The sequence below is a fragment of the Pelodiscus sinensis genome, chromosome 6 (assembly GCF_049634645.1).
Source record: "Pelodiscus sinensis isolate JC-2024 chromosome 6, ASM4963464v1, whole genome shotgun sequence".
Lineage (NCBI taxonomy): Eukaryota > Metazoa > Chordata > Testudines > Trionychidae > Pelodiscus > Pelodiscus sinensis.
In genome coordinates, this window is record NC_134716.1 from 37,451,042 (window position 1) to 37,523,130 (window position 72,089).

General features: G+C 42.2%; 1 protein-coding gene across 2 annotated transcripts; it reads left to right on the plus strand.

Moving 5' to 3' along the window:
* Nucleotides 1-1,061: 1,061 nt before the first annotated feature.
* Nucleotides 1,062-27,445, plus strand: PSAT1 (phosphoserine aminotransferase 1). Of its 2 annotated transcripts, XM_014573324.3 has the most exons (10): nucleotides 1,094-1,218; nucleotides 1,625-1,727; nucleotides 3,786-3,846; nucleotides 7,054-7,123; nucleotides 8,311-8,516; nucleotides 10,098-10,270; nucleotides 12,884-13,053; nucleotides 19,890-20,018; nucleotides 23,888-24,025; nucleotides 24,697-27,445. In XM_014573324.3, the coding sequence occupies exons 4-10, from the start codon at nucleotides 7,056-7,058 to the stop codon at nucleotides 24,800-24,802; spliced, it is 990 nt and encodes a 329-aa protein (XP_014428810.1). In that variant the 5' UTR covers nucleotides 1,094-1,218; nucleotides 1,625-1,727; nucleotides 3,786-3,846; nucleotides 7,054-7,055; the 3' UTR covers nucleotides 24,803-27,445. The 2 variants fall into 2 exon arrangements, with proteins under 2 accessions (XP_006122537.1, XP_014428810.1); XM_006122475.4 differs by lacking the exon at nucleotides 1,625-1,727 and having other exon boundaries at nucleotides 1,062-1,218.
* The last annotated feature ends 44,644 nt before the right edge of the window (nucleotides 27,446-72,089 follow it).

A 72,089-nucleotide genomic window follows, 5' to 3' on the forward strand; every position in this document is an offset into this window, starting at 1 on the left:
GCTTTTGGAAAAAAAACCACAGCTGCCATTATGTTAATGAAGCATGGGAAATTCAAATCCCAGCTTCATTTACAATTTTGATATGTCTAATTTACATCCCCTTATCGAAAAAGGGATGTAGTTTAGATGTACCCTTACAAACTACATTTGTTAGTTCCGCAATTTCACATTTGAGTTCTTTCAGAACTCTTGGGTGAATGTCGTGATCTTGAGCCAGAAGTATGCAAATGAGGCTAAGTGTGGAATAGTGCTGAGCCTCATTTGCATATCGAATGAGCTGCCATTTTGTGGAAGAGGCTCTTGCGCCAGAAGGAGCTGTCTACACTGCCCCTTCTTGCGCAAGAAAAACCCTCTTGTGCAATGCCGTTATTCCTGAAAATAATCAGCGTAACGGCATTGCGCAAGAGGGTTTTTCCACGCTTCGCCTCATTTGCATACTTCTGGCACAAGATCGCACCAGTGTAGACATAGCCTTGGAGACTGGCAGCTGGATTATATGGACCACAGCCCTGATTTAGTATGTCAATTCCTATCATCAGGTCCTTGGTTATTTAGTTCCATTTTGGGACTTACTAATAAATCCAATTGATCACCATTGTTCAAATGAATCTTTAATAAAAAGAGGGCCTTTTAACAAACGGTTGTTAAAAATGCCTTGTTTTGTGAATAGTTGGTAATTGGACGCATGGGGGAAGTTCAGCCTAGGGGACAGAGAGGATGATTGTGAAATTGCAGGGCATGATGCTGAGTCTCATCTCGGATCTCTCCTGTAGCCCTGCGTTTGGACACTTTCTCTCCACCTTACCATAGAAAGCGGGAGCGGCAGGGGAGCGCCGAGCGAGGCTAGGGCTAGCACTGACTCGCAGAGCTTCGTCCCGGGCATTCTCCTCACCCCGAGTTTATTGCAATCTCTGCACAACTTTGCATGGGGGGGAGAAAGCGGGCGGGACGATCACGCTGCGGGCTCGTGGCCGCTCGGCCAATGACCGCGCGCCTCGCAGCACAGCGACCAATCAGAACGCGGGTATAAACAGACTCGTGCGACAGGGACCAATAGGGAGCCAGGCCGCTGAGTGTGAGTATTGCCCGGTGCTCGAGTCCGCGAGGGACGCAGCGCTGGACCAGGGCAGCAGGAGCAGCGCGAGGCATCGCTCAGCCATGGACGCTGCGAGGCAGGTGGTTAACTTCAGCGCCGGGCCCGCAAAGCTGCCGCGCTCTGTGAGTACCCGGGATGTGCTGCAGCTCGGCGCGGGGGCGCTGGCAGAGGCAATAAGGTGGCTCCAGGCACCAGCAGGTCCCCCGGGAATGGAACGGATGCGGGGGCAGGGGGCGCGCTCGGGCTTGCTGCGAGGGGATCGGTGTGACCCGTGGCTGTGAGGGGTCCGACTCCTGTTTGAAAGCAGCGATCGTTCTCCTGAAGCTCAGACTGTGGTTACGGGAGAGCTCCCCTCTCAGGATGCTGGCTCCAGTGCCTACGGTTTATGCAATTCCTGCATTGCAGGTGACTTGTTTTCCTGCTCGCCCAAACCAAGTGGGTATCCACTAGCCCTCTCTCCTTGCCTGCATGCATGTCATCGATGATTAATTTTGTTCTAAGGTGAGAAACGCAGTACCTTGCTTTCAGGCACGACGCTTTGGTCAGTTTTTGTGGCATATTGCTGTTTGGAGAAATGGGCAGATTCCCATTTGGCTGTCGTCATTGCAGATCTGCAGATTTGTGAATAAATGTAAGATGTAAAAACAACAACTCCTCTGTACTACTAACATATCAGCAAGTTTGCTTTCTAGAAATACATCTTAACTGCTGGGAAAAATAAATGGTCAAAGTAATCCAGTTCTAACTGCAAAATCTGATAATTTTGTAAGTAATTGTTGGATACACCACTTTCAGTGTGGAAGATAAATATTTGCAGATACTTAAGTTTCACTACAGCAGATTAATGCTCAAGATACATAAATGAGCACACTTGAATCAGTTTTATATGAGTGACATGATATCTAAAATATAGACACAACCCTTTGGAAAGTTGCATCAGCAGCTATCAGTTATCCAGTTACATCTGGGAGGAGGAGTGGTTTATGCTAAACTTAAAGCTTTCAGTTTTCCACACAATGGTTATGTAGTGTCAGCATTTTTGTCTTCAAGCGTTCTGTGTCTGGATTTGTTCTAATACATTCTTGTTATGTAGCTGCTGTTCTTTCTCAATGTCAGTTGTCTATGGAACAGCGTTTAATGGAATTTCTGGAAATGTTTTGTAGTATATTACATACAAAACAAGCTTATCTATTGTACAGCATTTGGACAGTTCAGGAAAGCACTCCCTCATTAATGTTACTCTGTCTAATCCTACAGTTATTTAACTGCTAAGTATGAGTAGTCATGTGAAGTATATGGAATTATTTATGTGACTCTTTTGTGAGCGAGGGGGAGAGGATCAGGCACTACAATTTGTTAGTTTGGTTTTGCCCCCACTGGTTTGAAAATTGCAATGGACTGTTTCACTTTACTTTCAGTAGAGCCTACTCCTGCTTTTGTGGCATTCCCTAACTCCCATTGAAATAAGGGAATGCCAGGAGTACGCTGTTGACTTTTGCAGATTTGTTTTAAGATGGTGAGGAGGGGGGAAAAGAGAAGCATATTCTTTTTGAAAAGTAATCTTCTCCTCCCTCTTCTCTTTTTAATACAAATACTCCTGAAATAATGTTACTAATACATGAATAGCGTTTTAATTGAATTCTTAACAGATCTTTTATCTTGCTTGTCTTTTGATCATTTTTCCCTCCTGAGCAATCTAAATGTGCTGTCCCCTGGTCCAAAGTTCAGTCTGCAGATGTCAAAAGTGACACTCTCTTCCAGATAAGCCAGTTGGTGACAACCTGATACCATTAAAAGATCATCCAGATTTCTTATTGAGAAGGCAGTCTGCTTAATTTGTACAATTCTCTAGTCTAGAGCATGTTTCCTTGGCAAATACATAATTAGTGTGCTTATATTTGCCAAGGTGAGCTCTTTGTGGAGTTCTTCACTCCTTTAACTTTCTTTGGGGAGGGACAGAATTTTTTGTGAGTTAAGAATTATTCTTCAGCTGCAGGCAGCATGGTTTAATGATTAGACCCTAAGTGTAGCTCACTGGTGAGAATATGCTGGGGCATCAAGTCTTTTAGGCCTGAACTTTTAAAAGTAACCTGTGGTGTGGAGTTGGGGCGGAGGGGAGAGGAGATAAGAGGGGGAAGAAACTTATTTTATTTTTGGGTGCCCAACTTGAGACACCTTAAAGAAATTTGTGGTCCAAAAAGCAAGCCTTTTGAAGTTGCCTTTGCATCAGTGACTCAGAATTCAAAAGTTTGCTTCTGTCCATAACTGTCAGAACCTTAGTTTCCCCATCTGTAGAATGTAAATAATACCAGTTTGCTCTTATAAAGCATTTGGACATCCTCGAACAGGAGCTAATATATGCTCCAAGTGTGTTTTTTATTAAATCATCATTAGAGCTGGAAAGGTCTAGTAAAACCATGCACGTACCATAATAGTCTGGACACTGAATCATAGAATTATGACAGTAGATGAAGAATACTCACAGTGGGGTCATGATTGATTTGATTATCCCATCATATGATAAACCCTTAACTAATAGATAAGGTGAAGTTATAGTAGTATCTGAACTTTCAGTAATTTTATAATGAACTGAGAAATGTCACATTGCCTCAGTATGCAGTAGTTGGGATATTTATGCTCCAGCATTGACACATTCAGTAGTGCCAAATTGATTGTTTTGTTTTGTTAGGTTTTGCTGCAAGCACAGAAAGAATTGGTGAACTATAAAGGACTTGGTATTAGTGTTCTTGGTAAGACTTTTTTAAAAATTCTGTTTGTTTTATTGATTTTAGAAGTTTAGCTTGATCGAAATGTGTAGCTCAAAAGTTCTTATACTTATTTCATAATCTAAGTGTCCCATTTCCTTTTAAAATTTCATATCCTTTTAATTTTTAGAAGGACCTTTGAGTCCTGAGGATCTGCTTATACAGGCAGTCCCCGGGTTACGTACAAGATAGGGACTGTAGGTTTGTTCTTAAGTTGAATCTGTATGTAAGTCGGAACTGGCGTCCAGATTCAGCCACTGCTGAAACTGACTGCCAGTTCTGACTTACATACAGAATCAACTTAAGAACCCCAAGCGTCCCCAAGTCAGCTGCTGCTGAAACTGATCAGCAGCTGATTCCAGGAAGCCCGGGGCAGAGCAACTCTGCCTCGGGCTTCCTGTAGTCAGCGCTGGTCAGTTTCAGCAGTGGCTAAATCAGGACGCCTGGGGCAGAGCAGCTGGGGTGCTGCTGGGTTGCTCCAGTAGCGCCGCTCCTCGGAACTACTGGACCAACCCAGCAGCACCCCATCTGCTCTGCCCCAGGTGTCCTGATTCAGCCGCTGCTGAAACTGACCAGCAGTGGCTGAATCAGGACCAGAGCAGCTGGGGTACTCCTGGGTTGGACCAGTAGCGCCCAGAGCGGCGCTGCGGGACCAACCGGCAGCACCCCAGCTGCTCTGCCACAGGCGTCTGGAGAAAAGCCTAGTCTGCTGGGGGGGAGGGGGGCCCGTACTAGCTGCGCACTCCCCCACCCCAGCAGACCAGGAAGACACGGGCGGCGGACCGAGACGCACCGCGGTCCCGCCGCCTGGGTCCTCCGCGGCTTTGCTCCCAGTCTCCCTGGTCTGCTGGAGACGAGCAGACCAGGGAGACGGGGAGCAAAGCCTCTGAGGACGCCGGCAGCGGGACAGCCGCGGGGCGTCTGGGCTGCCTCGCTGCCGGCTTCACCCGCGGCTTTGCAAAGTCTCGGGGAAGCCGGCAGCGGAGCAGCCCAGGCACGCCTGGGGTGCCCCGCTGCCCGAGCCCCCCCCCCCGGCTTTGCAAAGCCATGGGGAAGCCGGCAGCGGAGCAGTCCAGGGCGCCTGGGCTGCCTCGCTGCCGGCTTCCCCGCGGCTTTGCAAAGCCGGTGGGGGGGGGGGCGGGGGGGGGCTCGGGCAGCCCAGGCGCCCCTGGGCTGCCCGAGCCCCTCCGCGGCTTTGCTCTGCGTCTTCCTGGTCTGCAGACCAGGGAGACGCAGAGAAAGCCCCAGAGTATACGGGCGGCAGGACCGCGAGGTCCCGCAGTCCATGTACTCTGGGGCAGCCCCGTTCGTATCTGCGGATCCGACGTAAGTCGGATCCGCGTAAGTCGGGGACTGCCTGTATATTGTTTTCCTCTCTACGCTAATCATCCAGAAGAAGGCTATGGAGTGACATATGGACAGATTTTTTTTATATTTTATTGAACCTACACTGAGGCCCAGAAGCAAGGAACTCAGCCAGTCATAGCTAGCATTTCTGGATCTTTGTGAGATGTTTGTTCATTAAATTTGACAATGGAGAAGAAATGTCTTTTTAGTACCCCTGTATTATATTTGTATATATTGTAGAAGCCTCCCAAATTTACATGATGCTGAGTTTGTTCCCACTTAAGAAGGAAACGTGTCATCCCATTTGCTGTCTTTTGTGCCATATGCATGGCTGTTCAATTTTCAGAGCCCAAGCTTGCAAAACAAAGTTATTCAGTGCACGTTATTTTAAGGACCTTAGTAGTCTTGCTTGATAGGATCAGGGCCATATTTTGTAATAAGTCATGAACTTCAACATATATGTGGTGAGTGAAGTTCTGATAATGAGAATTAATATGAATGATTCTTTGCTCTTCAACAGGATTATGGAACAAAGAAGCCCCTTAAAACTATGCTTTGGTTACAGAGCAGCTCTATACAGGCAGTCCCCGACTTACGTGGATCCAACTTATGTCGGATCCGCACTTACGAACGGGGCTTTCTCGAACCAGAGCTCGAAGGCAGCGGTCAGCCACCTCGACCTCCGGGGCGAGAAAAGCTGCTCCCGGTGCCCCTGGTCTGCTGGGGACCGTCTCCAGCAGACCAGGGGCACCGGTAGCAAAGCCGCAGTGGCGGCAGTCCCGTGCCAGAGCAAAGCCTCAGAGGCAGGCACCCCGCCGCTGCGGCTTTGCTCCCCGTGTCCCTGGTCTGCTGGGGGGGGGGGGCGCAGCTAGTGTGCCCCCCCCCAGCAGACCAGGCTTTTGTTGTGGACCCTGGGGCAGAGCAACTGGGGCACTGCTGGTTGGGCACTACTGGACCAACCCGGCAGCACCCCAGCTGCTCTGCCCCAGGCGTCCTGATTCAGCCACTGCTGGTCAGTTTCAGCAGCGGCTGAATCAGGACGCCTGGGGCAGAGCAGCTGGGTTGCTGCTGGCGCAACCCAGCAGCACCCCAGCTGCTCTGCCACAGGCGTCCCCAAGTCAGCCGTTGCTGAAACTGACCAGCCCGAGGCACAGTTGCTCTGCCCCGGGCTTCCTGGAATCAGCGGCTGATCAGTTTCAGCAGCAGCTGACTTGGGGTTCTTAAGTTGAATCTGTATGTAAGTCAGAACTGGCGATCAGTTTCAGCAGCGGCTGAATCTGGACACCAGTTCCGACTTACATACAGATTCAACTTAAGAACAAACCTACAGTCCCTATCTTGTACGTAACCCGGGGACTGCCTGTACTGAGAATAATAAGGGAAAACTATACTTGAATTGTTTCCAAAAACACAATTAAAAGGGAGGGTGTTAGAGAACGGACCAGTAAGTCTGGAGATCTCGGTTTTAATTCATTCTGCGACTGCTTTGAGGTTTTGCACAATTCACTGGGCCAGATTTCAAACTTTGATGGCTAGCTCCACAATTAGCTATCTTAAAAATTTTCCCTGAACTTCAGAGATGTAGCGCACCCACGTATGAGATGGAAATTAACTGATGCCTGTCACATCTAAAAGTCAGGTCCCTTATTCGGCTAAACTTCTGTGTTTGAAAAATCAGGGGATAATACATACAAGGTTTTTTAGTGGGAACTATATGTGAACAAAGTATTAAATATTAAGTATTGTAGTTTACATCGGGGATAGCTGGCTTATAAATGTTTTAGAAACTCAGTTTGTGTGTTATGGTTTTATTTCACATTATCTCTTTTTTTTTCTACCCCACAGAAATGAGCCATAGAACATCTGATTTCTTAAAAATTATAAACTCAGCTGAAACTCTCTTGCGTGAATTGCTGTAAGTTTTTAAAAACTAAACTCTTAATATGAAGGGATTTCACATAAAAGCACCATTTTTCAGATATTATAGTGACATAAACTGACATTCCATTTGCTAGTTTTGTTTTATCATAGTATGTAGGTTAAACTTTCCATATTTTTTTAATAAAATCTGATTTAACTCAAAATAGCATGTTTTAAAAACTTATGTCTCTAATGATTATAGATTTCATAAAGGACAGCGACCATGGTATATTGGGAGAAATTTGTTCATTCACAGAAACTGCATGTTCAAATTAACTGTGTAATGCACAAAAGCAAGAGTGCAGATACCTGCATTCATAGATTGACTGGAAACTTGGGTGTATCTTAAGATGATTAAGCGAGAACTTTCTGTCTACTTGTGATGCTTATCTTTCTGATACTAAAACGAATGTGTGTATTTGTATAACTTATAGGAATTTATTTAAATCTTTTGTTATAATATCTCTTCATATAAAGGGTTTTTTTAAAATTGTACACCTAAAATTCAAATGGAATTGCACAGTTAATTTGAACATGCAATTTCTGTGACTGAATGAACAAATAATCAATTTACATGCATCTGGCAGTTTGTGCATGCAAATCGGACACAATTGCATGTACAAGTGTTTCAATTGTATTCTTAAACTTGAACTCCACTTTTTAAATTAGTTTAATTGTACAGTTATCAGAAATCTGTCTTGACAGTAGTCTAGTCTGTAAATCTTTGCCTTCATGAGTCTATTCTTTTTTATCCAAACAGATTACTTGCATTGTCAGAAACATATCTTACAAGAAATGAAAAAGTATGGGTTTTTTTCTTTGAGACTAATGATAAACAAAGCCATTCATGAACACTAATTCTATTGTAGTACATATATCCCATCTTACTTACTGTTTGTGCATGTTACAATAGAATTAGTACTAGTGAAAGGCCTTGCTTATTGTTAGTCTTACAGAAAATCTTCCTTATTTCTGACAGTCTTAAAATCTTTTATATTGACCATTGAAATGGCTCCTAATGACTAGATCAGACTAATATGAAGCTAAATTAACTTTTTGCTCTTTAAAATGACTCTACCTAGAGCTGATAAATCTTTCACAAGACTTTTGTGGTAAGAGTGTCCTGAATCCTGAGCATAGTTTTGTTTGAAATAAAAAACCATATTTCCTTCTTTTACACAGAAATATACCAGAAAACTACAAAGTCATTTTCCTCCAAGGGGGTGGGTCTGGCCAGTTTAGTGCTATCCCACTTAACCTTATTGGACTAAAAGAAAGAAGATGTGCAGATTATGTGGTTACTGGAGCATGGTCAGCAAAAGCAGCTAAGGAAGCAGAGAAGTATGCCAAAGTGAACATTGTTCATCCTAAACTTGGAAGTTACACAAGTAAGTTGATGTTTAGCTTGTTGCATATCAAAATACAGTAAAACTCCGATGGTCTGGCATCTGATGGTCCGGTACTCCTGATGGTCCGGCACCATCAGGAACCTGGAAGTGCTCCGGGCAGCCGGATCATTGGAGCTGCTCTGCCCCCAGGTTCCCCAATTCAGCCGCTGCTAAAACTGACCAGCTGCTGAATCGAGGAAGCTGGGGGCAGAGCAGCTGGGGTGCTGCCAGGTTGGTCCCATAGTGCTGCCCTCGGGGCTGTGGAACCCAACCCGGCAGCACCTCAGCTGTCCCCGATTCAGCTGCTGCTGAAACTGACCAGCGGCTGACTCCAGGAAGCCCGAGGCAGAGCTGCTCTGCCCTGGGCTTCCTGGAGTCAGCCCCTGATCAGTTTCAGCAGCGGCTGACATGGGGACACCTGGGACAGAGCAGCTGAGGTGCTGCCAGGTTGGTCCAGTAGCGCCGAGGAGCGGCGCTGCGGGACCAACCCGGCAGCACCCCAGCTGCTCTGCCCCAGGCGTCCCCAAGAGCAGCTGGGGTGCTGCCGGGTTGGTCTCGCCGCGCCAAGGGTTGGCGCCACCGGACCAACCCGGCAGCACCCCAGCTGCTCTGTTGCAGGCATCCCGATTCAGCCGCTGCTGAAACTCACCAGCAGCGGCTGAATCAGGGACACCTGGGGCAGAGCTGGACTATCGGAAGGGGGGGCCATGAGGGGTCTGGGGTGGCATCTCCCCCACCCCACCCCAGACTCCTCATAGCCCCCCCTTCTGATAGTCCGGCAAATCTGATAATCCAGCACCCCCGGGGTCCTAAAGGTGCCGAATTATCGGAAGTTTACTGTATTGTCTTTTCTCACATCTAACAAGATTTCAAGTAGCACTAGCAGAACAATTCTGCCACATTTGAATCATTTCAGAAAGGTTGTCAGATTATTGAATAGAACCAGTTAAATAGTGGAGTGCCCATCCTTTTTGAGTTGCCAGCTGCCATTAGGCTGTTCAGCATACTCCTTTGAGGAAGGAATAGAAGCCCCATCACTGCAGGACTTTTAAAACTAGACTGAGCTTAACTAACAACTGTATGGTGGGGAACAATCCTGTCTTTGACAGGGAGATGGGCTGGTTAATTAGATCGGCCTTTAGCAATAAGTTGTGTGATTTGATGAATAATCTAAATTGGTATTTTTTCAAACTGAGGTCTGCTGGCCCCACTAACCAACTTTTCCTCCCGTCCCTCACAGTGTTTCTTGCACACTAAAAGTCCAGTGGCACAGCCGGGCCAAGGCAGGCTCCCTACATGTCCTGGCTCTGCTTCACTCCTGGAAGCAGCCAGTGCATGTCAGTGGCTCAGATGGGTACACATGTTTTAGGGCAGTAGGTTTTCTTTTGTACCTAGCCTACAGGTGAACTTGATTTGTTGCCGGTAAAAATAAATCATTACCTAGTGTACTGAAACCATTCAGTAGCAAGTTAAAGTTCAATGTCAAAGTATAGCTGCCCACCAGTAAATTTAGTGCTGATTCTAGCTGTCTTCAGTTGTAACCTTTTTTTTCTTTCTTCTTCTTCTTCTTATCTGTCTCAGAAATTCCTGACACAAGCAGCTGGAATCTTAACCAGGATGCCTCTTATGTCTATTATTGTGCTAATGAGACCGTTCATGGTGTGGAGTTTGACTTTGTACCTGATGTCAGAGGAGCAGTCTTAGTTTGTGATATGTCATCAAATTTCTTGTCCAAGCCAGTAGATGTTTCCAAGGTACAGTATCCAACACACTCACTCTACAAAGTGGATTAGACAAACTTGGATTAGATAAATCAGTGGCTGGACTGTGTTGGGCATTCTCCAGTCCCAATGAAGCTGTAGAAGTACAGGCCTCCCTTTTTTTTTTTTTTTTAAAGGTGCCATGAAGGAATTAGAAGCAAAATGTTCAGACGCGAGAGCCTAATTGGCTATCTTGTTCCCTGAGAATTGGACACATCAGATTATATTTTAGTGCTGAGTGCTTAGCACTGTACACCATACTAAAAGAGATGCAGCCATGGCCTCAAATACCTTAACCTAACAATCATCTGAGACCTTGTCTGCAATGAGTCCTTCTCTACACTCCGAGATTAAGGTGTTTTTTTTTTCCTAGCACCAGATTTTGTAATGTTGAAGGTGCATCTTTCCACTGTGCACAAGAATTCTATGTCATTCATCCCCAGTTGGGTGGCTACCTTCCACGTTGAGAACAATGCACTGTGGGTTGTTATCCCACAGTTGCTCCTGCTTCTTTGCATTCTGGTTTATGGTGCATGCTGGGATCAAAACTGTGCAGTAGGTGATTCTGGGTACATGTGGTCAGTGTCCCATAATGCATTCAACTTCTCTCTTCCTGCCTCATCCCTGCTTGAAAGCAATGGCTGTCTTTTTGCACCCTTTTCCCCATGGTTACCCATGCAACCATCCATTTGCTTCCTTTGTCTTCTGGCTTGACTGCCTCGGCTCCTTTATTTTCATGCAGTACTGCTGGGCATCCCTGGCATATCCTTTCTCCTATGTGACTCTTGCAATCTTGGCATAGATAGGTGTGTTTCCTTAGCTGGTTCATAGTTCTGTGAGAACAGATTTCTGTACCCACACAGTAGTAAGGTCCAGGATCGCCTGCATGCTCTATGCTGGTGATCATTTGCGTGCTAGGCATTCATGGTCAGGTTTACTTCTGAGGTGTGCTGCCTTCTCTGAGGTCTGCTTGCCACACTGGCCGCAAAGGAAATGAAATTCAAATTTTCCTGGGGCTTTTCAACTCTGCTGCCTTTTAGGTGCACAGGAAAATCCTGGCCAGAATGGTCACCGTGGGATGCTTTCAGAGGCCAAAAACATCGACTTTCACAGTGCTGTATCTTCATTACCCTAACGTTAACCACACAAGGTCAAATTTAGCGTTGCTCCTTGTGAAAAGCTGGAGTTCCGAAATCTGCTTTAATGATTGATGGAACGGCTTTGATGGTGTAGACTCATTGTTTAGAAAATTGACCGAATGCATGGAAGCTCAACCTAAACTCCCAGTGTATACCAGGCCTAAATTTTTCTACTGTGTTGTCTTAAGTGATGCTGAAGTGGCTCTTGAGTATTAGCTTTTTCTTCAAGTGGTTATAAGAGGGGACAAGGCATCAGAACTTCTGGATTCCACTTTTTATTCTGCCATAGACAAACTCTATGACTATAGTAAAGTCATTTTAATCTTTGTGTGAGTTTGTCTGTCAGTAAAACAGGGTTATGACACTGACCAGTGTTTAAGTGTGTTGATATTCTTTCATGAAAGGCACTATGGAAGTATGAAGTATTATTGATTTGCGTACTACTTCACTTAGGCTACGTCTAGACTACAAGCCTCTTTTGAAAGAGAGCGTCTAGACTATGAGCAGATTTTTCGAAAAAGCGAGCCGCTTTTTTGAAAGAATCTAGATGCTCTCTAGATGCTCTCTTTCGAAAATGCACATTTTGCATTCAATAGCGCCTTTTTTTGAAAGAGTATTTTTGAAAAAAGGCGTTATTCTTTGTAAAATGAGGTTTACCATGATTGAAAAAACTGCCGCGTTCTTTTGATTTATTTTTGAAAGACTGTGGCCACAGTCTAGACGCAGGTGAAGTTTTTTTTTTGAAAAAAGGCTACTTTTTTCAAAAAAAACCCTGTAGTCTAGACACATAGGCGTTTGACTTTCCATATCAAATTGTGCTGAGGAAAGGAGGGTCAAATAGTTTCTCCTTTTTTGAATTTCATCAAGTCTCCTTTCTTTTTACTACAAGTAGCCAGAGGTGCTTGGCCCTGCCATGAGTGGAGGGGACTGGACTTGATGATCTCCCAAGGGCCCTTCCAGTTCTATGATTGTATGATTTATAGGGTGTCAGTTCTAGACCACTGGGTTTGTTGAAAATGCTGCTATTTGTTATCAAGCAAATTGTTTTGGCAGTACAGACATTCAGAGACAGGCTTCTCTGTGAATAATTTCTATTTACTGGCTGCATTCTTGGTAAATATAGTGAAAGGAAAGGAGGGTCAAATAGTTTCTCCTTTTTTGAATTTCATCAAGTCTCCTTTCATTCTTCCATGCTATAGCTGCATTAGCTGAAAGAAGTTACTTAATTTTGACAGTACAGACAAATCAATATTTACATGTGTTAATCAAATGTGGAAGTGACTCCTGAAATTAAAATTGAGCCTCTCTTACCCCCAACCCTCCAAAAATGGGATATGTTTTACTAGCCATTCAGATAACACTGCAAATGTATGCATGTCTTTATAAATATCAAGCGACAGAACTTAAAATATTTAATAATCTGGAATAAGTCATTGCTTCTAAGAAAATCCTTTTCTTTCTGTTAAAGTTTGGGTTAATTTTTGCTGGTGCCCAGAAGAACGCTGGCTGTGCTGGTGTAGTTGTGGTAATAGTGCGCGAGGATTTGCTGGGATTTGCGCTCAAAGAATGCCCTATAGTATTGGACTACAAAGTGCAAGCAGGAAATGGCTCATTATATAACACTCCTCCATGCTACAGGTAACCTATTTCTCTACCAAACTACTAAGCTAGCATATGCTCCTGCTGTCAGAAAAAGTTCCAAAAATTAAACATTCATTTGCTATCAGGTCACAAATAGGCAGGAGGCAGTAAATCAAATAATTTGTCTTTGAGTGAGGGAACGACTACTGTAAGCCCCAATCCTGTGGCTTTAAATCAGGGTTGAAGGAGGGAATTGAAAGAGGTAATTACTCAGCATGTATATTTTTTTAGATAATGCCATGCAATAGTAAGTTTAAGGCCAAATTCTGGGCATACCATAAATTGAAATAAGTCCAGCAAATTCAATGATGATGTCTCAATTGATGCAAGGGATGAATTTGGTCCTCAGTCTTCAACCTCAATCAGTCTGTCCAGATTTATATATCATCAGCAGATAAACTTAAGGCCCAGATCATCCACATGGGAAGAAACCTACATAGGGAATTGATAACTCCCTGAAGTAAGTTGTATGGAGTTTCCCACAAAACCTTCCCTCAAAGACCAGGGTTTACTCTGCTTTCCCTCCACCTGCCAAAGCCGCCAGCATCTAAGACCTTAGACCATGCAGATTCCCAGCAGCAAACTGAAATCCAGAGCCATCTACACACAGACGTTTTGTCTTCATAGCACATCCAGGGTCCCCTTTCTCTGCCCATGGAATACCTCAAGCAATTAAACCCATGGAGGGGACAATGCATATCCCACCTCTAGATTGAATGTCCATCCCTTCCTAAACCTCCTTCTTCCCTTGTCTGGATGATGGGTGGGGAAAGAAGGTTAGCTATAGTGGAGGATCCCTTCAGCAAACACAGCTTTATGCCCAAAATATCCAAGCTACAAACTTCCTTTCAAAGTGCATCTTGCACATCTGAATCCCTCTATCTTCGTTGCTGGAAAATGACAATGGCAGAGACTTATTCTTTTAAATGATCTTTTTTCTAAACCATTATCTATTGCAACATCATTTACTACAATAGATTCAAAGGTGAGACAGAAGTCAAGAGTGTGAAACCTGGCGTCTTGGTGATTTTTATTTATCAGGCATCTGAGCATTTCATATTAAATTTGCACAGATTACCACTTCGAGATCAACCTGGCATCTAAAAATAAAACTGTTGGTTCTGCTTTATAATCCTCACCAGCAATTGGGATCATAGTCAGAATGTGTCTGGCAATTTTATGTATATATGAAGCACAACAGAGTACCGCTTGCTCTGCGTAGTGACACTATACTGCTAAGATTAGAGAAAACAGCCTTGCTAATGGAAGATTACAAAAGAAGGCAGGAGTGGGCCTACGTGTGTGTGTGTGTGTGTGTGTGTGTATATATATATAAAACCTTACATTGATGTCAGTGGGATTGGAAGCATTTCCTGTACAGTTGTGCAATAAAAAGGTGATTTAAAAAAATACAGCCATTGGTCTAATTCAAAACTCACTTGTTAGTTTTTTTAAAGCCTTTTTTACCCTTTTTGCTCAGTTCAGCTGCTTCCGCTGTTACCTTGTGACTCATTTTTTGCTGAAGCTCACTCACTAGGCTCTTGCCATTTTGATGCCGGACTATTGGAGTTTTACTGTATATACTAAGTTACCAGTGATGTGGGAACTATAACTTTGAATTTCCTGAATTTTGCAGGCATTAAATGAGAATTACAGTACTGATATGAAATAGGACTTATTATATTAATTAATGGATGACTAAATCTAGACATACTAATTTCAGACTTTGTGGGTCTGGAGCTGTGTACTCCAAAGTGCACTATACCCTGTAGAGCAGGGATGGGCAAAATGTATCCAGCCACCCCAAACCACTGGATCTGGCCTGCCACTGTCCTGCAGCCAAGTAGAAATTTCCCTGCCTTCTGTGCCCCCACATGCCACTCAATGTATCTGGATTTGTGGGGCATGTGCTCTTTGCGTAAAGTGGGGGTACTGAAAGCCACTGAATCAAACAGTAAATCATGTGTATAATGGAAACCACTTCAAGTCTGGGGCTGCTCTAGCACCCCTACTCCTGAAGTTGCAGCACTTGTGTGTGTGTGTGTGTGTGTGTGTGTGTTTGAGCTTTGCATGCTGCCCTCACACTCAGCACAATCTTGCAGCTCTCATTGTGCTTGTGGCGCAGGCATCCCACAAAGTATGCTCCCCGTCCCACCCAGGGCGTGAGGCGCAGAGAGCACATGGCTCCTGAAGCTGGCTGCTTTGAGGGTTCCACTGGGCTGCTGGCTGGCAGCCAGCCAGGTTAGCACCTCCTGTCCAGAGCCTGTATCTGGCACATTGGCCTCTCCTTCCCCCACCCCAACCCTCTGCTCCTCCCCTCCTGCACTGCCATTCCAGGTCACAGCCCAATCCCTCAGCACCCTAACCCCCCTCCTTTTCCCCCAAACTCCCTCCTAGATCCCACACCCCCTCCTGCACTGTAATCCCTTACCCCGAGATCCCTTCTGCACCCTTGACCACTTACAAAGTTCTTGGAGTGCTGTTCCCTCCCCCCACCCCCTTCCCTCCATCAAAAATTATTGCCTATCTCTGCTATAGAGTGTGCACATTTGGAATGGGTGGCATTGGGTCCCAAAGACTGGCCCTTCTGCTGGGTCCCTTGTGAAGTCATCTTTAAAAGTTGGACAGATTGTTCAGCAGAGGAGGGAGGGTTGACCTTGTTAATATAAAGGGCTTTGTACATCTTTCTACATATTTGCTCTCCCTGTTTCCTTAACTATGTAGCTAAGTGTTGTGCATGCTTAGTAGGCTGTTTTTACTAAGTACCCACTTATTTTCCTGCTTGCCAAATTACATATTCTGCTTTGAATACTAAGTATTTGGCCATGCTAAACTTTAAATCCAGACCATTCATGGGGGGTTTTTCACATGCAAAAGTGTTTTCATTTGAAAAACAACAACCCATCATGCCTTGGAACTCAAACAGTGTTGATTCCACATTTGAGATGCAAACAAAAATTCATTTCTGGGCTGAAAAGAATACTGAAAAATTTCAGTTGGTGATAATTGCATACAATGTTATAGTTGAAAAGTTACTTCCTGAATGTCTGTTAATAGCATCAAGTGGAGCTCCCCCATCCATAGGATGAAGCAAGGTAACCGCCCTGGGCCGTGTGCTTCAGAGGCATGTTGGGAGGGGAGCTGGTTCTGGCAGCAGGAATTGGTCCTGCTCCTCTGCTTTTGTTTTTGTCTGCAGGCTCCCTCTCACTTTCTTCTTTCCCCTCCCCTCCAAGCTCTAGCTGTTTTGCAATTTTCTGCTCTTCCCTCTGCTAGAATTGCCTGCTGGCTGCTGCAGGGTCCTAGTTCTCCACCTCACTAGTGCCATTCCAGCAGCCTGACCTGGCCTACCCCTGCCCTTCCAGACCTCTGCCTTGGAGGGATGGACCCTTGCCTTTTCCAGCAGGAAAGCACAGGTGAGTGCCAGCAGCCAGTCTTCATCAGGGCCCCTCGCCCGTAGTCCAAATCTTGTGTCCCATAGTGTGCTACACCTCCCACTTTATCTACCCTTTCTTCTCTCTCCCAGCAGGGCTGTGTGTGTGAGAAAGGTGGGTTCTTGCCACCAGGCTCCAGGCCAGAGGGCCAGCCCTTATCATCCTCCCGCCTCATGGTCCTCATCTTTTCAGATTTCAAGCAGCAGTCTCAAGCCTTGGGGTTTCCCTCCCCAGAGTACTAGGATTTAGTGACTGACAATTCTACCACCACCCACCAGGGCTAGCAAGTTACAGAAAAACAGCAGAGGGTTTCCACTAACTCCCACTTATTTTATGGCTTTAAAACTCAACCTTTCTATGTCCTCTAACTGCTTACCCTGATTGCTTGGAAATCTATCTCCTGGGGATGCAGAATAGCCCTACTGATCCACATTTGGGGTCATTTGACCAAGTGCTCCTTGAGTTACAGGATGCTCCCCCAACTTCTGCTAAACTGAAAGTGACATTCTAAGGATTTCTGGATGTTCTCAGACAAACTTCATTGAGAAAAATGGAGTGAACTCATCCCACCATCAGTAAACTAAGGATAAGTAAATCACAACCTTGTTAGACAAAAGGAGTTTAGCAATAGATGCCTGTAGGGTGCTGCAATTTGTGATTCATGGGTGATGGCATTTTGATTTTGAAGAGAATGTAATCTGTCTTGGGGAAGGGAGATTTTGGCATGTGAATGCTTCGTGGGCAGGAACCAGTATTAGGAATCTGAGGAATGGAGAAATTGGAGGAAGAGTGGTGTGGGCGGAGGGGATTTGTTGTGGGGATGGATGTTAGGGGAGGAGAAATTTGGGAGTTCAAGTGAGGAATACATTGTACCACCTGTGTTCCATGTAAGGTGAGTGCTTGGGTGGCCACCCAAGAGAAATTCCAGTATCACCCATCTGATTAGCACTGCACCTAGCGCTGGCAGCAGGTGTTTCTGCTGGTGGTGCACATGTCTCAGTGCACATAACAAAATTCACTCTGCACATGTATGGAAAAAACTAGAGGGAACACTAAGCACCACCCAGCTCTTCCACTGCATCTCTGACCCTCTGCACTTCTCATGTCTGCATGCTCTTGCTTTTCTAGACTCCCAGTGCACCCTAGCTCTGCACTCCAACACCCCTACACACCTAGCTAGCATACAATGACTGTCACTAGCAGGCACAGAGACAAATGGACAAAATCTAACTTTGGGTTAGGAGAATTCTTCCCTGAGGGAACAAGTACTGCACTTCAAGCCCTTCAGTTTCTTAAATCACTTGCCTTCCCAAACATAGCATTAGCAGACAGGATTTTGCTGACAATCCCAGTCACGGTGGCTTCTGGAGAGCGAAGTTTTTCCAAACTAAAAACTGCATATGGCCAACTACCTCTCAAGAAGCTGGGTGGACTTTCCATCGGGACGAAAGATGCATCCAACCAGGATCTGATAGCAGAATTTGCTTCAAGGAAGTCCATGAAGATAGATTTTAAAATACTGTATAAGCAGTATAACACTGATCATGATCAGTGAGGTTTTTTAATTATATGAACTTCATTACGATTATAAAAAGAACTACAAACATAATTATACAGCTGGGTGTTATCAATATTTAATCTGCAATATTTAATGTTAAGGGGGAGTGTCTCCATATAGGTGACTTGCCCCTTGCTCCGTTAGGGATGGCTCTACTTCCCACCTGGTACTTGGCCAACTTTTACTTCATGCCGATGACCCACATTGGAGGATGTTCCAGGATTCAAGGTTTAATACTGACCTAAATTTTGGCAGGATACAGATCTGTTTGGCTTGGTTTTAAAATGCCTTTTTTTGTAAGAAAACAGCAAAGCTTCTTTCCTTTCCTTCTGCCTCACCCTATTCTGTTCCAGAGTTAGCTGGCAAATAGGCAGGAAATACTAACCAAATTTGCATGAGCTACTTAGCAGAACATTGAATTAAATTAATGTAATGCTGATACTCTTAACCTCTTGGCACTAAGAGTCCTGACTTTCTGACACTAAGCTCCTCTGCTAAAATTAATAGCAAATTTGCTGGAGAAATCTTATTTTTCAGTTCCAAGGATTTATTTTCTATTTAAAGCCTCTCCAGAACCATATTTTTGATTGGCGTGGCAGAAGGATATGGAATTTTATTTCACTGACAGGTTTAAGAGCATCACTTAGAGCTTAGACCTCCAAACCTTACTTGCCTAAGTAGTCCCACAGACTTGGCTAAGTGTGGGCTATTTGTAAAATGTATCCTATGCAATCAGCCAGTGCAAAGACTATGTACCACTTAAACCTTCAAAAGCATGTTTTTGATGCATAGAACTCTGCATAGGGATAAATGACACTCTGCTGCCTTGAAGATTGCAGGCGCGGGCCCATAAAGCTGTTCTGTTAATTTATAACAGGGAGTCCATAAGCTCACTCCTTTCATGATGTGTTTGGGAAATGTTTAAAGATTTAGTATCCAAGGAGAAATTAAAGGTAGGGATGTTAAAACAACCTCCTCCTAGATCCCTATGAGAGAGATTTGAAGGGTAATGTTGTCTAAGCACTCCCTTGGAAACTGTAATGGGAGGATTAATAAAACCAAACCTGTTGGAAATGTGCCATAAAAACTTGTGAACAGTTTATGTAAAATGGTGAAGCGGTGGGAAATGCCTGACTTGAACAAGCAGAGTTTTGTAGCCAAAGCACAAAAGCAAAAGGCTTTGTGGGGGTTTTATGTAATACTGGGTAGCTGGCTTTGAAACAGCTGATCTGTAGCTGTGTGAAATTAACAGGCTCTGTGCTTAGGGTTTGAATTGGCATTAATGATTATAAAATATTTGTTACCAGGAGGATAATTGTTTAATGTGAAAAATAACTTTTTAGATGACAGTGAGGTCATGGACATTTGTTTAATGGTCATAAATATAAGACTAGATTTCTGGTATTAAGCAGGAAGGTACAATGCAAGAGCATCCACAAAGCTTTGTCAGTGTAGTGGCATGGGTCTAGAACACATTTGCTGGTCCAGTTCTGGAACTCCCTGAGACTTCTAGTAAAATTGCTTGTTGCAGTTCTGCAGTCCTTAGAGGCAAAATGTCTAAATGTGGGAGTCAGGGCCGCTGATCAGGAGGGACGGGGAAAGAGGGCAGTTGCCATCACACTTATGTCACTTATGAAGTTAAAAGCTACTTTAGTTTGGCACAAACATTTTACCTGTTTTAAAATTGCCATTATTGGAAATGTCCAGATGCCAAATGTTGTGAGCTATTAAAAACAATAATATATCTCCATTTAATTGTTGAGACATTTTTCTGAATGAAACCTGATTACTTTTTCCATTTTCGGAATATTATGACTTCATAATGTTTTCTTTTGTTTATTCAGTATCTATATCATGAGCTTAGTCCTGGAATGGATAAAGAACAATGGTGGGGCTGCAGCTATGGATAAACTGAGTTCAATCAAATCACACATGATTTATGACATTATTGACAGTTCCAGTGGATTCTATGTGTAAGTTGCAATGACTTATTGTCTTCATTTTTAATACTTGTTATATTGTGTTCACATTTTACAAATTTCAAAACCAGTGAAACTAAAACATTGCCAAATGATAAAATCATGGGCAGTGGGAGGAGAGCTAACTGATGCAAACATTACCATAAACTCCTCTTCTCTGGTGAATATTCAAGGACAAATCTGAATCTGTTGCATTGAGATGGGAAGCAATATCTTAGCCTGTACAGCTCAATATGAGTCAACAGTGTGACACTGTTGCAAACCTCATTCTGGGATGTATTAACAGGAGTCTTGTAAGCAAGACATAAGTAATTCTTTTACTCTACTCTACACTGATTAGGCCTGATCGGAGTATTGTGTCAAATTCTGGGCACCACATTTCAGGAAAGATGTGGACAAATTAAAGAAGGTCCAGAGAGGAGCAACAAAAGTGATTTAAAGGTCTAGAAAACATGAGTTGCAAGGAAAGATTGAAAGAACTGGGTTTGTTTAGTTTGGAAAAGAGAAGACCGAGAGGAGACATAACAGCTTTCAAGTATCTAAAAGGTTGTTACAAGGAGGAGGGAGAAAGGTCATTCTCCTTTACCTCTGATGATAGGACAAGAAGCAGTGGGCTTAAATTGCAGCAAGGGAGGTTTAGGTTAGACATTAGGAAAACCTTACTGTCAGGATGTGTAAGAACAGGAATAAATAGCCTAGGGAGATTGTGGAATCTCCACCATTAGAGATATTTAAGAACAGGTTAGATGAACACCTGTCTAGGATGGTTTAGATTGGGGTGAGCAATAATTTTTGGTGGGGGCCATTCCAAGATTTTGGAAAGTGGTCAAGGGCTGCACTTTCCTGTGGAGGAGATGTGGGGTCTAGGATGGAGGTTGGGTGCAGAAAGGTGCATGGGGTAAGGGACTGAGATGTAGGAGATGGTGTGAGGTCTGAGAGAGAATTTGGGTGAAGGAGGGGGTTGTGACCTGGGTCCGGGTATTGTAGTATAGGTTAAGGGAGGGTGTATGGATGCAGGAGAGGATTCTGTCCTGGGGAGGAGTGTAAGAAGGGGTACAGGGTCTGGGAGGAAGTTGTGACCTGGGGAAAGGGGGTACAGAGGGTTTGGATGGTGACCTGGAGGAGGGAATTGGGTGCAGGGGGGGCTGGGGTGCCAGAGGCAGGCTCTGGCTGGGAGGCACTTACCTAAGTGTCTCCTGCCCACCAGCCCTACAGCATCCCCAAGGCAGGCTGGGCTTCCTGCCTGCTGCAGCCTCAGATCACTTTAAACTGCAAGTTGCTCCTTCCATATAGCTCTCAGCTCCGGGAGGGGGAAGAAGCTTCACTGCTCCTGTCCCCAGGGGTGGCCCGTGGATGTAGGCAACCATGGCAGTTGCCTAGGGCGCCGCGTTTAATGTGGCGCCCAATGATGACATCATGCCATTGAGGGCTGTGGAGGCGGGGGCGCCGATCGCACATTCCGCCTAGGGTACCAGTTGCTGGCAGCTCTCCTCGAGCCACTCCTGCCTGTCCCCCACGCCAATCTTTCAGTTCCCATTGGCTAGTTTTGTCCATCCAATAAGAGCTGAAGATTGGGCTGAGGTCAGGGAGCTCACACGAAGATTCCCCCTGCCTACAGAGAAAAGAGCTGCATGGACTGCACTTTAAACTGCAGCAGCTGTGTGCCTGAGGGTCCCAGCAGGGCTATTCACAGTCCAGAACTGGTGGCTTGGTGGGCCATCTCTGGCCTCTGGACCATATTTTTCCCAGCCTTGGTTTAGATGGTGCTCAGTCCTGCCATGATTGCAGGGGACTGGATTTGATTACCCCTGGAGGTTCTTTCCAGTTCTAGGATTCATGGGCTGACCCACAAGTCCCGTGAAGGCCTCTTTCATTGTTGCACCTGAAGTGTCAGCAATAGATGTGATACATGCAGACCAATGAGATAATTATAGTCAGTAAATTACAGCCCTACAAATGATATATTACATTAACATTCTTGCATAAAGCATATCTGAGTTAAGACATTCATATCATAAACATATTTTCATAAAGCATATGGACCAAATAAAATCAAGGTAAAAGACTGAAGTGCCGCGTGGAGCCTGGGGCCAGTGGGGACTCCTGTACATTTCAAAGGTGGAACTCCTGTACATTTCAAAGGTTGCTGTGCCTCTGCCCCCTGTCACGGAACTGGAGCTTGGGGGAGCTGGCTTTTAAGCTAGCATCCCCCAGAGACAGCAAGCGGGGGAGGGGAAGAGGAAGTGACTAGTCTGACTAGTGTGTTATAGGGATGTAATCGTGTAGTCAATTAACCAATAAGCAAAAGCTTATAGGTTAATGCTATAACTACATGCATCCTCCCCTCCCCCCCCCCCCCCCCCCCCAACCTGCCAGGACATTTTTTAGAAGGCTGGCCAGCAGCTCGCCTCAGTCCTGGCTTGTGCTGCAGCTCTGCATTTAAGTAGTTCCAGCTCACACTGGGTCTGGGAGCTCAGACTTCCTCCCACCCTACCCTGGGACAGGGGCTGCTGCCATTCCACATTGCTGCCTCTCTATCAGAGGCACAAAGGGAGCTAGTTTTTAAACTGGCTCTCTTCATGGACTAGCTCCGCCTGGCACCCCACGCTGCTGCCTCTGTATCATGGAGTGGCAGGGGGCTCCTCAAGAGTGGGGCCTGAGCACACTGGTTGCTGGCTCCACTTCCAGGCATTATAGAATAGTCAACTAACTCATAAGAATTCATGAGGTTAATCGACTATTCTATTAACCGATATTTAACATCCCTAGTGTGTTGACTATCCAATAAGCTTTTGCTTATCGGATAGATAACTAGTGATTAGTTGCTTACAGCCCTAGTAGACAGGATGCAGGGGAACTGCTCCAGCCCCCACCGGTTTACCGGTCAACAATTCACATCCCTAGTGTAGATGAGGGAGAAGTTTGACCATGGTTAACTACAGTGTTTTAGCTTACCTCAGCCTAGCCCTTAAGTATGTTTTCTAGCCACCCACTTACAGTCTGACTCCATTTGTCTCACATCAAGTCACTGGACACACAACTACACTTTTCCCAGTTATGTTGCACTTGGTTGATTTGACCTGTGACTCCCCGTGTTAAACAATATCGCTCCTCTACACGACTATTGTAGGTATTCTATAGTCAGAATAGATGAGTGATCAGGAGAAATCCAAGCCTACCACCGCATATAGATCTCTTCAATTACCCAAGAGCGCGCTTGTTATTAAGGCACCCATTGCGGGCTGACTTGCTCTACTCAGATTTCTCTGTGATGTTGATGTGTCATAGAGGATGGTCTGCAGCCGATGTCAAACTCTTCTACTTAAAGTGACCATACATGTACCTAGCTTTGACTTTTTCCATGCTACTTGTGGGCCCTTCTGAATAGATTTTGAATGGGTCGGGGTCAATGTACAGTCAACACACCTTGGCCAATGAATGAATCTCACCTGTAACTGTGACCAAAGACAGGCAATGTCACATCACTGACAGCTGCCCTCTTACCAGATTTGATGATGGCCTAAGGGCTCCGCACTCTGCTGGAGAGGCTGCTGCAAATGGGCTTGAGAAATACTACACTGAAGAAGAGGAGTGGAGAATACAACAGAATATTTAATAATACTAAGGTGCTACAGGACCATTGTTTTTATTTTATTTTATTTACAGACTAACACCCCTCTGGTGTATTTCTAAAATCATCATTCAAGTCATCCATGGCTGAAATGACAGGGCAGACTGACTTGCTTGGCTAAACACATGTGATTATTCAGGCAAATACATCCATGGTAACTTCAATAGAAGGTTTTAAAAAGCACCTAGATGGAGGACAAAATGTAATAATTATATTTTTGCAAATGTTTCAGATGCCCTGTGGAGAAAAAGAGCCGAAGCAGAATGAACATTCCATTCCGCATTGGCAATGTTAATGGTGACGAAGCTTTGGAAAAGAAATTCCTTGATAAAGCTGTGGAATTGAATATGATTTCTCTGAAAGGACATCGGTAAGTACAGTCCTTGGATGAACTCATTTATTATAACCTGTTTAGGGTTACAGTGCAAAATAAGACAAAATGGTTGCCATTCTCCCCCAGTATAATATATATATAGCAGCACTGTCATCTGAGTGAGAGCATTGGGACAGGAAGTCCTGAGGGTGTAATAGGAACTACTGCTTTTTTGGGCTTGAAAGGATAGCAAAACTCCCTCCCGGGGGGGGGGAGAGGAGGGGAAGAGAAAGAGAGACAGGAAAAATGCTCCAATGTAAGCTGACATATATATAAAAACCCAGCTCTTTATAAATACATTTTCTTGAAAAATTTAGTAGTAATTGAATTGCGCTCCCCATTGTCAACTCTTTCTGGCCAAGCAAACGTTTTCATAGGTAGGGATTCCTTGGGATATGAAAAATTATTTTAGAGGTTCCTCCATGGGAAAAGGGTTGTGAATCACTGTACTAGAACAAAGGAGGACATATAAGTAGTTAAAATAGATGCTCGGTTCCCATTGACAACAAAGAAAGTTTTGTGAATATATCAAAAGGCAGAATGTCCCCTCCTGTTACCATGAATATGAATTATTACCATATACTGAGGGAAAGATAGCTGTGTGTAGTCAATGGTAAGGATATCTTTGTTGCTATGTACAACAATAACAATTTTTTGTTCTCATTCAGATCTGTGGGAGGAATCCGTGCTTCTTTGTATAATGCTGTGACAATAGAAGATGTTCAGAAGCTTGCAGCGTTCATGAGAAGTTTCATGCAGATGCATCAGTCATGAATGTTCGTGAATTAGCGCAATGCTGCACATCTCTGAAATGAAACTTAAAAAATTTGACAGTTATTATGATGCTGCATAAAATGCACAATTTTAGCAAATGAGTTTAGTTTAGTTTATATATCTATTGTTGGTAACTAAATGAGGATGAAGGGTCTAATCCTACAGTTGCTTGAGCATCCTCAGCTTCTATTTAAATTGATGGCACTCTGTACCTGACAGGATTGGTCCTTAAATTTGCAAAGCAGTTAACTTGATTTGCAAATTAACAATGGTTAGTATTGTAATATAATGTAGTTCAGATTCTGATGTTTGTTACACTGCTGCAAATCCATGGAAATCAATGTGTTACTATGGGCTTACACAGGCGTAATTGTGATTATAAGCTATCCCACTTGTATAGAGAAAAATCTTGTCATGTTTTGTTACCCTGATTTTTACAGTTACAAATAATTTTTTAAATGAATTCCTTGTTCTCACTAAATTTCAGTAGTGCTTGGTACCATGTGCTTCTATAAGAAGAACTTCAAAACTACTACGAATGTGCAGATGAGGCTAGAACTGATGGCAATTTGAGAGTACTTGGTTGGTATGTCAAATACATTCCAAGAATGCATCTCTATAGTCTCTAGGGAAACTGATGTCTGCATTTCCTGACTTCAGACCTTCCTTTTGATCGTTACTCACCAGTATGATGCTCACTGCCCTGAGGAGTCCCACTGACTTAAATGTAGTAGTAAGGATTACTGTAGTAAATGTTCATATGGTTAAGGCCTTTTATTTGTGTTGTCATGTATAGATGTACCACAATGTACATGTAGTGAAATCAATGTGTAAGATGTTTGTTTCTGCATGCGTTTTGTATTTGAAACCAGTGTAGGGTATTAATTTTGAATTTGTGTGTTTTTTTCCCCTCCCCACAAAAACTACCCTAATTTTAATTCAACCTCCTGTTAAACTGGACTCTCGATGAAATATCTGGTTACAGCAACCTTCTCCTTGCTGACTACCCCCAATCCCATCTTGCTCACTAGAAGTTCAGATCATAGCAGCTAAAATAGTTTCTCTTGCCTGCTGTTCGGATCATATCTCGTCCTTTTCTTAGTTGCTTCGTTAGCTTCCTTCATCTTCTGCATCACTTCTGCTGTCTCATCTTCCATGTGGGGTTCTGAATAGATTCAACTGGTGCACACTTTTGCTGCCCTCTTGCTTCCTTCATACTGCCAGGGAAAACTCCATTCCACCCCACCAAGCCCTTCATACTATTCCCACACTCCACATGCCTTATTCTTTGCTTTCATGGGCACCTAAAACTCTCTTTCTAACCCAGGTTTCAGGATCTTCTTTCCACACACAACTTTTCTTGAAACTCCTTTCTTCTGTATCAGAGGGGGTAGCCGTGTTAGTCTGAATCTGCAAAAGTGGTGAGGAGTCCTGTGGCACCTTATAGACTAACTGAAGTGTTAGAGCATAAGCTTTCATGGGCAAAGACCCACTTCGTCACATGCATCTTTTCACATGCATCTTGTTTAGACTGTGGTCTCATTGGGGGTAGGAAAATGTCTTTAGCTTTTATATAGTGCCAAGAGTAGTGTTGAAGCTTAAGGCTTTGCTTACACTAGGAAGGTTTGGCAGCAAAAGTGCTGTTGACATGCTAAAGTTGCCAAAAGTGAAAGAAACCCACTTCATCACATGCATCTTTTCACATGCATCTTGTTTAGACTGTGGTCTCATTGGGGGTGGGAAAATGTCTTTAGCTTTTATATAGTGCCAAGAATAGTGTTGAAGCTTAAGGCTTTGCTTGCACTAGGAAGGTTTGGCAACAAAAGTGCTGTTGACATGCTAAAGTTGCCAAAAGTGAAAGAAAACCAATCAAACCAGTTTTTCTTCTCCCAATGTTGATATTTCATGGCTACATTGGTAGCACTCTGTTGATAGAACAAAGCAATGTGGGTAAATAGCCCACAGTGTAGTGCTGTGGGAAGGCAGATCTAATCCTTGTGCTTCTTGGGATTCCCTTGTAGCATTCTGTGCTAAGGAATGTCAAAAAAGCACAGCTGTCTCTCCAGCCCTCCCTCTGTAGCAGCAGAACTGATTATTTTCTTTTTGTTCCCTAAATAGAACAGCTCACTCAGTTGTCAGATACATCCTGGAGCTTTGAAAGGGGATGGGTGCATGCCATCAGGGCAGCAGAGATCAAAAAACATTGAGCACAACCACCAGGGCAGGCATTGTAGGATACTGTCGGAAGTCAATTTCCGCAACAAAACAAACAGCAGAGTCCACAATGGCTCTTTGTCGTCAATAAAGGGAGGAGGAAACACAAAAGTCTCTTGCAGGGGTGGCCAAAACTGGGTGTCTTTCCTGAAAAAAGCTGCATTGCAGTGTAAATGCCTTCATTTTTTTGTCCCCAAAAGGCAGTTTTTGGTGACAAAATGTGCCAGTGTAGAGAAGCCCTTAATAATCACAGTGATGAACCACTTCACTCCTATGTAATTTCACTGAACTCAGTGAAGTTACATCAATGATTAATTAGATTTTGATTAAGAGGTAATGATTTTATAACCGCTGTTTTAAGAACTGATTTACGTTGCCAACTTACTGGTTTAATTTGTGGAGAAAATAAAGATAACATTGAGCGAACAACGTGTTTGTTTTCTTTTGAGATCTTTTGAGCTATTTTTTCTTCTTCGTGTGGGAATAAGAAGTAAATACCTTTTTAAAGCATTTCATTCCCAGTCCTGCTTATAGAGTAGTTTGAATCTTTCCATTCAGATTGGCATTTGCCATTGAAAGGAGCATTTGCCATGATACTCACCAAATTCAATTTCAGGCTTCCTTTTCCAAATGTCCCAGCATCATTTTCACTCTCATGCAAACTTCTTTCAATAAGAATACACTTTCCATCCCTCCCCAGTTCAGCCGCCCTTTTCTGCTAGGACTGACTTCCTTCCTGTGTCATAAAATAAACTAGTGTTGTAGGCAGCCTATCTCGGTGGGGTGTGTGTTGATGGGCTTGTTCACCACTGACTCCCTTTAGCTAGCAGCTCCTCCAGATTCATTCAGTACTTACTATTGTCTAGGACTCTGGATTTGCAGACAACAAAACAAGTGGGAGGCAGTCATGGTGTTAAAGGCAGTCAAGTGAAAGATTTTTTGATTGTGAGGGGTGATGGGAAGGCAGTTGGCTAAGAGGCAGTTAGTAGGGATAGAATACCGGTGAAAGGATCGATGGATTAGACACCATTTGCTGTTATTTGTAGTCACCTGGAACATAAAAGATGGGGTTTGTTTGTTCTTTAAAATGATACTCTTAGGTGGTATGGATGGCAGGGATAATTTAACAGTAGCTGGAAAGTTGTGATGGTCAGAGGTAGAAGTTATCTCAATCCTGCTTTCAGTGTATGTGGTTTTAAGAAGGGGCATGTGGAAACTCTGACAATTCCCCTTACACATATCACTTACTACAAACCAGCATTTTCACCACTGAAATGTTACTTCAGTAAGCTGCAGCTTTCTGAGGCAGAGACTGACACAGAGCATTCTTGGCTGTTGGGAAAGGAAACAAGGGCTCCATTGATTCTGAGCCTGCAATGTATGGCTAAGGAAGTCTAGGAATTGTTCTGAACTATCTGTGAAGGATCCTTCAGGGCAAGAGCACTATTTCAGGAAGGCAGGCTGTGTGTGTAGTAGCCATGTGTACCGAGACACTGCTTGCTTTTCTTCCTCTTCCCCAGCTCATTAGGGAGTGAGGGGGAAACTATACAGATTTTGTGAATTATTCCTCCCCTCACCAGCCAGGGGTGAGAGGCATGCACACAAGTCGCATACTTTCTTGCAGTCTGATGGGAATGGGAAGAAAAGCAAGCCACATCCCAGATCACGTAGCTGCTGCCCCCCGAGCCCTCCCAAAACGGTGTCCTTGCTTCAGGGTCCTCCTCCTTTCTGAGGTTCTCCCTCAATGTGGTTATTTTTGGTGAATCTTTTATTTGTTAGATGCTGTGCAGGAAGTTGAAAAGGCTGAGATGGAAAAAAATACTTTGTCTTTTTTTCTCAGTATAAAGTCACAGGTCACTGTTTTTTTGCCATGCGTAGGCATCCAGTTAAGGAGGCTGTACACTAGATGCTCACCCATAGATCACATGGAGAGCACATTGAACAGTTTCAGAAAAGGGCTGTGTGTAGAGGTTTTGTGCCTTGTCCCATGTGTTTAACAAATTGGATGTATGTCTAAAGCCACGGTTTTAAAAATGCAACATCAAATAAAGCACTTTTCTACTTACACAGCATGATTTAGACTAACAAATCTGAGGCCATTAATTTGGGGTCAGCCTGTAGTTTGAAGGCTGTCCATCCTCTTGGCATTGGATTATTTCTGGGCATTGTTGTGGTGTTCTTTCTGAGCTAGATGCAAAGATTAAGTAGCAGTTATGAGCACTATCCAATTTGCACAAGTAGCCCTGTTGAACTCAATGGGGCAATTCACATAGTGAATCATTTAAAGTATCATGTTCGGTGATTCAGCTGAAACTGAATTTTCTTGTTTTTCTGGCTTAAAGATAGATTTTCTTCTAATTTTTCCTTCTCTTCAGATGGTACTTTTTAATTTTTTTTTTAAAGTAATGGGGATCAGTTCTTCAATTTAATATAGCAGACAATCCATTTTATACCCTCTCGCCAATCCTGGAGTAAATGTTAGCAGGGGAAAGCAGGAATGACCATAAAAAAATGAACATAGTACTCTGAGAGATTAGATGTTGTCAAATTATGGTGAAAGTATTGTTAGGTCTGGCATTATATCAGCATATTATTAATGTTTGTTGTATTAAATTTACTCAATGGAAAATAAAATCAGGATGAACCTCTTCACATTTGATAAGAATGTGCATAATTAAAAAGTGAAATGTTACTAGGTTTTATATGAAATCAATCACTTTAATTGGAAAGAGGGATCTTTTATTCCTGTTGGTAATTGGGCTCTTGATAATTTTTAATCAGAATTCATGACAGTTTGTGATAAGTAGGCTCCTTTTAGGCTAAGGAAGCTAAGAAGTTATAATTACCCATGGATTATTCCTGAATGGTTGGAAGGGTTTGATCAAAGAGATGCATGGAGATATATAGAAAAGCTGGTAGCATGTGAACATTCATTGTTTTTTTGTAAGCAGCTAAGGAATAAAAGTGTATTTGATGTGACAGAAACAAAAGCTGCACAGTATCTGAAATAAAATAGATCTTCTTGGAGTGCACAGTGCATGGAAAGAGAAAATTAGGTATTTCTATAGATGAATTAGTCTACAAATAATGGAGTTGAGAATTATGTGAGATGGAAATTTTCTGAAATTATAGAAGGAATTGCCATTAGGATGATTAGTAATTGTAATTTATAAATATAACTAGAGGATTTACCTGATGTTGCTGAGGTCCTTGTGGGGGCTCAGGGCAGAGGTGAATGTTGCGTCTATGCAGTTTATTCCAACATGTATTTTACACGATTCTAATGTAGCAATATGTACAGATGAGGCCAGGTTCTCAACTTAGTTCTTTTTGATAAATGAGAAAGCAATCTCATTGTGTTTCAGGGATGTTATAAATATAAGTAACATTTGAAGGTATTCTTTAATAAAGGAAATTGCTTGTTTGACATCCTTGCCTTCACATGAAGTTACTTGTCTGCATGAGTGGAAAATAAAGCATGAAGGACTGTTAGCTGTTAGTCCTGGGGGAATTCTGCAATTGTTGCATTTGGAACTATAGTAAAATTGCAGAATTACCCCACAACTGAGCTGTAAATCTAAATCTCCAGCCTGGGATGGACTGTAATGCCGAGATGCACAGGGTTATCTTCTCTGAGTTTACCAGGTCTTTCAATGGCCGTCTGAGTTCCTGTTTTTCCTGGAGCCTCCAGCTTTGTGGGCATGGCCGGGCAGCCACCCTCCTTTCCTACATCTGCAGTGCAACCCATCCACTAGAGCTGCAAATGTTTCCACAATCTGCCTAGTCAAAAGATAAGCCAGCGTGTATGCTATACCAAAACACTACTTTCATCATTACTGCATTTGGCCCTGAAAATCCAGTCTGGGGTTCTGGTAGATGGCTAACTCTCCTATGAATATTCTTTAATTTGCCAGTTCTTCTCCCCTTTCCTGGTCATTGGCTGATACTCGTTGAATCACATCTGAAAAAAAAAAAGACTACATTTTCAGTCTTGGGAGGTCTGACAATTTTTGAAGATGGCTGTAATATCTTTTATGACTATGTGTGACTCAGCTTCTCCTGTTCAGTTTTGTATGCTGTGTAACAATGCACAGAACTAATCAAAGGAAGCTGTAGAGAGCTCATTCCAGAACCTAGCCTGAAAGGCCAAACAATGACAGATGTATGCCAGCCTCATGTACATAGCTTCATAAAAATTGTTAACAATGACTGGGCCATCATTTATTGGGAGAATTTACCTACCTGGTTCCATCCAGGCTAAATCTGTGGCTGACCCTAGAAATTCTTTTTTTTGGGGGGGGGGGGCTGCCAAGAATGTGCCAGTAAAAAAGTTTGACTGAAACTTGGGATACATCTACATTGCAGCTATGAGTGTGCTTTCCAACTCAGGTTGATGGATACACACTAGCATGTAAAATAGCAATGTGGGTGGGTGGTGGGGGTAGCATAAGTGACTCTCACATCACCACCCTCTGAGGTGGAGTTTTGGTAAGCCTAAAACAAGTGATCTTGGAGAAACATGCTTGCTGTGGGAATGGTGCTGTTGTGGGGGCCTAGGAGATGGGAGATGGTGCAAAAACACCAGCCTTGTTATGAATGGCTTCCTCTCTTGAGATCTGTAGATGTAAAAGGTTGAACCTCCAGTCATCATGTGTGCATTCACCTCAGGTGTCCTTTTCAGGTGCTATCGCATTTATTGAGAAAAATTATTAATAAAATATTGAAAGACTAATAAAAAGGAAGTTTATGGAAAGAGTTATTTACATGAAAGGAAGAACCCCCTGCCCCTCAACCTAATATTTTAGAGTCTTTCTTTTTGGCCTTTGTCCCTTACTAGATATACTGAGGAGTAGATTTGTAGGACCGAAGCTGAATACCTGTACAATCTTTTGGATTTAACCTTCATCCATCTTCATTTCATCTTCTTCTTTCCCCTGTTTGCTATTTGCACTGGAACAGTCCTAGCCCCTGTGCAGATCCTGCGGCGAGATGAAGATTCAGAAGCAAAAGAGACCCTTAAGATGAGCTTCCCAGCTCTGCATGGCTGGGAGATGTGTCTAATCATAAATACTCTCATTTATTACAGTGACACTTGCCTTGTATTATTTATTTAGCTACCAAGACTTAGTGCAGAGTAAAGACTAAAAATGCAGTCTTAAGAACAAAAGCCACCCCAGCCTCCTTCTTCCCAGAGAAATCCAACCAACAAACCCAAACAAATAAACCCACCCTCAGGCTAATACCTTACAAAGTATTAATAATTTAGTTTAAGAATAATCATTACTTTCTAAAATGAATTTAAGTGCTATTTACACCAGTGCAGGCTCCAAGGGGTATTTTATAATTCAATTTTACAGTGGCATAGCCTGGCTACTTCATTGAAATCAATATAGTTATTTCAGATTTACACCTGTATAAGAGCAGAATTAGGCCTAGTTTGGTTTTGCTGGTTTCATGAAGGAGCTGTATTGATAGTTTAAAGTAGCTAACAAGTGTGAGGATCAGCCTATTGAATATTAATGCACTCATCCCAAGATGGGAAACAACAAACAGCCTAGCCTGAGTCACACAGCAGCAAAGTACAAAGTTGTAGTCATTCATTTGGCAAGTCCATGAGACAATGTGCCTGCAGACTGTGTCTAATATTGCAAGAAGGTTCCAACAGCCAGGCTGGAGTTGCTGAACTTTCTGAATGTTTGTATTCAAAACTGGAATAGGCCTAATTAGCCATTTGCCTATAGCATGATACTCTATCAAATAGCAGTCATATTTTTCACTTTTTGTTGCTGACTGCAGGCATGATAATGCTCTCATAAGGTCTGCAGCAGAGCTAGTGCTATTGATGCCAGTCTCATATCAGTACAGCCCAACTCACAGGGGCTAACAAAGGGGCTGAGACTCGAAAACCCAGTCTTGGCTGACTATGCCATTCACCAGTGTAAAGGAGAGGGACAAGTAATTTGTGACACTATAAATTCTAGTTCTTGGTCAGCCATATTGTTTATAATAGAACATACTGATGTATTCTCAAATTACCATATAAGATACATCTGTATATGAATGTGATCTTAGTTACGTGACTCCAGCATTACTAAATAAGCATTACTGTAGAAGTCACGTAGATCAGATTCTGGGCTGGAGATGTTTGGGGAGTCAGTGACAGAATTGGGAATAATACCAGAGATAAGTTGCACAAAAGAATAAAAAATGATCAGCTGTATGATTCCCAGTCTCAATGGCTTGTGAATGTCAGCAGCTAGGAATGCTGCAAAATGTAGGCATTTGTGTCCTAGGAGATAGCATGCTTCGCATCACTTAACAGATGCTGTACCTTGTTTATAATGTCCTTTTAAGGCAACAGAGACTCCCATTGTTATGAAAGGGACAAACAAACCATTCATTCCATAACAGCTGGGTGTTTCTATAAGTATACTTAGAAAGCAAGCTCTGTTGTAGGAAACTATTCAGTGAATGGGACTGTTCTACCATTTTTTACTAAACAAATATTTACCATTAAACATCTTAATACAGAAACAATTATAATTTCTCTTAACCCATTCCTACTATTGTATTTCCTTTAGGGAGAGAGAGAGAGAGATCTTTTAGAAAGATCTACCTTAGATGGTATTGAAGATGTAAAACCCATCCTTTTGGGGAAAAGAAAAGAAAAGTTAGTTGAGATGAGGTGCAGCTGTTGTTAAATTCCAGTTCATTTCCTAACCCCCCTTATCCCCCGAAAGAAAGGATGGGGGAGAGAAAAGAACGGTCAGTGTAAAAAACGTAGCTTCTGTCTGGTGCTGACAAATCCCTGAATTCCATTGCCCTGGGTGAAGGGACCAAATCTAAATCCTAAGGACATTAGTCTCAGGCAGGGAGCCTGTAACCTGAGCCCCAATGCCCAGGGCTGTAGCTCTCTGGCTTTAGGTTCTGCCTCAGACCCCAGCAAGTGTAAGCAATCCTTGTTGACTCCATTAAAATTGAATTGTGATGCACTTTGGGGTCCTGACTCTCACTATGAGAGTTGCTGCAGGAGATCCCAGGAGACAGTAGGTATGGCAGCTCTGGTGATAAAGCTTGCTGCAGAGCTTGTTGTAAGACTGCTGTTTCTTTTGCTATTTTCCCTCAGAAGTCTTTCTTTTTTTTAAAAAAATTATTGTACAAGAAAAGGAAAGGCTGGCTAAAATAGCCCATTGCCTCATTTTGTTCACTAATTCGGCCTAAAGTTTGACACATCAATTTTGGTCCATTGATTTTCCAACCCACACATCTCTTGTTTATCAAGCAGCCTGGTATTATATCAGAAGGCCTTTAGTCAGATCACAATCCTTGTACTGGTTGGACCTCCCTGATCTGGCACCCTTGGGATCTGATCAGTCCTTAGGGTTGCCAGATGGTTTAACCAAAAATACCAAACACCCTGGGAAAAAATTCTGCTGAGAAAAAAAAAAGTGTGTGTGTCGGGGCGGGGAGACCAAAGTTGTTGAGCAAAAAAAAAAAGGACCCCGACAGCAGTTGAGCAAATAAATAAATCAGCATGGCCCCTTGGCCCCTTTAAGAAGAGGCTTTTTTTTCCAGGCAGCCATTTTGTTTTTCTATTTCAGCCACAAGACAAGCCCCTGCAGAAACAGGTAAATGGGGGCCAGTGGAGGGACTTGGGACTGGGCCTGGTTGCTGAGTGTGTCATAGGGTTGCCAGGTGTCTAGTACTTTCTCCTCCTGGCAGGGAAAAAAAAAACAGAAAATACCAGACATTTTAGGTGCCCGGTATTTTCTGAATTTTTTTACTGGACAGAAGGCAAAAATATTGGACTGTCCAGGTCAATACCGGACACCTGGCAACCGTATCAGACCTGAATGAGGAGATTTGCTGGACCAGGAGAGGTTCCCTGTCTTTGGGCTTCCAGTAGGGTGGTTGCCAGATGGTTTTCACAAAAATACGGGACACACTTGATATTACATCACAATCTACATTACATCTTATTAAGAAAATACTGGATATTTATATTTTCGCATTTTATTTCCTGAACAGAAAGATCAAATACTGGACTGTCCGGTTCAAAACTGGACACCTGGCAACCCTAGCTCCCAGCCTGTCCCGACTGCCAACTGCTTTCTGCCTGCTCCTGGACCTGGCTTGGGTTTGGGATTTGACTTGGGCTTGGGCCCTGGCACAGGCTCAAGCTCCCCCCCACCACCATCCCCCAACCTTTTGGGGCTGCCGGGCGCCTGGGGGCGGGGCCGCTCACGTGCTGTGCGTACGGGGCCGGGGCCAAGGCCAGCGCCAGGGCTGGCAAGGGCACGTGCAGCGCACCCGGGGGCGGGGCCAGCCCAGATTGCTCTGCGGGCACACGTAAAGGGCCCGGCGGGCGCCATGGCACCCGTGGGCACCAGGTTGGGGACCACGGCCCTAAAGGGTGGGAGCTCTCTGGCTGCTGCTTCCACCGGTGCCGTGACAGCTGGAGTTCCACGGCTGCCACCAGCCCCAGACCTCCACGGCTGCTGGGGCTGGAGCTCCTCTGCTGCCACTGGCTTTGTTGCCACTGAGGCCAGAGCTCCCCACTGTGTTGCCCATCCTGCCCTGCCAGGCTGCTCCTGCTGAGTTGCTGGCCCCGCTGCTGCACTCCCACCCTCACCACCAGACTTCCTTATCTCTGGGCTCTGTGGTCCAGCAACATCCAGAGAGTCCCAATTTAGGGAGGTACCACCTGTATTATATCAGAAGGCCTTTTCAACTAATTCAGTCTTTGTCTCCCTTTTGCACCTTTTCCATTTGTTGTCATAGGTGGTTGTGACTTTTTCACAGTAGAGCTTAGAATTTGGGTAAATGTGTAGGCTAAGCATCACAACCCTCCCATCCAACTCTTACCTTCTCCTCACTCAGAAACAACACTGGAAACTACATTATATATGGGGTTGGTAACATTGCCTGTTATTAAGTTTGCTTGACACTTTCCATTATAAGATCCTGTGTTCAGTTGCTTACAAATTTGTCAAACTTTAAGAGTGTGAGTTGAAATTTTTCATGCTTCATATCTGCCTCAGGCTGAAAGTTTTGGGGAAAAATGGGAGCCAAACAGCTGAGCCATTTTTGAGAATGAGGCTTAGGAAAAACACATTGCCTTTCATTATTTAAAAGATTATGGCAATCTTATTTATGGACAGTTTAGAGGAGAGACTTGAAATTTGGGGGGAGGGAAAGAAAAGGCATTTGGGTTAACTTAGGGTTGTGCCTTTTACATGAAAACCTGCCCAGATTTGTACAATTTAAAAACTTTTGAAAATCATAGTTTGCATTAGGGATGTTAAGGACTTGTTGACTATCCGATAAGCATTGCTTATGAGATAGTCTGTTGACTAGTTGATTCCCACCTCCTTGCTTCAAAGTGGCAGCACCGCACAGCTGAGTCGGGGATCAACTATGTGGCACTGACGCTTTGAAACCGCAAAGTGGTGTTTCAAAGGAACAGCTGCCGCACAGCTGATCCATGGCTCAGCTGTGCAGCACTGCCCCCTTAAAATGTCGAAGCGCCATGGAGCTCTGAGTCCCCCACTGACCCTGGGCTCCAAGGCTTTGAAATGCACAAGAGCCCCTGCTGGGGACTCTTGTACATTTCCAAGCAGTCACCTGTGTGCAGCCCGGAGTCAGCGGGACTTCCGGCTGGCCCCTGGCTGTACGCTGTGTTCCGCATTCCTCCTTTGAAATGTACAAGAGCCTCAGCGGGGGCTCTTGTACATTTCAAAGGAGGAAAGCGGAAGTGCCTATCGAGTAGTTGAATAGTGGATGGAAATTCCATCAACTAGTCAATTAACTGTAATTTAACACCCCTTGTTTGCACATGCTGAGTAGAAACTTGTGATTTATGAAACTAAAATCTCTGATGATTCTATCCTCACTGAACATGTTGAAGCCTCTCACAGCTCCTAGTACAGACAGCAATGCCTGTGCTGCATTATGAAGTGCTGCAGGGTTATGAGTATGAATCCAGACCTTCTTTGTAATGGCTCCTGGTGGCTGTTGTGGGGCAGGGTGTCAGAACTGAAAACAGGGAGCTTGTCTTTCCTGTGCTCTCAATGAACTCCCTGCTAGGCTCCTGCAGTGTGGAGAGAAGGCCAGCTTATTCAAATACAAAGGGGACAGGACAGGAGAGAAAAGAGTAGAGTGGGACAAAGAATTGGTGGGATTGAACTGGAAGAGGTAGCGGAGAGAAATTGGGTCTGGCTACGCAAGGATACTGTGACTGGGGTCTGAAGAGGCTAGTTTGATGGACTTTGGAATCCCATTCTTAGGCACCTAACTTTCCCCATACATTGCATAGGGAATACGGGCAGCTAATTCAGCACTGTGGATTCAGCTAGGCTGCAGACCAGCAACATACCCAGCCTGTTAACCTAGCATTCGGTGCCTACTCCATGGTCACTGATGACATCTGTGGCAGAGATAAAAATTGAATGCAGATCCCCAGAGTTCCAATTAATCTTTTTAATCTGTAACCATCCTTTTCTAGGATATTATCACCTCCTATAGATGGAGAATTTAGGCACAAATATGTTAAGTTACAAAGGATGTCTATGGCAAAGATGGAGCTAGAACCCATGATACTCAGTGGTCCCTTAGGTCCAGATCCTCCAAGGCATTTAGGTGCCTAACTGCCATTAAAATCAATGGGAGTTCAGTATCTTTGAGGATTAAGCAAGAGCTATGCGTCATTCAATGTTCAGTTCCAATAGGCTGCATGTAACATCAATAACTTTACAGTGCCCTGCTCAGACTGTCTAGGAAGCTCAGCCCTTAAAGGAACACTTTCCAAATCTACAAAGCCCAAGTGCTCTGACTCAGGGTCATGCACCTTTACCGCAAGATTCTCCTTCCTGTCTGGGGACATTAAATACACATTAAAATATAGCAAGTCTTTCTTAACTTTACTTATCTAGGTAAGCAATTGCTGTTGATATCACGGAGGCAATATATAATCACAAATGGAATTATAATCCATACGTGGAGGGATGAAACCCTGTACAGAAGAGCAAAAGTTTAAAAATCTCTCTCTCAGAGCAGTGAAAGGCTCCTAGGTGTCTCCTGTCATTGAAGAGATTGCAGCAGAGAATGAAGCAGACTCCAGCTGTGCCTCATCAACAGGATATAAGAAGTTAGGATAGAGGCAGCAAGGCTTTTTTTTTCAATCTTGTGAGCAGAGGTAGAGATCAGACAGCATGTGCTAGGATTTCCCTGGGTATAGCACAGAAATATTGACTACAGAAACAGTTTCTAGTAGCTCATGAAAGGGATCTAAGCTGATTGTTTTTCCTCTGACTTTTAAAAGGGACTGAACTATTTAGTTTTCCATTGTTCCTTCTAATCTCTACCTTTTGCAGCCCTTGAGAATAGGGATGAGATTTAACTGCCAAGGTGAAAGAGGCATTTAAACTCACTATTAAAGAGAGACTTTGTTATTTGAGGTTTGTTGAGTGGCCATTGCTTTGGGGAATTCAGAGGTGGCTAAATTCAGATATCCCTTTCACTTGTTCTGCTGCCCCATCTCAATTACATAATAACTGCCACTACACCTATTAGAGTGACCAACCCTCTTGAAAATGAGACTAAAGGTACTGGTATATGAAAGCCATAGTTATTTCAGTCTCTGATTGTAGATACCTTCCCTGGCAAAAATAAACAGCTTTTAAGATAGCTGAATCCACAGTTGCATCATTTCACAACTTGCTTTAAAGAAGGTGTTTAATTCTCCAGAAATGGTTGTCCCTGGGTACGTCTGAGAACCGTGGAAAATGTAGTTAAGGAAAAATCACTGCTAGTTTTACTATCTTACTATTGCCAGAAATCTTTCTACAGCACAATATATTTTTTCTGCAATATGCTGCTGGCCATACTAAATTTTAAATTTCCTTTAAAAAGCACTTTTAAAAAATATAACTCCACCAGCAATGAGCCTATTCAGGAAATTCTTTAATTGCCCATTAATGTAGTCCTTCAGTGGCAGAAGCCACTTGGCCTTCAGGTCTATACCACATAGTTACAATAGACATACATTAATAGTCCATTAAAGCACACTTTGTACTAACTTATTTCTTAATTCGTATTGCCCACTTTAGGTCCAGGGAAATGAGGATATAAATTGGATTTATCTATTCTTCAGCTAACTGAATTTTTAAAATATCTCCTATTGATCACACATTAACACTGAGACTAAGGAATCAGAATAATCTACTTTGATGTTGCTTCATCAAAAAATGGTTGATTCTAATTAGTAAGCATGGATGTTTCAGTGTTGAGTCAGTTTCTCAGGAACCCATATTTCACATGTAGTATGGCTTGCCCTAATTTCTGTGGGGCTCTATATGAAGTCATACATATGGGGCCCTCAAACTACTACATCAGGGGTGGCCAACCCATTAAATGAAGAAAGCCGAAACAGTGGCAGAAAAAATATGAAGATCCGCACCAGAATTTTTTTTTTTCTCAATAAAAATTGTTCAAAAAAATAAAAGTTGTTGAGCAATCTATCTATATCTATATCTATGTCTATATCTATTCAATAAATAAAGGATGCTATCCCTTTAAAAGACAAGACTTTTTGGCTACATCAAGCTCCTGTCAGCTGCCGCCATCTTGGTGATGCCATTTTGAATCACCGCACAGGACGGCTCCCCTGTCCCGGTGAGCACAGGGAGCCGGGGGCTGGGAACCATTTCTAGGGGCGTAAGGGTGGCTATTTGAGCTGCGGGGGAGGCTTCATGAGCCACACTTTAAGGGGGGAAGAGCAGCATGCGGCTCGCAAGCTGCAGGTTGGCCACCCCTGTACTACATTCCTCCTCATGTACTGTTGGATTTTCCATCTCAAAGTACCTGTGAGAGCCCTCTTGTCTTTGACATGTGATTCAAATGCAACTCCTCTACCTCTAGTGGCAATCCACGCACTCCCCCAGATACATGGGCCATGAAGTCTAGAGAAGCATTAAAGCCATTTTCTAACTAAGGATAGGAAGTGAAAAGATGTATTCTTTACTGTGGTGCAATATACTGGTCCCACCTTGAGCTGCAGAGGAGGAATAGAGATGGCATTCTGGCTGGCAGAGAAAATGCATGCAAGTATTTAGTCAAAATCCATAAGACAGACAGACAAAATGCATTCAGAACCACCACAACAAGCATATGACCTTGTAATTGTAATCCATATCGTCCATTGCTTGACCTGATCCTTCTATTTCACCACTCATTTGCTAAGTCTCTTGATAAATTATAAGCTCTGCAGGACACAGACCATGTGTTCTATTTGTCTTTAAAGTGCCTAGCACACTTTGGAGTCTTAAGTCAGTTTTGACTGCTTTGGATGGAATGCCAATCACTTTATTTTACAGAAGATAAAATAGGCATGAATTTTGCCTTCACATTCCTGCTCAGGAGTTGTCTGCTTTTTTTTAAGGAGGCTGCTAATCTCTTTTGTACACTGTCATCAGGCAGTGATGACACTTGGTAGCTATAGAGAGCCACAAATATCATGCAGAGGAGCTAACATCAAGTGAGAGCTTTCTTGTAAGTTGGTCCCTGTAGGCTAGTTGTAAGTACGGTAAAACTCCGATAGTCCGACATCCAGTTGTCCGGCACTCCTGATAGTCTGGCATTAACTGGAACCCGGAACTGCTCAGGTCAGCCGCTCTCACAGCCAGGCTGCTGTGAACTGCATGAGTGCTCACGGCCCGCACTGTTCCACTCACGGTACACATCGTACACAGCGTCCAGCCTGCACGTACTAGCAGCCAGCCTCTTAGCATAGGCAGCTTCTTTGGGACCCAGACATAAGGTTGGGGGAGAAGTGGGATTGGGTGACAGCAGGAAGGGGAGGTGTTTGGCTCTGGGGAAAGGAAAGGGAGGGGAGGGGGATTGGGTTGCGCACGGCATCCCGACCAGCTCATTGAAAAGCCAGCCGCTCAGCGCACGTGCGCCAGTGCCTGGAAGGAGACCTGCAGCTGTACCAGCGGCTCCAGGATCCGAGCATAAGGTGGGGGGAGGGAGGGAGATTGTGTTGGGAGTATTCCCCCTTATAGCACCTTCTGGTACTCTGGCATATCCGATAATCTGGCACCACCTAGATCCCAAAGGTGCCAGATTATTGGAAGTCTACTGTACTTCTTTTCTCTTACAAATATGACTTGTTTTTATTTGTACCGTGGTAGCACCTAGAGCAGCGATGGGCAACCAGGTCTAGTGAGTGGGCTGCACAAGTGGCCCTTGTTCATCTCAATGGGCTGCAAGATTGTAGTAACCAAGACAGTGTCCCGGGATAGAGTAGTTTTGTTAACTGTGCTTGCATAACTAGGCTTCTGAAGGTTTGGGTATCCTGGTGTTTTCCAATTGTTACAACATTGTGAAAAGCTGTTGAGGAATAATATGTATTGGCATTTGGAGTAGATGATTAAGATTCTGTCAAGTTTTAAACATGGATTCCCCATGGAGGAAGGAAATTGCTGCCGCCATTCATTACAGGTGACTATATGCCAATGTAATTTATTGGTTGAGCTTACATAGTAAGTTTACTGATTCATCTAACCTGGAAAGACTCTGATATTTACAATTCTGGCTCCTGCATCTGAATCTGGGCTGATTTTTACTTCCTTCATATACATTTAGTAAATGTGTGTGACTAAGAGTAGAGTAATCAGAAAGAGAGAGATCTTCTATACGTTATGTGAAGTATGTTGGAGTTTTGTAGAGCATTTGCTTTTTAGATGTTAATTTCTTTTCTATGTGCCATTCTCCGTTGCACTAAGCTGCTAAGTAATCAGACACAATGGTGGCTCCTTTTATTCCATTGTAAAGCCCTTTTAAACCCGACTACTCTGTGAAGCATTCCAGTTGCAATGCCAACTCCATTTGTTCATTATGTTAAATCTGCTTATTGCATTAGTGTACTCATTCCTGTCAGCGGGAGGCCACGGCCCTGTTCAGGGTGGGGCAACAAACAAACAGTCAAGAAGTACTTTTAGGGTAAATGGAGCAGTAGTTTATGAGTCCAGGCTCCTGACCAGGGTGGAGCAACAAACAAATAGTCAAACAGTCCAAAACCCAGGCCAGTCTGCAGGCTGAGCCCAGGGTCAGGTGTCCTTGATGGCAGAAAGCCGACGAGTGCAGGTGTTTCTCTCCTTACAGGGCGAACCTGCCACCCAAGGGAAGAGGTGGCAGGGGAGACACAGGCCCATCCGCTCCACTGAATCCCAGGCCAGGGCCCTGACAGTGTCAGCATGGCAGCCACTGGGTCGGTGGGGATCCGGACTGCAACATGCTGATCAGGTCTGTGGGTCAGTGGGGATCCAAGCTGCAACATGCTGCCCAACCAGCCTCCATCTCTTCATCTACCCCAGGGACAGCTGTCCCTGGACCGCTTTCCAGTTCCTCCTGGGGGCCTATCTGGCTTGGCCTCAGGGTCAGCTGGGGACGGAGGTACTGGTTCATCGGTTGTGCATGTCCGTCAGTTCTGGCTCTGGCTCAGGCAAAGGCCCAGGTGGACTGGTCCAGTCGACTGGGCTCAGTGAGGATCCCGGGGGTCCTGGTGAATCCTTGGGCCGTGGCCACAGTCTCAGCCCAAGCCAGTCATCAGGGCTTGCAGGGGTCCTGGTGGTCCAACCCAGTCCTCCCGTTGGGCACAACGTGACTGAGCCCTTCACAGTGGGAGCTGGGGATGAGCATCTGGCCTGTTCAGAATCTGTGCTTCAACTGAGCTCTGAGCTCTTATACTCCTGTAGGTCAGGCTGGGTGATCATTGACCCCCCAACCAAGCGGTCTTAGAGGGCCCTTCCTCTTCCGGGTCAGAGGGAGGCCATGTTGCTGTCCCAGACTCATTACAATTAGATTCTCAGAATCTTAGATCTATCTTCAATATTTTTAACCCTATAGCATTTTCAAAATGTGTATGTGCTGCCTAATGGGAGGCACTCAATACTACATTGATGAGGGCAATATAAGACCATATGGGCAGGCTCTAAAAATAAAACATGATTTATTTCATATAGTACAATAAAACCTCAGTTTTACAAACTCCTCAGGAATGGACTTATTCATAAATCCAAAATGTTTGTTACTATAAACAAAAAGTTATGGTTGTTCTTTCAAAAGTCTGCGGCTGAACATTGACTTAGTACAGCTTTGAAACTTTACTATGCAAAAGAAAAATGTTGCTTTCCCTCTTTTTAGTAGTTTACGTTTAACACAGTACTGTATTGTATTTGCTCTTTTTAATTTGTGTTCACTGCTTCCTGTTTGTGTCATTCAAGTTCCAAATGAGGTTTGTGGTTGCCTGGTCAGTTTGTAACTTTGGTGTTTGTAACTTTGAGGTTCTACTGTAGAGTACAGTTTTTGCTGTCTTCCTACCTACCATTATTGCTGAGAAGCGCTTTGGCTAGTCTAGGAGATGCAGCATGAGTTTATCAAATCAATGTATTTACAGTTTGCTTAAGAATTTATAGCAATAGATTATGGACCACTGTAGTGAAAGCATATGCATTATTTGAATGACAGAAAAAAAATGACAACAAAATGTCCTTGTCAACTGCAAAGGAGTCCAAAACATTAACCAATTCAAGTAGAACAGTCTGAGTGGAGAAGTCTGATTAGAAAATGGATTGTAATTTGGACAGTAAATCCTTCTTATGATAGTCCACCATCATTAACTGTCTCTACTGCAGAGAGAACTGCACTATTAACTTCCTGAGACTGAACCAGAGGGGAAAACTGATCATTTCTTTTACAATCAAAAAGGCTCTGCTCAATAAAGATCAATCAAACATTTCTCATAAAAAAGAAGGCTTGGTAGCTAATGCCAGTGTAAATGGATATGTGACCACCAAAACCTTTCTTAGTGATTTTTAAAGGTCATTACTTACTATTAGCATTTTAAATTTCTTAAAGTACAGATTCAGCAAACTTGCCTGATTTAGCAGTGGTTAATAATTCTGTTGCGTGTAGCACGGTCTTCTCACTGAAACACAGGATTTTCTAGATTGGATGAGACTGGTGACCCATCGAGGCTGGTACTTTGTATCTGGCTATGGCCAGGATCCGATGTTTCTGGTGATCATGTAACTCTTCCTTAGAACCCATTAATCAAAGAACACAATCATATTCTTCTGTAGAACTTAAGCAGGTTCTTGATAGTAAGCATGGTTTGCTCCATTAGGGCTAGAGAGGACAATATTAACGTTCCTGTACAGCAGTGGTCACCAACCAGTAGATTGGGATCTACTTGTAGATCTTGGAACCTTTGATAGGTGATCCTGAGAGGTTTAGCTGGGAGGCTGTTAAGTGCAGGCACTTCATCTGCCCCATTAAAGCACTACTGTGCAGCTTCTGCCCTCTGCGTTGGAGTTGCTTCCCACCCGTGGGAGCCTCCTGCTTGCTATGCAGGGCATGGGAAGAAGAGGAAGAGGGGGAGGGGTGAGTCTGCCTTAGCCCGCTGCACCACAACCACACAGAAGGCACCTGTGGTAAGCAGTGCCCAGCTGGAGCCTGCATTCCAAACCCTGGCCCCAGTCCTGAACCTCTCCCGCACCCAAAACTCCTGCCCCCAGCCTGATAAAAGTGAATGAGGATGGGGGAGGGAGGATGGAGTAAGCAGGGCGGGGCTTCAGGGAAGGGGCGGGAAGAAGGTGGGGCAAGGGTGTTTGGGTTTGAGGTAGATCCTGGATTGCACTTAAATCCAAAAAGTGATCTCATGCTTAAAAAGGTTGAAGACCACTGCTGTACAGGACATTTTCTTGTTAAACCCAGGCAGCTCTGGTTGATATGTCTTGACCAATAGGGATTGGTCTTCCTTATAAATATATGTGAGATGGCATTCTAATTGGCTAGGTAAATCTCTGTGGCTATTTTTTTCCCATTTTTTATTTCGGTAAGATTGTTATCTCTTTGTTATCCTCATGTATATCCTGATGAGTTCCACAGTTTTATTGTACATTACAAAATTAATGACATAATTTTATCATTTTGAGATATTTTCCCTTTCCCTTTCCTTGGGTTTTCTTTTGTTCTTATATTACAAACCTTTTCTGTACCATTATTGCTGTTTTAAGGGAGATCAGAAAGTGGCTCATTCATATGGAAAATTGTACAACTAAAAACAATACCCAGTGCTTTTGGAGGGTACAACTGGGGCTACGTCTAGACTGGCAAGATTTAGCGCAAATATTATAAACGCAAGAGTTTTTGCGTTAGAGTATTTGAGTAAGAGAGCGCCTATACTGGCATGTGTCTTTGTGCAAAAGATTTGCTTTTGCACAGAAGCATCTGTGCCAGTGAAGATGCTCTGTTGCGCAAAAAAGCTCCGATGGCCATTTTAGTCATTGGGCTTTCTTGCGCAAGAAATTGATGTTACCTGTCTACACTGGCCTCTTGCACAAGAATACTTGCGCAAGAGGACTTATCCCTGAGCGGGAGCATCACAGTACTTGCACAAGAAGCACTGATTTCATACAGTAGAACGTCAGTGTTCTTGCGCAAATACTTGCGGCCAGTGTAGACAGATGGCAAGATTTTGCGCAAAAGCAAGTGCTTTTGCGCTAAATCTTGCCAATGTAGACACAGCCTAAGTGTTTTATAACAGACTGATGTATCTTCGGTCATTCATGACAACAAGGTATAAATAAATGTTTACCTGATAGAGAAGGACTGTGTGTGTGTGTGTGTGTGTGTGTGTGTGTGTGTGTTGAATAAGTCTATTTGCAGGTTGCCTTCAAGATTAGATTGTTTCACACACTTGTGGTTCAATTTCCAGCATGGTGTGCTAGGTCAAACAATTACAAGAGCAGTAATTAGCTGGCAGATTCTCCTGGACTTGCTGTTATAGTCAAGGAATAAAGGAGCAAAAATATCCAAGCTCTTCCCAAGGTGACAGAGCGGTCCCCCTGTGACGAGGAGAGAGTTTAATGCTTTAGATATAAATACAAATGGGATTTCCCAGTATTAAGATAATGGCAGTTTATTAAAATAATTGGGTCACATTCTGCCCTCAATTATATTTTTGTAACCTTGTTGGCTCCATATGACTCAAAAGAGAATTTGGCCTCAGGTCTTCATTTTTGACAGGAAAGGCACATCTAGTTAACAGCAGAGATGTGGAAAACTGGATTAGTTGCTATAGAAAAGGTGGGGTTATAGCAAGCCAGGAAGATATAGAGCAAGAGTTAGCTCTTCGAAAGAACACGCCATATACCTTGTTATGTTTTATAAGGTTTGGTGCTTTTATTCCAAGTTTGTTGTAATTTGAAACATGGTGGCTCAACTGGAGCTATTCCTCATTATTTTCAGATTGACTGCATATGGCTGGCAGAGCTGTAAGTGGCTACTCAACTATCTGATAAGCATAAGTTTATTGGATAGTCGACTAGTGACTCGACTAGTTGCTTGCCCCACCCTTACTACCCCTACGAGACAGAGGCAACAAGGGCGGGGGAGGAGCTGGAGCTGGTGCTGGGGGGAGCCAGCTTAAAAGATGCTTCCCCCAGCACTGTCTCTGCAGAGGGCAGAGGGGGCAGAGGCACAGAGGTGAAATGGCACAAGTGGGGACTGAAGCAGTCCCTGTTTGCGCTGGGTTCTGCCTCCTGCCCTTTTACTTTTGAAATGTAGCAACTTGAGCACTACAGGGCCCCCGTAAGCTTGCCCTGTGTTCCCTGCTGCTTTTCTGTCTTTTAAATGTAGTAAGAGCTGCCGGTGGCTCTTACTACATCTAAAAGGCTGAGGCGCAGCCAGGATAGTAAGCGCCCCACCTCCCCCTTATCAACTACTTGATTAGCTGATATTAATCAAAATTTAACATCCTTAATGGCTGGTCTGCATGGTGTGCATTCTTCTGTAATACATTGGGAGAGGTGTCTCTTGTATGGATTTTCGAAGCTCTCCTGAAAGATGTAGTTATATTTAGATATAGCATTGTTACAACATTTTAAATGTAATGTAGTTTTCCCCAAGCCTGGACAATTTAAAAACTTGTAAAACAGAAGCTGTGTGTTCCAAGGGGGGATATTTTAGAGATATAGTCTGTGGACAGTTTCAGTATACTTTAGGGTTTCTATAAATGTACATAAACAAAGGGTTTCTTTTTTTGAAGAGTGTGAGAGTGAGATTTCTGAGTTTGGAATTTCCTTCACATTGGGGAAAATTAAACTCCATAGAATTAAAAATCAGTTTGTTAGTTTTCTTTAAGCAGAGGTTAGTATTAGCAGATGGTTAAAAGATTAAAACAAATGAAAAATAAAATGGGATTAAATTTTGAGTACAATATGAGGCCTCTCAAAATATGAAAGTGCTTCATTAAAGGAGTCTTCTTATTATTGAATGAATTGAGGGATGAATGCTGTGCACTATCTCTATAGTCTCACCAGACCTTAATGCACATATTCTCTTTGAAAATAAAAAAAACTCCTAACTTTACTGCAGATGTTTCAGATTTAATAATTGATTTGTTTGAGATTGACTGAGTATATTTCATGCTGCTATTAGTTACACTGATGCTCTGCATTAATCATTTCCTCTTTTCTGACTTTAATGCTTTTAAAAGTCATTGCTTGATGAGATCATGCACATTCAGCTATCTGTGAGGCTGTTGAAAGAGAGGTTTGAGGTCTTGGTCACACAAGTTCTTGCAAAATACAGTATTTCAGGCTACCAAGAAACATTATATGCAATATTTTAGTGGGAGGGAAAAATCAATCTTGAATCTTTTAGTTTGGCAATCAAAGTTATTGCATTGATTCTGGTCAGTCTGCTTTGCAATTTATTCTGACCCTCTCTTTTCAAAGTTGAACTCTACTTTCTCTGGGAAGTAGTCATTTGAGTCTGATTAATGTTTTGCATATGGTTTTAAAAACAATGTAAAGCTCTTCCTGTAAACATCAAATTATATCCATCTTTTGCTGCCTAAAGCATTTGGTGTTAAATACAAGCAGTGGACACAAGAGGGAGACAAAGACTAGCTTAAAATGAGAGAGAATGAAGCAGAGCACTGAGACTTATATTTCCCCTTAGCCATTCAAATACCAGACATCAAAGAAGAGCTAGTATCAGGTTAAGATGACTTTATATAATATGGTTATTACAAAAAGAAATATATTTTATAAATAATGTAGGCGTACCCTTTATCATGTATTCTATTATTTTCTAAACTTTCAAGAATATTCTCAGAAGCACAAAACAGCATTAAGAAACAACCCTGCTTTTTGACTAATTAGCACGAATGTAGTCAGTGCCAGTTTTTTAAATTAGAGTCGGGAATGACCTTCCCTTCCACACACTGGCAATAGGTGGTACCGAAGCAATTTTTGCCAGTGGATGAGAGTCACATTCCATCACACCAGCATTATTTAATATCTTATTGGAGCCAGATCTGGTTATATATAATTCTTTTGTATTAAATGTAACTCTTTTGTGCATATGTATGTGTGGTGTTAATATATCTAAATACGTCTCAACAAACAGGTTTGGCAGAGATTTACTTTTTAAAGTCCACCCTATATTTTCCTGGTATACAACATGATCAAACAGTACTCTCTTTGTTGTCTTTTATGCTTTTTGGATTTTGTTGAAGGAAATGCCCAAGATACTGGACAGATTGCCAGCTCTGGAGACTAAAGTCCCGTTGCTCCTTGGAACAGGTCCAGAAGCATGGCAAGCTTCCCCGCATGGTTCTGCCAAAGTGAGTCAATCCTGACTCTGTGGAACATTCCGTAGGGAAGTTTACCCTCTGTGCTGATTCATTCATTTTTTGGCCTCTTTTCTGAGAACAACAAGGGTGCTAATTAGTGATGAGTGATTACAACCACTTGTGATGTGGACACGTTTGCTAGGAACCTTACTGAAGCTAGTCAATTCACTTTAGACTGTCCATCAAACAGCTACTAGAAGGCGGTTGCTATAGGCATAGTTGTGTTGTTGCTAGTATTCTCTTTCAGTTGTACACCAGGAGGATTTTTGAAAAAACAAATAACCTTCACAACACACAAGATTTTTAAATATAAAAAGTGAAAATTACTGGCTAAAATTTATCTTGAGTCACCAATAAATCTTAACCACTGACTCATTCCATAAGTTGGGTTGGTTAGAAGTTTTGTTAAACTTCCATAGATTTCCTGCTTTTTTAGGTTCTCAGGTGCATTAGTTTTTCTTTGCTTTTCCTTAAAATTCCTGTAGTGCCTAAGTGTTCTGTCATCTAGAGGGCGGAGCTTGTGATATCTTGGGGTATGTCTACACTTGCCTCCTAGTTTGGACTAGGGAGGCAAATTAAGCATACCGAAGTTGCTAGTGAAGCATGGGATTTCATAGAATCATAGAATAATAGGACTGGAAGGGACCTCGAGAGGTCATCGAGTCCAGCCCCCCGCCCTCAAGGCAGGACTAAGCTCCGTCTACACCATCCCTGACAGATGTCTATCTAACCTGTTCTTAAATATCTCCAGAGAGGGAGATTCCACCACCTCCCTTGGCAATTTATTCCAATATTTGACCACCCTGACAGTTAGGAATTTTTTCCTAATGTCCAATCTAAACCTCCCCTGCTGCACTTTAAGCCCATTACTCCTTGTCCTGTCCTCAGTAACCAAGAGGAACAAATTTTCTCCTTCCTCCTTGTGACACCCTTTTAGATATTTGAAAACCGCTATCATGTCCCCCCTTAATCTTCTTTTTTCCAAACTAAACAAGCCCAGTTCATGAAACCTGGCTTCATAGGTCATGTTCTCTAAACCTTTAATCATTCTTGTCGCTCTTCGCTGTACCCTTTCCAATTTCTCCACATCTTTCTTGAAATGTGGCGCCCAGAACTGGACACAGTACTCCAGCTGAGGCCTAACTAGTGCAGAGTAGAGTGGCAGAATGACTTCACGAGTTTTGCTTACAGCACACCTGTTGATACAACCTAGAATCATATTTGCTTTTTTTTGCAACAGCATCACACTGTTGACTCATATTCAACTTGTGGTCCACTATGACCCCTAGATCCCTTTCCGCCATGCTCCTTCCTAGACAGTCGCTTCCCATCTTGTATGTATGGAACTGATTGTTCCTTCCTAAGTGGAGCACTTTGCATTTCTCTTTATTAAACCTCATCCTGTTTACCTTTGACCATTTCTCTAACTTGCTAAGGTCATTTTGAATTATGTCCCTATCCTCCAAAGAAGATGCAACCCCACCCAGTTTGGTATCATCTGCAAACTTAATAAGCGTACTCTCTATCCCAATATCTACATCATTGTTGAAGATATTGAACAGTACGGGTCCCAAAACAGACCCTTGCGGAACTCCACTTGTTATCCCTTTCCAGCAGGATTTAGAACCGTTAACAACAACTCTCTGACTACGGTTATCCAGCCAATTATGCACCCACCTTATCGTGGCCCTATCTAAGTTATATTTGCCTAGTTTATCAATAAGAATATCATGCGAGACTGTATCAAATGCCTTACTAAAGTCTAGGTATATGACATCCACTGCTTCTCCCTTATCCACAAGGCTCGTTATCCTATCAAAGAAAGCTATCAGATTAGTTTGGCATGACTTGTTCTTCACAAACCCATGCTGGCTATTCCCTATCACTTTATTACCTTCCAAGTGTTTGTATATGATTTCCTTAATTACCTGCTCCATTATCTTCCCTGGGACAGACGTTAAACTGGCCGGTCTGTAGTTTCCTGGGTTGTTCTTATTCCCCTTTTTATAGATGGGCACAATATTTGCCCTTTTCCAGTCTTCTGGAATCTCCCCTGTCTGCCATGATTTTTCAAAGATCATAGCTAAAGGCTCAGATACCTCCTCTATCAGCTCCTTGAGTATCCTGGGATGCATTTCATCAGGACCTGGTGACTTGCTGACATCTAACTTTCCTAAGTGATTTTTAACTTGTTCTTTGTGTATCCTATCTTCTAAACTTACCCTCTCTCTGCTTGTATTCACTACGTTAGGCACACCTCAAGACTTCTCGGTGAAGACCGAAACAAAGAAGTCATTGAGCATCTCTGCCATTTCTAAGTTTCCTGTTATTCTTCTCCCTCCTCACTAAGCAGTGGGCCTACCCTGTCCTTGGTCTTCCTCTTGCTTTTAATGTATTTATAAAAGGTCTTCTTGTTTCCCTTTATGCCTGTAGCTAGTTTAAATATCCCGTGCTTGATTAGCATATTCGTGGTCGGTCACCATTTTAAAATGCCGGTAGCCCAAATTAACTCGCCGCGTGTAGACGCGGTAGTCCAATGCAAAACCCTTCCCTTGAATTAACTGTTACTCCTCATGCAATTTAAATCCCAGGCTTCATTAGCAACTTCAGAATGCTTCATTTGCCTCCCTAGTCCGAACTAGGGGGCAAGTGTAGACATACCCCAAGATATCACAAGCTCCACCCTCTAGATGACAGAACATTCAATGAGTAGTCACAGTTAATTCAAGGGAAGGGTTTTGGATTGGACTACCGCGTCTACACACGGCGAGTTAATTCGGGCTACCTGCATTTTAAAATGGCGACCGGCCGCGAATATGCTAATCAAGCGTGGGATATTTAAATCCCGGGCTTCATTAGCAACTTTGGTATGCTTCATTTGCCTTCCTAATCTGACGTAAGGGGGCAAGTGTAGACATACCCTTACACTTTTAGCATGTTCTTGAGTTGCTCATTCCTACCTTTAGGGATTACTCCAAGTGCTCCGATAACCACTAGGCTTGCCTTAGTTCTAATTTTCCATAATTGTTCCACCTAATGGAAGAGTTCTTCATACTCCACTATCTTCTCTTCTTGGTTGTCATTTGTTTTCCATTTGCTGATATGGCAATATCCATTAGCATTTATATTCTTTTCTATATCAACTGTCTCCAGCCTGCTTGAACTATTTGGTCTGTGATAATTGCCAGATCCAATGAAATCTTTTAGCCTTTTCATTCGCTAGTGCTCTTTCAATTCATTGGTCATAACATTACATGGTTAGTTTAAATCCATACTTTCTACAGAGGCTCCAATACAGACACCTCACTGTGTTTGTTGATCTAATCTCTCCTGGCCAGGCTCTTGCATGCGTTGAACACACACACGTTCCACCATCTTGTCCTTTTCTGAACACATTCTGCAGTTTGTGGAGCTGTTCTTTGAGAGAGTCTTGTTTTGAACAAAATTAAGCCTTATGAACTGCTGTTGTGCACTCATAATAAGGACCTATCTCTCTTTTGAAGTATCCTTGTAAAGCCATAAGTTTGTTTACTTGGGATCGCCAGTGACTTCGATCTTTTCCCACCATTTCCCGTGCATTGATTTCTGTGTAAATCTTTTGAGCCTTTCTTTGGCAATTTGCTTTCTCCTTTCTTTTATGCTTGCTTGCACAAGGATGCACAATTGTCTGCTGCTTGTTATCATGACAGCTGATCTTTTACTTTGGCTGACTGTTCATATTTTATTTTTATATTCTTTGTTTCAACTGCTTCTTCCACAGATAGCAAAACTCTTTTGTATCAGCAGATGTCCATCCTTTCCATCTCTGGACTAATAGTCATTACTCTGTATATCTGTAGCATGTTTGTTTGGATGTCAGATTTTTTCTTTTCCTCTTGATTCCACTTGATCGCTCTGGCAGTGTACCATATTATCGGTAGCACCCTCATATTAATGGCTCAGATGAAAAACTGAACATAGTTGAGTTTTGTCCTCAGAATAGTTCTTTTTTTTATCTAACATTCTTTCCTATAATATTCTTTATTTTATTTCTTATATTGTAACTCCATCAGTTCCTTGATTGTGTGTTATTTTAGGGGCTATCTTGAGAGATAGCTTAAGAGTACCTTTGTTAACTAGTATGCAATCTGATGTGCTAGCTTGTCCCTCTTTATAGAGACGAATTCACATTTAGTTAAGCGAACTCGTATATTTATATCTTCACCAAATTTTTCTACATGTCATCAATCTCTGTAATTAATTTTAGGGCCATCCATATGATTTCAAATCATCTATGTATAAAACATGAGTAATGGGTTGTTGCTCTTTGCTGATATGGTAACAACAGTTTACCTCACTGGTGATAATGATCCAGTTGAAAAATTCCTATTTTAATTTGGATCTTGTCAGTGAGAGCTCCTTCCAGACAGTTAACCATAAATAGCTGCAGAAAGGAAATGATCTCTGGAGGAGACTTGTACATTTTTAGTGTCTTGATGTCCCACAAATGGGGATGCTGTCAGATGCTTTTTGGGCCTCCTATCTTTAACTTTTTCTTGTTTTGTTTTGCATCTTTTGTGATCTTTTGTTCCTTTTACATTTACTGTGCAGCTGTTTTTGGTTACTAGGCAGTTTTCCATTGCAAGCAAGCACTTCCAGAATTAGCATAGGAAGTTTCCATGTAGTTGGTAAACCCGTGCCTGATCTATAATTCATACAGGGAGTCAACAGTCTTGCGGGTCCCTGGGCAAGGTCGGGGGAGGGGAAACTGAATTGCCTGGCCCTGGGGCAATTGCCCCTTTTCTTCCCACCTGCCAGGGGGCCTGAATTCATGGACTTCCTCCTTTTCTTGTGTGAGGATGGTTCTACCTGTGATCATCTGTTCTTCACATGCTTATTATGTTGTTCAGGTAAACAATCTTGGAGAGTTGTATTTCAGCCAGAATCCATGTACCCAATGATTCTTTGCAGTTTTTCATTCCTCTCAGTACTTCATCTATTTCTAATTATTAATTATTATTGTTATTATTATGTTAACAGCTGGAAACCCCACCGTGCTATGCACTGTACAAACATATAACAAGGAGAAAGATCCTAGCCCCCCAAAAGCGGCATGAAACATGGCCAATTTTCATGCTGTTAAAAAGGATAGAATTCTATAAGTGTTATGAAAATATCCCTTGGCTGGCAGTACCTGCACAGGTGGCATTTAGGGTGGGTCCTGAATAGAATGGGTTGCAGTTGTCCATTCTAAACGCACTAACTACCTAGGTCTTTTTTTCTAAACCAAGTACATTTTAAAACAGAAAATAGTTTGGCCCTGACCTCACTTAACTGCTGAGCTGTGTTAGAAGCCATTTTGCTGGCAAGATGCATAGCAGAGTTTTAAATAGTTTCTGTAGTTGGTTCCCAGTCCAGCAGGAACTGGGCTATTATGGATAGCTGGAAGATACAGTGAGCTTGTTTAGACTAGCCTGCTTCTTAAAATGTATCACTGTTGCACTGGTACTGGTGCAGCTCTGTGGTAGCAACTGTGGCCATGCTAACCTAAGCAGGCTATTGGGACTGCAGGCATTTTAACCATTGTATCAACTCAGAGTAGGTCTGGACACGATGATGGACATGTCAGTGGAGCTGCACCAAAGCCATTGTACATTGCAACAGAGGGAAACGTTAAGAAAATGCTAATGTAGACACAGCCAGTGGCGATGGGTCACATCTTTACTACGGCTTCTCTAATTATAACAACTGTGACCTGCTTTCCTAGCTCTTCATTTCCCTAGCTACTAGTCATGCAGAAATGAAACAAGAAGAGAAGGGTTTAGCAATACAGTCTAAAACTGCCTCAGGAGCACTAGCTCATTCTAGCTGAATGGAAGAGCAACACAATCAGGTTCATTGATATCCATGTGCATTCTATGTGTACCACATGCCTTGCACAGCTATGGTATGGGAAAAGATCTCTCTTGTCTGGAATGCAGAATTTTGTCTGATGATAATCTTTTGTAAATGTGAATTTATTGTACTTGTAAAATTCAGTTAAAATATCTTAGGATGGAAATGGAATGCCGCCACCTTTTCACAAACAATACTTTTGAAACACAGCTTAAAAAATTTGGAATTGACATATTTGCCCTCTCAGGCTGAGATAGCTTTCCTCAGATAGGAGGTTCCTACACTGATTTCTTATAACTTCTTGTGCAGGATTGTATGTTCAGTATAATTCATCAGCTTTAGAATTAGGCAAGAACAGCCTAAAGCTCTTTTTACTTATTCCTTAAGCAGTTGTCAAGACAGTCGTGGGGATTCCAGTTGCATAAGTCTCTTAAGAGGTTCATCCTGTTTTCACACCCAAGAACATGAATAATATTCAAAAGCTGAGGAGGAAGAAATGGAGGTATTAGAATTAACCTCTATGTTGCTGAAGGAGGTCGGTGGAACTGGATAGTTCATAGAACTGAAACTACAGGTTGAACTGTCCAATCCAGCATTCTCTGGTCCAGCAACATCTGAGGTCAGGCATGATTTTAGTTAGCTGGATGTCCAATTTTCATGGGTGTGGCCAAGTTTCCATGGTCCCATAAAGTTTTACAGCCACCAGTCTAGGCTCCCAGGGTTCTGTGCTGTTATTTAGGTCTAGTTTTACCCCAAAATGCCTAAGAGCCCAGGAAACAGTGGAGGTGTTGGTTAGGGTTACCATATTTGAACTTTCAAAAAAGAGGACATCCCCAAGAGGAAGTGTATCTGTATCACTATCAACCAATTCATGTTGTGTTAACGTATTAAAGCCCTAAAACAAATAAGGTTCTAGAAGGCGCAGAGGGCTGCAGCTCCTGAGTATGCTGTTTCCTTGAGAAGATGCCATGAGGACTATTACACAATGAGCCAGGAGGATCACTACAAAATGATGCAGACACCAGGAAATGGACTTTTAAAGTTCCCAGGGTTTGCAGATGGGAGGGATGCATCCGTTAACCTGTTTACCTGGCTACAGAGCAGCAGAGTTCAAAGTGCTGGCCAGGGTGGCTAATTGAGCATTGTGGGAAACATACCAGAGGTCAATAAACTCGACAGACATACTGTAGTACACACTATATGACTGTGGACAATAAAGGGAGGGGGAGAAACAAAAGTTTTGTGCTGAGGTGGAATTTTTGTCAACAAAACTGGGCAGTTGTTGCACTTTTGTCATGTTGCAATGTGGATACTCTCCAGGTTTTGCCACCAAAAAGGGACTTTTTTGGCAACAAAACTTGCAAGTGCAGACAAGGCCTTGTTTCTAGGAATTTTAGTCTCTTCCCTTATTGCAGAAGGTATAACAAAACTGGTTCATTTAATTGATTTTACATGGGTCTCAGCTGATATCTTGGCTGCGATGCTTGATTTTCATTCCATTTGCTAGGTTTCTTGGTTTTTATTAGAAGTGGAATCAACTCTTCCTAGGGGCAGTATTGACAGTGTGGACAGTTGCCTTCTTGAGCAAACTATTCTCAGGTATGTAATGCTTCTGTTTTCTTGCCTATTATGCCTGATGTGGATTGGTATGTTGACATGCCTGGCAGCTTGCTTGACTTCAATGTGTCTTCTGAATTTACTTTTACTAGCTTAAGCCATAAATCATTAGATACCTTTCTGGTAAATATTTGTCATTTTCAAATGCTTATTTATTATCCTGATATATGGTATAGAAAAGATAGCTTCTGGTAGTGGACTCCATCCATCCAGCTTGGCTAACTGTATACAAGCCTCCGAATGCAAAGAGTATGGGTGATCTCCAAAGGACAATTTTTCATGTGGTTATTGCCATTAATGTGTTTGTTCACGGTTGACTTAACATAAGAACATAAGAACATAAGAACAGCCGTACTGGGTCAGACCAAAGGTCCATCTAGCCCAGTATCCTGTCTACCGACAGTGGCCAGCACCAGGTGCCCCAGAGAGGGTGGACCGAAGACAATGATCAAGTAATTTGTCTCCTGCCATCCCTCTCCAGCCTCTGACAAACAGAGGCCAAGGACACCATTTTATCCCCTGGGTAATAGCCTTTTATGGACCTAACCTCCATGAATTTATCCAGCTTCTCTTTAAACTCTATTATAGTCCTAGCCTTCACAGCCTCCTCTGGCAAGGAGTTCCACAGGTTGACAACACGCTGTGTGAAGAAGAACTTCCTTTTATTAGTTTTAAACCTGCTACCCATTAACTTCATTTGGTGTCCTCTAGTTCTTCTATTATGGGAACTAATAAATAACTTTTCTTTATCAGCCCTCTCCACACCACTCATGATTTTATAGACCTCTATCATATCCCCCCTCAGTCTCCTCTTTTCTAAACTGAAAAGTCCCAGTCTCTTTAGCCTCTCCTCGTACCATGCCCGTTTTATGACACAGAGAAGACTGTTACTCATATGGTTGTTCCATCTTACAGCCATTATTTGTTTGAGTTCAGAGTATTTTTTGTTATAGTCTATTGATTTCTTTTCTCCTCATTGTATTTATTTATTTTTACTATTAAGTATAGATTTACAAATAAATCTGTGGTTTGCTTACAAACTTTATGTTGGTCAAGCAAAGACGGCCATTTTAAAAGCAGATAAATTATTTGGTACCAGGGCTGCCAAAAAGTTGTGGTTTTACACAGTTGTTTAGTTATAATACACTTATAAGCAATTTGGGCATTTTATTCTGTCATAGGCAATTAGAAAAGTACTTCTGTTTGGGATGGGCAATTGTAATTTATTCTGATTTTACTGTGGTTTTCTACTGATATTAAAATTGTTTTAAAAGTCAAAAGTCTTTCTCTTGCTTTCTCTGTCTCTCTCACTCAGATCTTGTCTACACTGGCACATTTTGTCACCAAAAAGTGAGACCAGACTGCGAGGATCTATCTTTTTCTGATACTTTTGTCAAAGAGGCTTTTCCGAAATGTGGCCTGTCTAGACTGGGCCAAATTTTGGAAAAAATTCCTCTTTCAAAAGCCCCCTTCTTCCTCGAGAAATGAGGAATACAGGGGCTTCTGAAAGAGCGCCTTTGCTCTTCCAAAAAAAAAAAAAAAAAAGCAGAAGAGCAAATGCGTTCCCTGGATGCAGTGGTGTTTTTTCAGGATATCTCTGGCATCCCAAAAAACCTCTGCAGTCTAGCCATACCCTTACACTGCAATGCAGTGCTTTTGTCGAGAAAAGCACCCACTTTTGGCAACAAAAAAATGTCCACTCCTTTGAGAGACTTTTGTCTTTCTCTCCATTTATTGATGGCAAAAAGCCAGTGGGGATTCTGCTCTTTTGTTTTGTTGAGAGAAATGGCTTCCACCAGTATCCCACAATGCCTGCTCTGATGGCCATGCTCAGTGTTTTGTGATTTCTGCTGCCCTGCAGGCATTCACCCCTCCCCCTGCAAAGCTCTGAAAAGTATCTGACAGATGAGTGAGATGCTTCACATGGGAAACAAACAAAGAGCAAATAATCGGAATGGTCCTATTCTGCCCTGCTAGGAACAAAGCAGCAGGCAGACTGGTGTTGCAGGGTGAGGGTTGGAAAGACTTGTGCTCCTTTGATATTCATTAGCATGGAGAGCTCAAAGAGCTATTAGGGAATCCCAAGAAGTGTAGGGATCAGCTGTGCCTTCCCATAACACTGCACTGTGGGCTACTTACCCATATTGCTTTGCTCTATCAGTCGACAGGGTAGGGATATGTCAAGGATATGAGAGCAATGTGGTCATGAAATGTTGACAATGGGAAACAGAAAAATCAGTTCGACCAGTTTTCACTTTTGGTAGCTTCTGCATGTCGACAGCACTTTGGTCACCAAATCTTCCCGGTTTAGAAATAGCCTCAGTCACACACTGTTACTGCTGAGGTAATGTGAATAGCTGCAGTTCCCTTCTGATTATGTTCCTGAGACTTTATCTACATTATGCAGCTTTTAGCAACATTGCTGTGCCTCTACAGCTGTGTTGATAAAAGTGGAGCAGTATAGCCACTGTTTGCTCTTTTGCAGACAAAATACTTCCATCCCCAAGGAGCTGCATCAGTTTTATGGGAAGGCTGATGACAAAGCACTGTTCAATCCAGTACTTTTCATTGGCAAAACTTTTATCTCTGGGGTGTGTGTATATCATTTAAAGACTCTGAAAGACAAAAGTTTTGTCATTCAGAGGCCAGTATAGACATAACCTGAGTGTGTGTTTCATGTGTGTGATAGAGATGTAGACTAGGAAGTGCCAGGACCAGATTATTGCCTTATAAAAACAGGAATGGAAGAAATAGTCAAATGATGGATTTCACACCAAGCATCAGTGTTAATGGTTGTCAAGATCATTGTCACTATTCACAGTGAATTGAGATTTTGTTCTAGGGCAGTACAACTCATCACATAAGAGTGAAAAAAAGGATCAAGGGTACTAGTTTCTGCATCACAACAGACATCCTTCATAATAATAAGCAGAGAGACATCATTGCTGTCACAACGATATCAATGATTCCATCATGCAAACCCTGTCAGTGGTATCCCATTATTTAAAATATACAATGCTCTTCTCAGAGAGTGAAACCCTAAACACATTGGAGAAAATAATATAAACAAATTTGCAGTGAGATAAAGAAGATCAGATCCACACAAGCTGACAGTGATTCAGTAGTTTTCAGGTATGGGTCTCCCAAAGTGGGAAGAAGATGTACTGGCACAAAATCTGAAAAACTGGCAAGGAGTAAAAGCATTAAATGTGTAAACACTTTACTTAAAAATAAATGACCATGTAAAATGATAAAATAACTATTGGAAAAGTTAAACAACATTACCAGGGACCAAAGAGATGTCAGAATGGGCTATATAGCTCATTTGGTGTGTGAGCCAAAGCCTACTGAAGTCAATGGAAAAGTTCTCAAAATTAATCTCAGAAGACTTTGGATCCGATCCTTGTGACCTGAGCCTGCATCCACTAAAGGCACTTTCAGAACAGCAGTGTATTATTAGAGAGCATGCTCTAGCCATTAAGCACGGAAATGACCAATGGGCAAAGTACTAAGAATGACTATTGAAAGAGCAAATTCTTCAAAAGGATTGGAATGTCAAAGTAATGTAGCTTTCCTTTCCCTCTTAAATGTGTAGGGGAGGGGGCAGTCCCTTACTTCCCATACTACTCTAGACTTCTCTCACTGGGAAGTTGGATGCAAAATATTAGAAAGCACCACCACTATAAAAATTGTTCCATCACCTCAGTGCCCAGTACAGTAGGAGTTTACTTAAGCCAGAATGGCAAATATTTCTGATACCAAAAATATACTCTGAGATGCCATAAACTCCTTGATTTTTATTATACTTGTACAAGAGGGGAATATATCCTATTCAAATGTAAACTATTTTAATGGATGTATTAAGTCCCTATATGAATTATAAATATGTACTTCACAATTCTTGTCAGCCAGATTGCTTCTTCAGTCCAAGCTATTTATGGAATACATTTCCATTAGATGGTAGTGGAACAAAGAGATGGAATGCAAGGAACAGACAGACTCAGTATAACTTGGCTGAATTAGATGAAAAGGCTGGAAGGAGCTCTACAATTACAGATTGACAAGTTGGTTTAATATCTTGTAAAAAAGGAATGCAGCTCTGGAGCAGCTGGATTAATTTAGTAATATAGCAAAATCCGTGGGTAATTATGAATTTCAGCATGCCTCAGGAGTTTAGTAAGACCTGAAGGTTGAGAGTTCAACTTCTGATCACACAAAAAGTGCAGTTATCTATAATTATCTTGGGGATCTTGCTATGATTAGAGAATGTAGGCTTAAGAATAGGAGAAAAAAATCTTTAAAATTGGTAGAAGTAAAACAATACGAAAAAGGAAATCAGTAAATGGTCTTGAAGAGAGTAAATGATGTCACTGGGTTTGGGTTTTAGTAGCAGTTTGCTATTGCCTAAAGCATTGCAAAAATCAATCAGACAGTTGAAAGTGGGAAGTGATTGACCACAGGATGGTGTAGTGTGTAGTTTGTTAAATGCAAAACCTGGAGAACCTGAATGTACTACAGTAATTTCATGCATCAACTTCAAAAGGACATGAGAAGTCCAAATAAATGGTTGGCTCCCACAAATCAATACTCACTACATTATCCTTACATACACAAATAGTCCCACTGAATTAAATAATCCCATCTAGCCCTAACCAGAAATAGAAAAATTCAAACTCGAACTAAACCAACACAAGATCAGACCTTGAATTTTCCTTAAAAACAGGATATGTTGAGAAACTGAAACTGTCAGTGAATTCACAGGTAAAAGTTTGGATAAGAAGCAGGAGGAAAAACATTTAATGGAACATGGAGAACAGAAATAAATATGCAGTCTTGATGTCAGTATAAAAAAAGAGAGTAATTCCACAGGATCAAGACTTCATCCTCTTTATTTAATGGAATTTTTTCCAGTGATTTCAATGGGGCCAAGATTTCACCTACATGATTTTTCAAGATCTAGGGAAAAATAAATAAGGGACACTAGGAAACACAATGGCTGAGTGACATAGGTTACTATGCCTGAGTGCAATAAAACCATAAGAAAATAATGTAAAGTCAACTGGCAAAAACATGTTTTCCTTGAAGAACAAACAACAAAATAATTAGAGGTAGAGATGGTACCATGAAAGGAACTAGAGACATTTACCCACTATTCTATACCAGCAAAATGGGTTTGACTTGATAAGTATAGTCTTCAAGACCTTAAACCAGGAGTAAGACTGATTGTTCTTCCAGGCTAGCAGCTCTTTTATCCAGACCAGCTGGGTTCTGATTGGCTGTCTCATGCCCCTTTCTCATTAGTTAGCAGCGGCAGCACTCTCCTGAGGCTGTTTTAACCCCTTATACTCCATGATGGGATGGCTGCTCTGTCACATACTCCCTAGTAGAAGAACACCTTCAATCAGAAAAAAAAATCGTGGAGGAGAATAACAATATTGTTGGCATACATGAGTGAGATTGCAAATGAGATCTAAATTATTCCAGCTTTTTGTTTGTTTCTGAAGATAAAATGGCAAAATGAGTTTGTTGCTTTACCATGATGTAGTTAGATATCACTATTCTAAATGACTAACTGGAGCCCATCTTGTTTCTGTTAAAGTTACTGGTAAAAATGAAAGACAGGAAATTTAGAATTAAGTCTGAATTTCTGAAGCCAGCATTAGCTTTCATAGAACCATCACAACCTTAACTCTGCCCCATGTGAGACAAGCTACAAACTATATCTGAAATACAAAGAACAAAAAATAGCATTCCAATTCAGCAGTACTAATCAGGATGTTTAAGTAGTGTGGTTGTGATGCCACAATAGAAAATGGGTTTTCTGTAGAACAACTGTAATAAAATTACTTCCAAAAGTAGTCTATCGCAGATTCACTTTCCATATATGCATCCACATATGGAAAACTAGTTTCAAATTTAAAACAGACATGTGCTCTGCTGCCTTAACAAGAGTTAGAAGTTCAGATTTGGAAGCAGTGTACTCTCAATTAACAAATTATCGTTTTTGATCAAGTATCAGAGGGGTAGCCGTGTTAGTCTGAATCTGCAAAAGCGACAAAGAGTCCTGTGGCACCTTATAGACTAACTGAAGTGTAGGAGCATAAGCTTTCGTGGGCAAAGACCCACTTCGTCAGATGCATGCATCTGACGAAGTGGGTCTTTGCCCACGAAAGCTTATGCTCCTACACTTCAGTTAGTCTATAAGGTGCCACAGGACTCTTCGTCGCTTTTGCGTTTTTGATCAGTTTCTTCATGTATCTTATCACATATGTATTCATAGTTATCTATTATATATTCGAGAGAGTTTGTGAGCGAGTCTCTCTCTGTCCTTCTGTCCATTTGTTCAAGACCTCCTCCTAAACTGTAAGAGCTAGGACCACCAAATTTGGTATGTAGCTTCCTCTTATGTCATAATGCAAAGCAAGGTAAAGGTTTGGTTGTGTGTGGAAGGGCCTGAAGCTCCCCTCACATAAAACCATACAGAAAAGAGACAGAATCACCAGGCAGATGAAAAGGGCTGGATGATGGTGTGCTCCGCCCCGCTGGGTCCAGGACTGCCTCAGTCCCAAGCCTCCCATCCTTTAGGTGCCCTTTTGAGAGGGCAGGGCAGGCTGCAGCTCCCATTCATGTGGGAACATTGCTGGCTGTTCCCTTTCACCAGGAAGTGAGGGGAAAGTGCACAGTTTGCTGCATTCCTCTGACTGGGGAGCATAGGGGGCAGATGAACCTAGGCCTGCCCCAGCCTGGAGACATGCACCTTTGCCCACTGGAGCTGCAGCAGCCATGGAGAGTGCTTTTCACTTGACCTAAACCAGCTGTAGTGAGAGAGAGATGGGGTTATCCTCTCTCCCCGGGAGAGCCTGCATACTATGCCTCTCATCCCAGCCCAAACCCACAGCAATGATTTAAATGAAAAAAAGCAAAAATTAATTAAGGACCAGATAAATCTTCTAGTATAGTTATAGCTTTATATAATATATATGTAATGTTATATATAGGCTTATATATATGTTCTGGCTTGGGACAAGTGATCAGATAACAGGTATAACCCATTCTGATACCTATAACCCTTTCTGAAAAGCAGACAATTAGAACTGAAGGGACATGAAATTCTAGAGAGATAACACGTGGGAAGTGATTTATTTGACTTTTACAATTTATTACTACACCAAATGTAAAGAGTTTTGATATCTGACTAAAAAGTAGAATATTGGTGATTACCCATCTCAAATCACAATAAGTATTATATGGAAAAAAAGAGATTTTGATTACTGATGACCAACCCATCTGCTCAGCTGGAGAATTTTGCAAAAATCAAGCAGTATAATGCGTGTCAGTGGCATGCCAAAATACATACAGAGCAATAGGATGGCCAGAAGAACTATTCAGAAACTGAAAAATCTTGTTGAAAAAGCTGAACATGATAGTGAAGATACATAATTTAGACTGGCAGTCTGGCAACCATTCCACCTGTAAGCAGGTAATAAGAACTGACAGTTAGCAAGAGTCAACATCTCTACAGCAGAACCTAGATCATATATTGAGGAAATGGACAGTCAGAGGTATCCGAGAAATCACTGAAAAGTAATTTAAGTGCCTGAGAATTCTAGATACCCAGTTATATATATCAGAAAAAGGTGAACACTCAGTTACTAAAGGAACAAGTGAAAATATACCTGTGTCAACTCAACTCAATATTATAGGTTCTAGTATCACCACATTTGTTGGATCCAAGCAGCACCTGGCTGAAGCTACAACATAATAAACTTGCCCCAATACCACTTCTGATTTGGTTAAGAATAAGGCCCCTGTCTTTGCAAACATAATAGAATCCTAGTGGGATGATGCCTCAGGTTTGATATTAACCAAGATTACTCCATCTAGGTACTCAGTTCAGCATAATCTAAGAAGAGGAGGCTCAGGATTTCAGCTATGTTCTTTGCAATGTATATATCAATATATTTAGCGAGACAGGATACTTCCTGACCCAAAATTGTATTCTAGAGGTTATTTGCTTTTTATAAAGCAATATTAATATGGGAGGAAAATAGAACTAATATGGATGGCCTGATTGTTGCTTCATTTACTTCACTCTCTATATGGATAGCTTCTTTAGGTCAGTGTTCCTGGCCCTCTTGACAATAGTAGGACTGGCTGTGTGGTTACTGGCTCAATTCATATATTTCTTGCTACACCCTGAAGATTTATTTATTTAGTGTTTAGAGCTAAGGGGAAGGATGAAATTTTGCCTTTTTCCCAGGACCAGTCATTACTTCCTCTATTTCCTGTGATGCCAAGAGGACTATTTTGATGATGGTCCTCCCTCAGATGATAATGGAAATCACTAGGTTTCAGAAGGCACTAAGGGAAAGTAGTGTCTTTCTAACAGACCATAATATTGATGGTTTGATAGGATTTTATAATATTTTTTTGTTTCCTGACTTAGGGTGCATCTAGACTACAGGGTTTTTTTTTAAAATGGCCATTTTTCAGAAAAAACTTCACTTATGTCCATACTGCTATTGCATGCTTTTGGAAAAAAATTGAAAGAACAGAGGGTTTTTTCCGACATTGGTAAACCTTATTCTATGAGGAAGAACACCTTATCCGAAAGAGCTCTTTCGGAAAAAGGTGTGTGTGGATGTAGAAGAGGGAGTTTTTTTCGAAAGAAGAGGAAAAAGGAAAAAGCACAGGTGCCCTGGTGCCCACTCCGTCCATAGTAATCACAGCTTAAATGCGAGATAGTGTCCATTCAGTGCGGAAGATCTCTTCCAAAAAAGCTCCTTTTGAAAGAAGCTTGCAGTCTAGACATACCCTTAGTGGAGGAAGCCTTTCTTTGAATCAGAGTGACAGCTGTTTCTTAAATCTTAAGCTGTGATTGGGTAGTTTGTTGTGGAGGTTGCAAATTCAATATCCTTATGTCACCCAGGTTTATATTTCCACTCCTATTTCTTGACTTAGAGATGGAGAGGAACAAGTTGCTCCATGTCTAATAAAGTTGGAGAAAGGGATAAGGTCTATTTTTTAGGCTAAATGCACATAAAACTGAAATAATACTCGTAGGCCTGGTTTACTCTAGACCAGGCAGGTCAGCTTAAGGTACACCATTCAGCTACACAAAAATGCGTAGCTAGATTTGGCTTACCTTAAGCTGAGCCGTTGCAGCGCCTGCACTGCGACAGGCTGACAGGAGCACATGCTCCCATCGGCTTACCTTTCTCCTAATAAAATGAGGGGTAGAGGATGCTGGAGGGAGCTGCCCTCAGCATTTAATTTGGGGTCAACACTGGACCCACTAAATCAAACGCTAGAAGACAGATCTCTGAAGGGTCACTCTTCTCTGTAGTGTAGTCACGCTCATAGGATGTAAGGACACCACTAAAAGTAATGATAGAAATAAAATCAGAGCCATTAAGCTGTTTATTTCTATAAACCAGGATCCGCCAAATTGCTGCTGGAAGTTCAGGTAATATTGGTCGCCAATCATACTTTCTATCATTTGTGCTCCCTCCATTGCAAGACTGTGACAGTTGTGATCTTTTAAGGTGTTCCAGCTAATGCCCTCTGGCTTTGTATTGGAAATGCTGGTGGCAGAGTATTCCCCCTCTCCCCAAGTATTTTGACTAAGACATTTCCCTCTTTGGTACTGGAACCTGGATTTGATGATTTTCACGTTACATTTTAAGGGTCATTTGTTGTCTCAGACTTTTCTGGGAGGTGATAGTGAATAGATTGGGAAGTAACAGTGAAAGAAGTGGTGACTATTGGGGTAATTTATTGCAGGTCAATTTTTAAAGGGGTTTAAAGGTTTGTTTGATATATATGTTATATCAAATGGGATAATATCTATATAAATGAATAATCAAATAAGCAGTCTAACCATACTGTAGTAGTTATAGGTAAATTTGGTATACAGTTACTATCTGCCATGATAGTTCACAAAAACACTTCTATTTATGATAAGACTTAGAATAAATACTACTTTTTGAAACATGACTTTTGGCCTAAGAAAAGAATGATTAAATAATCTAAATTAAATTAAAAGCCCAATTCCCAGCAGGAATACACAGTTTGTTAAAGATTTTGACTAAAGGATTTGACAAACTCCTTTAAACAAGTTTCAGAGGGGTAGTTATGTTATTCTGTAACTTTAAAAATAACAAGTAGTCCTGTTGCATCTTAGGCTATGTCTACACTACCAGGTTATTTCGAAATAATAACTCCCAAAATAACTATTTTGAAATAAGCTTAGTCCTCTTCACAAGCAGCAGTTATTATTTCAAAATAACAAGCCCATTATTTCGAATTAATAGGCTTGGTAGTATAGATGCTCACCTTGTTATTTTGAAATAATTGGAGTTATTTTGAAATAACTCCCCAGTGTAGACATGCCCTAAGGTGCCACAGAACTACTCCTTCCTTTTAATAATTATTCGTTACAGGATAAGTGGGAGCAGTTGCAGGAAATATCCATATTGTTAGATATGCCAATTCTCCTATATACTGTATTAGTCAACCAATATCTTATACAAATTTCAACAGAGCATATGAACTTTTATGAAAAGGGGATTTTCCCATCAATCCTGTTTCCTGTTTCCTGTTTGTGTGTGCCCATCACCTTAATCAATCTTCTGTTACTGCATAAATGCTTAACAACAAGGATTTTTAAAACACTCTAACACCAATGGATTAAATTATACAGTCTGCCTTCTAGATTTCTTTAGGAAATTCATTGGACACCTCCATAACTTATGAGGCTCTTGCTATGTACCTCTGGGGAGCAGTGATGTTGCATGATAACAGAGAAGGGGTCTGTTTGCAAACATTTATCTTTAATAATTAGCCATTAATAGGAGGGAAGTGGGCACAAATATATGAATAGTAAACTGACTAGTCCCTCAGCAATATGCTTCTTCGGTATGACTTAGCATGCAAGTTCATTTTTAAAGCTGTAATTCAAATGCTGTAATGGGAGATCTGTTTGTTTGTTTTTCCCCCTCAAAGACAGAGCTTTAGTTAAAAAAAAAAAAAAAAGAAGAAGAAAATTCCCCAAAGAGCCTTAGCAGGGAACAAGAAAAACATCCATTGTAAACAGCGGGTGGGTCTTCTGACAGGTTTTGTTTGCAAATGATAACAATTACAGGTAATTTTTCATTTCAGTTGGAAGAGCAGGTATTAAAAAGAGAGAGAGAGAGAGAGAAAGAGAGAGATTTCCCAAGTGTCTTATTCACTCCCAGGTCTACAACCTAACAAGAGTGTAGAGAACTAGATAGTTTCTTCTCATTCCATTAAGTGAGATCTAATTGTGTCTGTTCTGTCTGTTGGCAGATGCGGTTTCTACATAACAACAGCCCAGAGACATAGCTGCTTGATTAATGCCTCCAGCTGTCATATGCCCCATTATCTGTGCATTTGCATAACTTAATGGTTTAGGACAGGGGAGAGAGGATGCTTAATTTAATGTTTAGCAGGCCCTTGATAGCTGAATAATTTAAGAACTGTCAAGGGAGGTCAGTCCTATAGCGATTCAGCAAGACAGCTATGATTTCTGCATATCGTTAAAATTCTAACTTAGGATATTTTTTTGCAGAAAAAAAAAAAAAGAACAACAGTGCCTGAAAGGAAGCATTGCTTTTCTGTTAACCATTCCTTCCCTGAGGACTATCAGAGAGGCTTCTGGACAGTATCTAAACATATGTAACACAGCTAACAGGGAAAGAGTTAATCATTCTATTCCCTCTCCCCCCGCCCCTTCTCTCTTTCACATAGCTGAAGGGGGCAAAGGCAGAAGAATTTACTTAAATTCAACTAACAGCCCAACATGCTTTGAACGGGAAACAATCTCAGTTTCATTAGATACTAATGAATATTATTAAGCTAATCTGCCATTTGTTTTCTAATTATGAGTCACAAGGCACCACAGTGGCAGCTGAAAACAATTCTGAGTTTACTGAGTATGGCAGGGAGTGATTAGAGTGAGTTGGAAGGGGGTAAAATTATTCTTTCAATACATATTTTCTTTCAGGTCAGTTAACAGCTTTCTGGTAACACCAACTTTGAAATTACATTTGGCTATATATTACCCATCTATAAAGTGGGCATAACAATACCTCCTCAAAGGGAGGCTTTTATGTGTGTAGAATGTTATGGATCTTTGGATGAAAAGTCACACTTATGTACAGTGTTCACCCTGTTTAATTTTATATCTAAAGCAAGTTATCATGCTGTTTTTGTTAAGAACATGAGAGTCACAATACAATGATCCATTATCTCCACGGCACTTGCTGTAGTTCACCAACCCTGGAACACCGTAATTATTAATGCAGGACTGATGTGCTTCCTGAAATCTGGGATTTTTGAGACAGAATGGCAGAGCCTTACGCTATAGAGGCTACTGCCTCCTGCACAGCTTCTACTGGGGGCCAGGAGTTTCCTTCCATCCTAGCCCCGCTCCCTTGTGTGGCATCTGCTAGGGGCCTTAAGATTCTCTCTACTTCACCCCTCTCATCCCCTGTTGCAGCTTCTACCAGGGCTTGGGGTTTTTTCTGGGGCTGGAGTGGAGCTGTAGAGGCTGGGGGCTCCTTGGGGTTCCCAATCGGGCAGAACGGAACCCTCAGTTAGCAGCCACTGCTAGCTGAGAGGAGCATGTGAGTATGTGTATGTGAGCGAGAGCAGGGAGAGGCCCACTCACAGGCAGGAGAGAGCAGCTAGGAGGCAGGGCTGGAGAGGAACCAGGCAATCAAGGTGACACAGGGCTGTCCTTAGGCATACAGGCACTGGCAGCTGCATAGGGGCACCCAAAAATATGGTGTCCCAAATATTTGGGTGCCCTACACAGCTGAATATTTCACATATGCCTGGTGACGGCCCTGCAGAAAAGTTACTATTTCAGCAGTTTCAAAAGTGCACCTGGCTGACTTTTCGCATATAGTGAGAAGGCTGTTAGCTCAGATGCCTCTCTCTGTGTATGTATGAGGACGTGTGTGCGCACACACACACACATACATACATATCTTAGGGTTGCCAGATGGTTTAACCAAAAATACCGAACACCTCCTCTCCCCCCCCCCCCAAAAAAAAACACTGGGGGGAAAAATTCTGTTGGGGGTGGGGAAAAAGAGGGGGAGACCAAGTTGTTGAGAAAAAAAAATTAAAAAATAAAACAGCATGGCCTTTTCAGTGCATGCAGAGTCAGAATAGGGATAGGAACAGGGAAGCAGTTAAGCACTAAGATCCAGGGAAGGCATTGCTTCCTCTTGGTCTTTAGGCTTTTTTCTGGCATCCATTTTGTTTTCTTAATCAAGCCAGAACGCAGCTTCCCTGTGCCACCAGGTAAGCAGGAGGTCCGGGGGCTGAGGGTGCCGGGCACCCCGGAGTGGGGGTGGGAGGCCGAGGGCTGGGCCCAGTTGGCAAGTGTGTTTTAGGGTTGCCAGGTGTCCGGTATTTTCATCTCCTGGCAGGGAAAAAAACAGAAAATACCGGACATTTTAAGTGTCCGGTATTTTCCAATTTTTTTACTGGACAGGAGGCGAAAATACCGGACTGTCCGGGTCAATACTGGACACCTGTCAACCCTAACATATCTTGGCCTGAGGAGTTGGGCCTTGTGGGTTATTTCCAGTTAGATTTTTATTTGGTGAAATTCTGTTTGTTTACAAAGGATGTCCACAATGTCCTCTGTCCTTGAGCACAGTGGAAACAAACAATCTAGTTGTGTGTTTCCTTGCTTCCAGTTTCCAAGCTTGCCATTCCAGTTAGCACTTTCCTCAGTGGTTCACGGCTTCATCTCAGGGCCAGACTACTTGTCCTTCTTGGGTTTTCTCCTAGCTTTTCTGGCTGCTTTCTCTTCTGACACACACAGCTGCAATTTAATCAGTTGATAGAGAAAACCCACTCAGTCTCTCTGAGTTAGCTCTTTGCTCATATATATCTCTGTGTGTGTATCTGTGTGAGTGTCTACAGACTGAAACTGTTATTTTTTTTCTGGATGTTCTACACCTACAGATTGAAACAGCATCCGGCATTGTGATTAGGGCATCAAGATTTCATCAAAGATAAGAGTCTGGGAAAACTCTAAGGATCAGACTGGAGTAGTAGGTTAGGATGGTAAAAAAAAAAAAGAGATGATCAGGCTAAAGAAGAGAAAGCTGAATTTCAATAAAGGATCTGGTCTAAACAACCAGGAAGTGTATTAACCTGGAAAAGACAGGGGAGTGATTAGTTGGGGGTGGAAAGGAGGTTTTCCATGGATGAATACCAAGCCATTTACAGTAGGTTGAAAAAGTAATTTACAGAACATTTAATTTCTTATCTAAATTGACAAAATTCTTTACCAAATGTTTCCAATAGATGGGAAGGCTGTGCTTTGGGTAAGCTCATATTTTTTTGGTAGCATGAGCATCCTTGATAATTACAGAATTTGGTACATATCCACATATATAATGTTCAATTCAAACTGATAAGATATTTCTTGTTTTTCAGTTTATTTTTTGAGTTGTGTACTGTGCAGTATAGTCAGTGTTTCTGAAGAAGAAGAGAAACAGGCACTCTTGGTATAGCATTAAAGAGCTAATAATAGGGGTGAAATCCTACCCCATTGAAGTCAATGAGAATTTTGCTCTTTACTTCAATGGGGCCAGGAATTCATTCTAGTTATTTTCACTGGTTTTCAGTAGCTATTATATTAGATATATAAACAAAAAGCCAGACTGAATTAATAATGCCTTCAGTTTTGGACAGAGAACTCATGTAGAGAATTATTCTGACTACCTCACTGGACACTGCAGCATATGCCATAGAAAGAAGATAGTCTTAACGATCATAATAGAAAAAAAAAACCCCAGCTGTTTGTATGTGTTACCAACACAGGGCCAAGTTCTCAGAAAGGTTGTGCTAAAATCTGTTCTGTCATTGGCCAGCTCCAAATTAGGCAATACAAATATTAATGTGCATGTTGTGTGCACTCTTCTTAAAAGCACAAATTTGGACCAGACTTCTATGTCTACAAACTAAGGGAAAGTCACACATACATGGTAGTCCTATTGATTTTTCAATGGGAGGTGGCTTATTGCATTTGGGCCTTTGAAAATCTCCCTGTCACATCTTGCTACAAGTTTACATACAGAAATGTGGCAGTTGTGACTAGAACTAGTCATTCAGATATGATAGTCTGTAAGTAACAGTGAGAAGCCGGATGAAGCAATTTTTACACTGATCAAACTTGCATTCACTTCAGTCAGAGATTGGCCAGTCCAACGACTTCAAGGATAGATCTTGAATTTTTTTAAATTAATTTAGTATATTTTAAAAAGGAAAATATTATCCATTTTGACTGGCACCCATTTTATTATTTCTCACTGATGCAATTTTACCAGGATAGGATTCTGGATTAGATGAAACATTATATATAGAACAAACCCATACTAATGAATTCTTGGTTGATGCTAGTTTTTATTTTCAAGGAATGGAAAGGTGACACCATTAGCACCAGTGACTTTTCCATTGTCAGGCTTCATAGATATTTCATGTTTATAGATGTCTAGTTTTCAGTTTCTGAAAGAAGTTTAGTGTGTGTTTGGGGATTTATTTATTTATTTATTTATATATTTAGAAAAGGGGGAAAGAGAGAGACAAATGTGTTCTGCTGAAACCCAGTGCTAAGAGCTAGATTTATAACATGTCCATTCTTGGCCACTAGCCTTTTGCTGCTTCCCAGGGGTGAAATTGATTAGGAGTGGTGTGCAGCTCATGGGAAGCCAACGTAGAAAATAGACTTTGTAATTTGGCAGTAAACAAATATTTCCAAGTTGTAGACCTCCCTTTCGTTTTGCCAGGTGCTTACTAGTGACTATTACTGTAAGTTAAAAGCAGGAAATTCAT

Bases quoted from the DNA above. Each gene is read 5' to 3' on its own strand.
- PSAT1 (XM_006122475.4), top strand. From the start codon at position 1,159: ATGGACGCTGCGAGGCAGGTGGTTAACTTCAGCGCCGGGCCCGCAAAG. The intron at 3,847-7,053 runs GTAAGACTTTTT...TCTACCCCACAG, and splicing joins ACTTGGTATTAGTGTTCTTG to AAATGAGCCATAGAACATCT. The intron at 7,124-8,310 runs GTAAGTTTTTAA...TCTTTTACACAG, and splicing joins ACTCTCTTGCGTGAATTGCT to AAATATACCAGAAAACTACA.